Source organism: Varanus komodoensis, unplaced genomic scaffold, assembly GCF_004798865.1.
Source record: "Varanus komodoensis strain SLA01 unplaced genomic scaffold, ASM479886v1 scaffold79, whole genome shotgun sequence".
NCBI classification, from domain to species: Eukaryota; Metazoa; Chordata; class Lepidosauria; order Squamata; family Varanidae; genus Varanus; species Varanus komodoensis.
In genome coordinates, this window is record NW_025336467.1 from 501447 (window position 1) to 565586 (window position 64140).

General features: G+C 49.5%; 1 protein-coding gene across 5 annotated transcripts; it reads left to right on the top strand.

Moving 5' to 3' along the window:
• Positions 1-1075: 1075 nt before the first annotated feature.
• On the top strand, positions 1076-51955 carry PALM (paralemmin). 5 transcript variants are annotated; one of them, XR_006416924.1, is made up of 11 exons: positions 1076-1141; positions 3795-3947; positions 28624-28672; positions 34549-34629; positions 34854-34981; positions 38475-38589; positions 39372-39393; positions 42136-42192; positions 45573-45704; positions 46669-50224; positions 51045-51955. XR_006416924.1 is itself a non-coding variant. In XM_044453530.1 (10 exons), exons 2-10 carry the CDS (start codon positions 3943-3945, stop codon positions 47253-47255), a joined length of 1176 nt encoding a protein of 391 aa, XP_044309465.1. In that variant the 5' UTR covers positions 1076-1141; positions 3795-3942; the 3' UTR covers positions 47256-51955. The 5 variants fall into 5 exon arrangements, 4 of the variants coding, with proteins under 4 accessions (XP_044309465.1, XP_044309468.1, XP_044309469.1 ...); XM_044453530.1 differs by having other exon boundaries at positions 46669-51955; XM_044453533.1 differs by having other exon boundaries at positions 34557-34629; positions 46669-51955.
• Positions 51956-64140: the final 12185 nt, after the last annotated feature.

Consider the following 64140-nt stretch of genomic DNA (forward strand, 5'->3'; position numbering starts at 1 on the left):
AGTGGCAGTCCAGTCCCAGACTGCCTGGATTGCCTCCGGAAAGGTGCCACTTTAACCCATGCCAGGCATGACCCAGTAAAGTATTCCGTAGTCAGCGATGGGGATACCTTTCCTGACAGATTAGACAATGCTCAGCTAGATGCCCAAATTCTCAGGCATATCCTGAAGCAGCATGCTGATCCAATGGTGCTGCATACGTATAGTCAGTCTAGAATCCTTGCTCCGTACCAAAAAGATATTATTTCTCTCCTCAGTTTTAATTAGTTTGGAGCTGGCTTGTTGCTTCACAGTTGCCCAGGCAATGCTTTTCTTTTTTGCTTTTTGCTTTTCGGTTGTTGCTTTTCAGTTGTTGCTTTTTGCCTTTCCCCTTTTCCTTCTTTTTCATTTTTTTCCTTTTTCCTTTTTTAATTTTTAATTTTTCATTTTTTCCCTTTCCCCTTTTCCCTCTTTTTCCTTTTTCCTTTTTTTTCCTTTTCCCTTTTTTAATTTTTAATTTTTCATTTTTTCCCTTTCCCCTTTTCCCTCTTTTTCATTTTTTCCTTTTCCCTTTTTTAATTTTTAATTTTTCCCTTTCCCCTCTTTTTCATTTTTCATTTTTTCCTTTTCCCTTTTTTAATTTTTAATTTTTTCCCTTTCCCCTCTTTTTCATTTTTCATTTTTCCCTTTCCCTTTTTTAATTTTTAATTTTTTCCCTTTCCCCTTTCCCCTCTTTTTCATTTTTCATTTTTTTCCTTTTCCCTTTTTTAATTTTTAATTTTTTCCCTTTCCCCTTTTCCCTCTTTTTCATTTTTCATTTTTTCCCTTTTCCCCTTTCCCTCTCCCTTTTTTATTCTAGTTGGTTGGGCTAGCAGTACACCCCCCCCCCACCTTGTTTTTAAAAATCTCACTGGTCAGGCAAGAGTGCCCAAGTGTTGCTTTTAAAAAAGCTGTTTATTTGAAGGAGTGGGGCTTGTACTGATGAGGTTTGACACTTTTGCTTGTTTGTTTCTAAGGCTTGATTTGTCAATCACGGCTCCTGTTTTCAGAGGTGGTTCCACGGCAGCCAGAGTCAGAAATCCTTGCCCAGAGATCTACCAGAGATGGAGATCTTCCTGCTATGAGAGGATGCCGATCCATGAGGAAGGCAATCCATTGCTCACAGGTACCATTTCTGCCATCCATGCAAACATCTCCCAGTTGCATTTTCCCTTGATCGCATTTTCAAGCAAAGGTGGAAAGGGTCTGCTCAAAACGGGCAGCAGCTTCCCCTCGATGTCGACCTCAGGCCAGGAGGTGCTGCTTGGCTGGAGGAAGCCCCAGAGGCCCCAACCCCATCCCCTGTTCCTGCTCAGTTCTCCCGACCACCAAACCCTTTCTCTTCTCGGTGGCTTCTCAACTTTCGCATTTCTCCCCCTGTTCTAGAACACCAAAACCCCTTTCCGAAGGCTTAGGAGCCAGTGTTTCAATATGCTGCTCTTTGGTCCCCCCCTGCCGCTTTGCAGCCCGCGCCCCTGAAGAACAGACCTGACCGAAGTCCTGCGGTAGACAGCCCTGATCTAGGTTGCCCAGTGGTCCGATTTGGGATACGGCAGTCACTACTTATGTTCTCACAATCCGACCTTTCTCACTTCTCTTCCTTCCAGGTTCTGTTTCCTTCATTCCCCCCTCCAAAATCAGAGGGTCCCCCTTCCTGCCCCAGGTTCCAACCTGTTCTGATTCTCCCCATGGCTCAATAGAACAGAACTGTGCTAGCGGCAATTGCCGGCTGATTGTGACCACTTCTGTTGCCAGGGGAACACTTGTCTATCCGGCGATGCTCTGAGAATGGACCAGGGACATCGGAGAGAGTGTTGCCTAGTGGTTAAGAGTGCAGTCCTGGGACTTACGCGGTCCCAGCTCTGTTCTCCACTCGGCCACAGAGCCCCCATGGGGGGACTTTATGCCAGTGACAGACTCTCAGTCCATCTTCCTTTTAGGGCTTTCATTGTGGGGATAAGACTGAGAGAAGGAGAACCACAAAAGCTACCTGAGTTCCTTTAAAAAAAGAAACAGGCAGGGCGTCATTCTAATTAATCAGTTAAATGCAATAAGGAGGTTTTCAAAAGAGTCCCATTTTATCTGGCCGAAGGACCACCTGGCACAGGCCAGGAACCGTTTTCCGGATGAGCTCCTGAAAACATCAGCTGAAACCAACGGCCACAATCCATGTCTCAGTCCTTCACACACCCCAGCACCCAGGAGGCAAAGCTGCTCTGCCTGGAGACATTTCCGAGGCACTTCATATTAAAAATGCATTAATGAGTATTTGAAAATTTTGCCTGTCTGCTACAGGGCACCCAACTCAAAGATATCCTCAGAGCAGCAAAAACAGCAGCTGGATTTCAGCGGGATGTTGGAGCCACAGCAAGTGGCAAGTTTTGGTAACGCTGAACTGGGTTTCCCGATCCTGGTTCACACAAAAATTCAAATCAAAGCTCAGCCTTAAAGTGCTCTAAGCTCAGGACCAGATACTGAATTTCTGTGATTAGGAATGTTCCTTAAAGAGCAGTTCTCTCGAAATCAGCTCTGGCTAAGTGAGCAGTATATAAAAGCATTTATAAAATAAATATAAACATAAAATAAGCCATGCACATTTAGACATAATAATGTGAGATGACAGCTGCAAATTAGGGAAGGTGGTATGAACCACACAATAAATTTCAGGCCACTTCAGTCCTGACCATAAACAAGCAGAGAGAGCTCTCTATCGGAAAAGCCTGCTTCTTGGCAAACAAGACACACCCCAATTATAGCAAAAACATATACACATATAGCAAAAACATTTTAAAGAATAAGGCACTGGAGCTGCATTTCCTACAGATAGATTGTGCTTCCCTAAATCATATATCCACACATCTGGGAAACGTGCACCCGACGGGCAGAACTCACACTGACCCTTTCACTTGTTTCTACCTATTTCAGTATTTCCCTGCTTAACAACAAGGCAGAAGCACGTATGAATCTGTTTATTTATTAGATGTATATTCCTCCTGGATTACAAGTCCCATCAGCCTCATCTAGACGGAGGACTGATCACTTATTAGTGCTATAACATGTAAACCCCACGTTTTTCCTCTTACAAAGAGCTTCAAAGCACCTAACATGACGGCTCCCCTTTACTTTCTCTGCACAACAGCCCTGTGAGTTAAGTGGGGGGGACACTCGGACACTGGCCCAAAGGCACCCCGAGATCTTCAACCACTTGCACCACTGGCTCCCCCAACATGTCCAGATGTTGCAATCCTGCAACATCTGGAAGCCACGGTTGCCCTGTCCCCTGGCCTCTGTGCTTTGCTTCTGGGCCTCTGAGAAACTGGACTTTTCATTTCCCTTCCAGGTTCCCAAAAAAGTCTCCACTGGCGCGAATTCTGCAGAACCCCCCTCCCCCCCGTTGCAACCGGCCTGGGTGCGCGGGGAGCGAGCATCCCGACGCGGGCGCATCCGCACGGCTTCCCGAGCGCGGCTGCCTGGTCTCAGCCGCGGCTTACGCTCCGCACATCTTCCCCGTCTGTTTTGCAGTCTTAGCTTAGGCAAGGAGATGGGTGATGCCAGGAGGTGGCCAGCAGGAGGTGATATTGTGATGCTGAAAAAGGGGAGCATGGGGGGGCGCGCGCCAAACACACACACGTACACCCTCGCGCACACCCGCGCGCACACACACACACACGCACGCACACGCACATCACCCAAGCCTTCATATACGGAGTTCGTACACCCGCCAGGACAATAACGCACGGGTGGGATGCAGAAGTGTGAGCTGTCTCCTTCTCTCCCAGCCTCTGGCAATCACCGATCTTGAGGAAGAGGAGAAGGCGAAAGCAGAGATTCAGCTCATTCAGCCAGCAGTCTCCTTCCCTTCTCTTGCACCTTGCAAGGTTGTCCGGCCACCGGGAGAACCGAAGAAGCATCATCAGCTTTGGAAAAATGGAGTAAGCCTCTCTCTCAGTATTTATCCCTTCCGTACTCACTGCCGTTTCATCGCTAGCTCGCACATTTCTAGGTCTGATTTGTTCCGGGTGTTATTCCATCCTCATCTCCGCTGTGGCTGAGTTCCAGAAATTTTGCTCTGTCTTGGCGGGTGTTGCTGGGTACGGGAGATCCAGGGCTCGCCACGGCAGATTTCTCGCACCCCACCCGGGCGGTCTGAAAGTCTCAGCATCCCCACGGAGAGCGGAAAGAGAGAAGGGATGGGCAGCCCATCTCTCTCTTTTCCTCTCTCTCGGCTTTTTTTTACCTGTTGTTGTAAGCTCTGGTATCTTTTCCGTGATGCTTCCGTGCCTCCGTTTGCAGTGACTCAGGCAATTCTGTGAGAGCTGCACTCAGGGTTTCACGCCCCTACCCTACTTTCCTCCAATCCCACACAGATTTAATTTTTCACAAACCTCCTTAGTGCACAAGAGAAATTGGCTTCTAAGGCACAGCATGGTAGGCCTGCTGTAGCCAAAACCCTTCGCTGGGACGGGGTTCCCCAGCCCCAAAAATCTTTCCTTACCTTAAGGCTAAACAAAAGTCATCCATTTGGTTTAGGACAAATAAAGCTTCCTGCAGAAGGCACGGGCAAAGGAACTTCTAGAAGGAAAGGCTCCTGCAGGCGTCCAACCGGCATAAAACAAGGGGTTGAATTCATGGCTCAGCTTCAAATTCGGGTCCCCCAGCACATCTGTGCCAAGGGAAAGGGGATGCTTCTGCCATGCCTTCCTATTTCGCTTGCTGTTCACAAAAAGCAGCTTTCTGTTTGCCCCCATGACTTTTGCCAGGGTATCATCCAGCTGGGGGCCCTTCCAGCTCCAACACAGGACCACAAAGTTGGCAGACTAGCTTAGAATGCCCTTTCGGCGGGTTTGAAATCTTGCCCGGTGGTGTTTCCAATAAAAAGGATTCAAAAGAAAAGGATGTGCAGATTACAACAGTCTTAATAGTAGTTGACCACTCCCTGCCGTTGACCTGGGATTGAAAATGGTGCATGCTCCAAGAAGCTTCCATTAGGAATATCTGGCGCTGGGTACGATCTCTTGGGAAGGCTACCCGGCTGAGCTGTCTTAGCATCGCACGTGCCAGATAGAAAGATTACCTTTCAGTCACAGTTCACTTCCAGTTCGCTGAGTAGCTGCAATCAGTTGGAGTTTGTAAACATTCTGTGGCATGAATAGAAAACATCTTTGGCTCAAATTGGAAGCTTGCTTTAAATTTAAATGCCCCTGCTCTTTGAAATTACAAAATGGGGAAAATAATGTGTTTGCGTTAATTTACTGCAGTTGGAGTCAGGGGTTGAACAAGTTGATTATTAAGTCTATTCAGTTTGATTCACTAAAGGCAGAGTTCCTGCAACTAAACACCAGTATAGGTTTCAAAAGCTTCAGACTGATTTTGAGTCAGTGTTTTTATCCTTTGCGGAGTTGATCGGAGTTGTTTGCAGGTGGGCAAAATTGTTTTCATTCAAATCTTTGCTCTTGTCACCTACATTTCCAGCTTAAAGGTACTGAAAAGTGATTTCAAACCTGCTTTGCCCTGATGCTGGGTCTGTGTATGTGTGGGGGTTATATTTTGGAAAGCAAATTCCCCGGCTTCAGGGGAGTTCTGAATGTATTTCTTCTCAGAGCCGTGCTGAAATTTGCACTGTTGCATCTTATGATTGCAAAATAGTAAAGTTGGAAGGTGCTCAGAAAGGCACCTTCCACAACCCACCGCTCAGTGCAACCTCCAAGTTACAGCATCTCTAACTGTTGGCTGTCCGGTTGCGTCTTGAAGCTCTCCGGTGTTGGAGACTGCACAGCTTCCCTAGATGTTCAGGGCTGCTTCTTAACTTCAATCTGATTTCAAGTGTGTGTGTTTAACCCCTGTCTCCTATCCATTTATCATTTTCTGGTGTTTTGTTTCTTGAACATGCTGTCTGGAAGCCAGAGGTATCCCCCACAAGCAGAATTAAGACTTAAATGATGTATGTTCGTGTGCCAGGATGTGTCCACAGGCTTAGTCAGTCTGTGCATGACCTGGAACTCAAGCCTGGCATGTGAGAAGTTGCGAGAAAATAGCTTTGCTCTGTCCGGGAATGCAATGATCGTGCTAAGCTGCAGTCCCTTTGTGAGGTTCTGCAAGTCTTTCTACACGAAGGACTTGAAGAATCGGGCTACCAGTTAGCTCTACATATTGCCAGATTGTAGCTCTTTTTCAGAATGAATGCAGAATGGCAAAATAAAAATATCTGGAGCTGCTAGTGTAAAGCAGAATTCTTTCCAAATGGTGCTTTTGTGCTTTTGTGGTTGTTGTTTCTTTTAGTGGGGGAACAGCTCTGAAAAAAATGTAATGCATTGTGTTTATTTAAAGTGTATTTAAAGCTGCTTTTCTGTTAAAACGATGTTCGGTTGAAGATTATATGTATTTGTGGCTGATAAGCACACCGAGGCAGGTTTGTTTTACAAAAAGTTCTTCTACCCCTGCAACTCCCACACATCCAGCTGCCCAGTGGTTTGCTTTCATATCGCAAACGCTCAGCGCAAGAGCTACAGGGCGGTGTGTCTTTTCCCATGCAGGCAACATGCCCAGATGTTTTCCATAAAATGTCACAATAGACTCCACATTATGTGCCTTGAAAAGTCGGTTAAGCACATTTACAGAAGGGAAGCAGGTCTTAGACAAATGAATGGAGCCTCCAGGTTCGGAAGCAGTCCACCTCTGAGGGTGAAATGTACTGTAAAGCAAAGCGCTGTAGTTTTCTTGTCTGGCTGGTGGATTATTAATTGAGGTAACAAGGTGATATCAGGAAGCTGGCCCACCAGGAAAAATGTTGCACCTGGTTCTTTTTCCCGTAGCCGTAAGCATCCACTCCTGCTAATGGGTTGTTTTTTCTAAGCCTCTTTGCCATGCTTGGTGTAAGGGGGGTGTTTCTTGTGTGGAAGTCTGCTCTCTCCAAGAAATAGATTCGTGATCTGGGCTTGGAGGTTTCAATTAATAAAAGCATTATTTTGGTTGTGATTTAGGAGAGCTGGTTTTGTCTTTTGTGAAATGAAAATGCAAGTGTGTGCATGTGTTTGGGGGGAAATGATTTCTAACTGTGTGCAGGAAAATATGATTTTGCCTGTACGGGTTTGTGCTGTCTATGCTCCGGATTATTGAGAAATCTCAGCTTCGTTATGCAGAATTTTGATCTGATCCAGACCTTGCGCTCGGTTTAATGGCTAAATGAAACCTCCAAATTGAGAAGCAGTCTCTCTGCATGCTGGGGGTATGTGGGGGGTACGAACCCCAGAGGATGGGCTATTGCTCCCATGTCCTCGTCTAGGATTCCAGTTGGAACAGTGCGTTGGCTGTTGGCATTGCAAGAAACTGGCACAATGGGCCTCATTGAGCCCTACTGCTCATGGGTCTCCCATTTTTTGAGCTAGAGATGGGCAGGTGAAGGCCCAACTCCCTGGGAACTATCCACATGCCTTACTGGCTTTGCCTCTCTACCCAGGACCCCAAGTTTTCCCAATATGAACCTCCTGTCAAATAGAGATCTTGTTTAGTATTTGTTTCTAAATTGGGGAGTTGGCAGGACTCAGGAGGTGAGTGGCAAAATGCTTAATTTTGGCCAGAGAGAAGACCTGATGGAGGAGGAAAGTGTAGTCCACACACCTGCGCAGCTGCAGATAAATCCTCTTCAGTTTTGGGAGCATTTACCGCCTCTGTGGGCAGCGAGATGGGACTCAATGACCTTGCTGTGCTCCTTTTGCCACAGGCTCTAAGAGGCCGAAGGAGAGGCCTGCCGGCTGGCCAGCCTGCTCCAGTGGCAGTACTCACTCGGTTGCTGATCTGGCCAGATTCAAACGCTTCTCTCCATTGCTGAGAGTGCTGAAAAGGCAGGTTTGTGAATGCAAGGTCAGCTTGGGTTACTCTGATCTAGCCTTAGCCAAATTAGATGAGGGTGCTCACAGCCTTCGCCAACCTGGTGTCCTCCAGATGGTGGGGCAACAACTCCCATCATCCACAGCCATTCAGCTGGGGTGATAGCTGTTGTGGTCCAGAATGTCCGGCGGGCACCCGTCTGGGGCAGCGAAAGGCTGGTGTGTGTCCTCTTTACCCAGGTTTGGTTCTGATTTAAAAAGCAACATGATACCTGTCAATTCCTTCTATTTTGTAAATGCTCCTCAGTTACATTCAGTGGTAGAGAACTGCACATGGATTTCTATCTCTCTGAGTCCTCACAAGAACTCTGTGAGGTAGGCCAGGCAGAGTTAAATTGTCAGGCCAGAAGGATTCTCAACATTTTCAGAAGCTTTTGAACCTGCATTTTAACCCATTGCTCTGAATCCTTGCAGTCCTTACAGAAATACAGAAGGTATGCGTTGAGCAAAATTGTGAAAGAAATAAAATAACCTGCATTTTTAACCCCTTGTGCTTCTTTCACAATTTTGCGCAATGCACACCTTCTGCAAGCCGTTTTCCTAATGCGATGCGTTTTTCTGCAAATACGCACATCGTTGTGCCCCAATAGATGCATCCCTTTACAAGTCCATAACGTTCTCCTACATACTCAGAATTAAGGAGGAGGGTTTCTGTCCTAGGAAAATGTAGAGGCCCGTTTCTGTTTAAAAATTATGTACATCCTACGTGTCCAATTCTACTTTGGAAGCATTGTTGAAAATACCTTTTAAAAAAAGCTTTCAAAAAAATATAGTAATAACCTCAGGTAAGTTCTCTGTACCCAGTCGTGTCCACAAATTTTCACAACTGCATGATTCTGTGGCTGAACATGTACCTGTGTCTGTAACATGCCTTTTTTACACACCTAAAGCACAGCTGTAGATCTTAGCCATTTCCAACCTGGTGCCCTCCAGAATCTCGCAGCGTTCTTTGCCAGACTGGCTGGGATAGATGGGTGTTGATGGTTTATTATTTATTAATTCGTTTGTTTATTCAAAGCATCTAGTGCTTGCTCAGACAGGAAAAGCTGGCTTATCTATTACAAAGTATGCCATAAATCCAGATGTGGCACTCAGGTTTTGGTTTTGGTTTCTCATGCGTGCCTTTTTTCTTGTCTCTTGGTCTTAAGTGAAAAAAAAAAAGCAAGTACGTTCTTTTTTCAGTATTCTTCCAGCTTTTGAACAGATTCTTCCTCAGGTTTGCATTCTGTTCTGTTGGAGCATCTTCCAAAGGTGGACACAGCTTTGAAATGCATGGGAAAAATAGTCGATACTTCCTGTTTTTAAACGGACGAGAGAGGAAAAAGTGCAGGTTAGGACTGAATGGATTAGCGGCCCCATTGTGGAGTTTCTAGTTCCATGCAGCCAAACACATTTTAGTACCAAGCTCTTCCGTTACACCACTAACTCAACTTCAGGATAATTGTTCTGGAATCGGGGTTTGTGCCCATTCATCCCTATGGCAAGGTAGGTCTAGTTTTGTATTGCAGAATCCACAATCCTGAAATGTTTTTTGCTCAGCCTACATGCGAGTCCAGCCCACCAAGCGAGTGCTGTATTTTTCGCTCTGTAAGACGCGCCTGACCATAAGACGCATCTAGTTTTTAGAGGAGGAAAACAAGAAAAAAAATATTCTGAATCAAATGGGCGCATAATCACAGGCACATTCCCCATCACTTCCCGTGGGCTGCACATCTGACAGACTTGCTGCACACACATATTCGCTCTACAAGACGCACAGACATTTCCCCTTACTTTTGAGGGGGAAAAGTGCATCTTATAGAGCGAAAAATACAGTAACCCCAGGATGCCTCTTGAATTTGTTTTAGCCTCTTGACTTCAAATTCCTCAAATGAGAGCATGCCTCAAACTGGGCTGGGGCTGGTGGGGGAGAGTGCTGGATGATTTATATTCCACCTGCCTTCTTCTTGCTAGGAACCCAAAGCTGCCTACCCATTTCCTCACTCCATTTTTATCCTCGACACAACAACCCTGTGAGGTGGGTTAGGCTGAGAGTTTGTGTCTGGCCCAGATTCACCCAGCAAGCTTCATGCTTGTGTTTATTGATCTTGTTGTGAGCCACCCAGAGACGCAGAGTGATGGAGAGCCTAGAAATATCCCAAATAAATAAATAAAATGCTGAGTGAGAACTAGAAGCAGGTCCTTGCAAGTCCTCGGTCCAACACTCACATTATCACACCGACCTTCATGAACTCTCCGGACACTAAAGAGCTTTGGGATGGCCACGTGTCCTACAGAAAAGCAAAGGAGAGGCAAAAGGCCTTGAAATTTGTCTGCTAGAAGCGCCAGTTACACAAACACAGATATTCAGTTACAGCCTCCTACCTATCAATAAGACAGACAGCGTTTTTATTTAACTTAGTAGCTCATATTCCAACCTGGCATCTATGCCTATAAATTAGCAGGTGCAAAAGGTTCCTAAAATCTTTTTTTTGGGGGGGGGGGCTTCTTTTTTGACAAAGCACAAGGCACCCCCTTGAGATGAACTGATCCACCAATGCACTTATTAGCCGCTGGACACAGGATTTTAATCTGACAGGAACTTTGGATGTAACCTAGCAGGGCTTATTTGGGGTTAGTTCTGTCTGAGGCTGCTGGCTAAGACTAAGCATCCTCATCATTCTAGTTATTTGATTTATCTCCTGCTTTTTTTCCTTGCAACATTTTCCTCCCGCTGCTCTCAGTGTTATCCCTACAGCAACAACCCTGCAGGGTAGGCTCAGTTGAGAGTCTACAACTGGCCCAGAGTTCCCCCTGTGGGCTCCATGGCTGAGCAGGGACTAGAACCCGGATCACCTGAGGTCCCGTCCCACGCTCTTAACCACTACGCCACACTGGCTCTTTTGCAGAGAAGCAGCCTGCCTCCATTGTGATGGATTACAGCTCCCGACATCTGGTTGTGGGATTTGGGAGCTTTTGTCCAGCATATATGGAGGGCACCAGCTTGGGGAAGGGTAGCATTGCTTTTACGCCTCCATACAGTGCTGGGAACCGGGTAAGCAGCATTGTGCTGGCAGAGTCACAGAAGAGCAAGGCTGCCCTGGAGAACATGAGACCAAAAAACCCATCCAGGTCAGCATCCTGTTTCCTGTTTCCGTTGCGGGGGACAGCCAAACACTTTGCAGAACAGGCCTTGATCCTCAGCAGCCAGTGGGATTCTGCAAAAGGGACGCTTTTGTGCAGACTTTTGTCTCTTAGCCCCACTGAAATAGATCATGGGAGGAGCTTCAGGGGTCAAACCAAAGGTCCAGATGGCCAGCCAGCAAGTCAGGGCCCATTCTTGCTTCTTTGCACCCAAGATCTGGCATTCCGGAGTCCACTGCCCCTGAACAGGAAAGTTCCATTTAGTTTTCATGGTGAAGAGCCCCAAATATGGCTCATCTTCCTCTAGAAATTTGTCCAATATTATATTTGACAGCCGCTGGGCTTTGCCCCATCTTTTGACAAGGGCATCCAGAATTTACCAGCCCATTATTGAAAGGATAGAATTCCCCCCCCACCCCACCCCACCCCCCGAGACACTGGCATCCTGCCTCCTACACTAGCTAACCTTGGGGGAAGCCCATGTCTCACCAGTGGTAAATTTAAAGTGCAAGGGCTTGTAATATTCTCCCCCAAAGTCATGCCCAATATCTATAGAGAATCTGTAGATAATATATCTTGATCATTTTCTTCACTATATCACAAGCTTTGGTGTCCACTGTGTTAAGAGACCAGCTGCATTGGACTCCTTGTTGCCCTGCAGTGTTCCCATTCCAGTTTGTCATTTTTGACCAACTTTATGACTTTAAGGATTGGGTTTGCTTTTTTACTCCTCCTCCCTCCCTGTCCTTTTTCCTTCAATGCTGTGCCTTGTGCCTTGTAAGCTTCCAAATAGGGATTTTCCTATTAGTCACAGTAAGAAGCTTTGGGAACCTTTTTTGACTGATTGCAGGGCAAAGGGCTGCAAAGAATAACTAAATGCACATGGTGGGCATGTCATGAGTGCAGCTGGCTGGAGCTGGGGGTCAGACTAGATGGCCCAGGAGACCCCTTCTGACTCACTCTATGTTTCTATGTAAATGTAGAGATAAGCCAACCTCACCATGCCTCCCAATACATTGAATACAACTCGATAAACTTCCAGACAGTAAGCAATGGTAGAATTGTATTGGGGATGGATGGATGGATAGATAGATAGATAGATAGATATCCACTGCTTTCTCATCATTTATCTTATAGTTTAGTTGTTAGAGTGTTGAACTGGGACTCAGGAGATTTGGGTTCTAGCCACCACCTGACCATAAAACTCATTGGGTGACTTTGGGTCCGTCAAGGACTCTCAGCACTACCTTGCAGGGTTGTTGTCAGGATAAAGTGGAAAGCTAAGCTTGTAAGTCAATTTGGATTTGTTGCAAGAGGAAAAAAGGTGGGTTATAAATGTAATTAATCACTATAATGCCTGTTTGATGCTATTTGAGTGTTACTGCTAAAAACCTCCTCTGTCAAGAAAAGTCTGAACACACCATTATTAACAATGCACAATTAAATTTACATGCTACAAAGCGACAATCCCATAAAAAGTTACTCAGGAGTAAGCTCCATTGAACTCAGTGGCAAGTACTTCTGGCTTCTAAGTTTGATCCTTCAAGCATATTGTTTTTCAATATAAGGTCAGTCTAGTAAAGCATTACTGTCACCCTGCCCTGCATACTGTCACCCTGCCTATTTAACTCACATGCAGAGCACATCATGAGAAAGGCGGGGCTGGATGAATCACCAGTTGGAATTAAGATTGCTGGGAGAAATATCAACAGCCTCAGATATGCAGATGATACCACTCTCATGGCAGAAAGTGAAGAGGAACTGAAGAGCCTCTTGACGTGGGTGAAGGAGGAGAGCATAAAAGCTGACTTGAAATTCAACATTAAGAAAACTAAGATCATGGCATCTGGTCTGCTCACTTCCTGGCAAATAGATGGGGAAGAAATGGAGGTAGTGAGAGATTTTATTTTCCTGGGCTCCAAGATCACCGCAGATGGGGACTGCAGCCAAGAAATTAAAAGGCGCTTGCTCCTGGGGAGAAAAGCTATGGCAAATCTAGACAGCATACTAAAAAGCAGAGACATATAGTGCATATAGTCAAGGCTATGGTTTTCCCAGTTGCAATGTATGGCTGTGAAAGCGGGACCATAAGGAAGGCTGAGTGCCAAAGGAATTGAGGCCTTTGGATTGTGGTGCTGGAGGAGACTCCTGTGAGTCCCTTGGACTGCAAGGCGATCAAACCATCAGTCCTAGAGGAGATCAACCCTGACTGCTCTTTAGAAGGCCAGATCCTGAAAATGAAGCTCAAATACTTTGGCCGCCTAATGAGAAGGAAGAACTCCCTGGAGAAGACCCTGATGCTGGGAAGGACTGACAGCAAAAGAAGATGGGAACGGCAGAGGATGAGGTGGCTGGATGGGGTCACTGAAGCAGTCGGCGTGAGCTTGAGTGGACTCCTGGGGATGGTGGAAGACAGGAAGGCCTGGAGGAGTGTTGTCCATGGGTCGGACACTGCTTCGCGACTAACAACAACAACAACAAGCAAAGCATTGTCCCCTTTTAAAGTGCTAGTGTGAAGCCTGAAAGACAAGGAAAAACATATTGGTCTTCCCAAATAGTTTGTTGCAAACAACTTGTTATAAACAAGTTGCTTTCGACTTGAAAGCCTCGTCATCACCTCACTTGTCAGAGTGAGCTAAAATCTGGGCCTCCTCACAGATTCTGCTACCTCACCTGCTCCAGATTTGTTCAAGAGCTGTACTCCATGGTGGTTCCTCTCCCACAACACCACTCTGGACCGGGTGAAATTTGAGCCCTGGGCTGTCATTTGCCCTACCCGAGTCTTCCTTCCCGGCTGGGAAGGAAGAGAAGGGGAAGATAGAAAGTGTAAACACAAACAGATTGCAAAGGATGCATTAGAAGGGAGGTGAGGATGAGCTAGGAGGTTGGTGAGGCGATGAGAAAATGGATGCTATCAATATTTGATGAAAGAAGGCTTGGAGGAGGAAAAAAGACAGATTTCCCAGCCTGCATCCTCCAGACATTTTGATGTCATCACTTCCTCACGTGGCTGAGGAATTTCCAGGCAGACACTTCCCCACCGGGTGGATGAAACTCCTCTGCTTACTCATGAATGAAGTTTGCTTTCACTTGCTATGGCAGCTGGGCTGTGGTGTCCCACTACTACCAGCCACAGATGGGCACTCCACAGGAGAAGAGATCGATCTCGGGTCCAGACACAGGGCCAAAACTCTTGACCAAAATGGGCTTAAGGTGGGGCGTTTGTTTGCTATGCTTTACTTGCCAGATCAATGCCAGGTGCCACATTTATTTATTTATGTATTATATATGCGAGCCACGTTTTTTCAGGCAAGGAACAAAGAATCATCTTCCTCTTCCCATGGCATCCACTCAACAACAGCCCTGTGAGGTAGGTTAAGTTGAGAGGCCTGTACTGTCCCAAAGTCCCAAAGCTGGTGCCATGGCTAAGTGGGACCCAGATCGCCCAGGGGTCCAGCTTCTGACCATCACCCACAAACATCTGGCCAGCCAAAAGCTGCCCACCCCTGCCAGAAAAAATAAAAGAACAGAGTAAAACCAAGCCAAAGCACCCGACATAGTAAAATAGCGGCAGAAAAGGACACACAATGTGCAAAACTGCCTGGGAGACACAAAAGTCTCTTTGCCAAGGGGCAAGGCTTTCTGGGATGACACTCCACAACCAGGTGCCACTGCTACAAAGGCCACCTGCTTAGTAGCCTCCCCTCTGCCTGTTTGGCCAGGGCGCCCAGAAGAGTTTCTTAGCGCTTCGGCATCTCTGTGCGGGAGCGGGCAAGACCAAGATGCATATTCATGTGCAAGCGGGGCCTGTGCCGGTCTGGGGGGAACCGCGATGAAAAGCAACATGCCGGCTTTGATCTTCAGCGCTTGCTTTCTAGACGCCTGCTTTCTCAGTTGCCCTGGAACGCCATCTCAGCTCGTCTTCTGGGAACGAGCTGGCTTAGATGCACTCGGTGCTGGCATCCTGGCCGGGTGGGGAGCGAGGCAGAAAGGGGCCAGCACGAGCTTTAGCCCGGCTTTCGGGTTGATCTAATGAGAAAAGGCCCAGCAAGTGAAACAAACACGATTGTTCTGTCAGGGGTGTGGAGACAAAGGGTCACTCGGTCTTTCCCTTCAACATCAGCACTCAGGAAAATATTGCGCTTGTCAGCTGAGCGGAATTGTCTGTTTGGGAGGGACAGAGCAAAAATGTTCAGGCTGCATCCAGATATTCTGGGATCATTTCTTTCGGAGGGAAACTCCCAATGCCAAAAGTGGACATCTGCTAACCTTTGAGCGCTGCTACTTAAGGCATGCGGTTTCCAAGTAGAAACCATGAGAAATTGGGTGGCCGTTCCCCAGCTTTTTGGACTCTGCAATGGCCCTCCATGGTTGGCCATGCTGGCTCAGGATGATGGGACCTGTAGTCCCACACATCTGTAAGTTGGAGAAGACTGCCTTCCAAAGATGGAGCTGGCATTCCGTTTTGCAGGTTTCCTAGATTTTAGTCTCTTTTCTGTTTAAAGCTTCTAGGAAGATGAAACGCCCCTCCATGAAAAAGCAGCGGCGTGTGGATGCTGCTGCACAGATTTGCCTCAAACTCCCCCCGCCGCCAGCCAAGTGATGCTAGAAGCAAAGCAGAGTGCGGAAGCTGTCCACGCTCGCACACGCAGATTGCAACTGGCTGCCAGATTTTGGCACGGCGCGGGAGAGTTGCTTGCTGGGTTTGTTGGCGTGGCCTCCCAGGTTCTGGGGGCTGGTTCCAGACTTGTGTGGTGCTGAACTGGGCTTCCAGGGTGCATTGCATGCATTCTCTTCCTGTCTTGCAAAACGTGCGAAGGTGCACTTTTGGCTGGAGACAATGCAGGTACCAACCTATTGTCCAAGAGTGTTAGAGTATGATTCCCACCATCCCCAGGCCATTCTGGCTTGGGGATGCTGGAATTTACAGCGCAGCACATCTGGGGACCCAGGTCTCCGTGGAAATATAGCAATGTTCTCTGTCCTACCAAAGGCCCTGCCTGCCACTGGCTAATAATGATCCTTCAACCCCCAAATAAGCATGTCACCTTAAGTGGGTCCTTCCAGCTTTTTCCCCGTTTCCCTGCAAGAAGCCACTTAATGTAATTTATAATGTTGGGAGCTGAGAGGTGGGTGCTTGGGATGACATTGCCATGGCAACCAAGATGAGCTGGGCAACAAGGATGCTCTGGGAAAAAGGCAAGAGCAAAGATGGGGCCTAGGAGGAGTCTTATGTCGCAGATAAATACAACCAGAGGTACAAATTGAGGAGGCGATTGCGAGTGCTGTACCTGCTATTTAGTTCAGGCAAGTCTCTCAAGCTCCCTGTGGTCTTGGAGGGGCCATGAGTGTCTTGTTTGCATCTTTGTTCCAGGAGTGGTGTCCTGAGGCAGAACCTCGGTCCCAAAGCCCAGGAGGTCTCCCAGTGAGTAAGAGGTCTCACCCTGACCTCCTTTCCTCTGACACTTTATGAAGTGTGATGGTTTTAAAAATTAAAAGTGTCAGGGTGAACACTTCTTGTGTTCTTCTTAAAGAGCATATCAACCTCTATATTGGTTCAGCATAACAGCATCAGAATCTGGTTCCTTTTTGTCCTGGTAGTTGCAATGATGTTGTGAAGTGTGTTTAAGATCCAAAGCTGCCCCTACTCCAAGCACTGTTTGGTTGATTGGATTGCATCAGGTTTGGCAAACGGTATTTTGTTTGTCTGCCTGTCTGTTTGTTTTTCTTGAATATTTTTCTTTCTCTATCATATCAGGACTGGAGAAACACAGGATGGGAGTTTGGCAGGGAGCTTTTTGCAAGATGCAATGAAAAAAGTTGGAGATGAAAAGCATGCAACTGTTAGCCCATTGGAAGCTAAGGAGAGCTGGAAAGCAAGGAATTGCATATTTTAGTCCCTCCACTGGACCCATTTATCTCTTTCAATATTTTTCAGCATTTTTACCTCACTTTTCATCCCAAAATGGTTTCCAGACAGGCTCAAAAAAGTTAATAATGAGACAGACTTACAGTCAAAAAGCCATGTCACAAAAGGAAAGAGAATTGGGAGGGAAGAGGAAAAATCAACTTCAGTTCTCAATCGTTAGTTGCAAAGTGCTTGTGAGGTTTTTTTTTTTTCCCCCCTGATAGCAAAGGCAGAAACAAGCTCCCTGCAGCTTTATTTGGCTAATTGGTCTCTTCCTTGCCAGGAAACTCTTCCTGGGAGACAAGGAGTGCAGGTTCCCAGTGGCTGCATCTTTGTTCGCTTGTCTGGCTGATGGATGAAGTCAAAATCTGCAGTTCCAGGGAACTGTCAGTTGGAGCCATTGGTGCATCTCGCACGAGTCTGCTCTTTGGGTATTCGGCAATCATTAATTTTATCTATTCCATTTCCTCTGCTGGGCAGTAAACTCTTCTGCGCAGCTTCTTGATGCAGGGGCAAAAGTGGGCAGGGGGGCGGGGGTGTCTCTGCCCCACCCCCTTTTCTGAACGTTAAAACATAAATGCCCACAGGAAATCTCCCGAGCTGAATCTCCCAGGGTGATCTTTTACGGGTCCTCTGAACTTTGGCGGGGACACGGCAGCAATGAACTCAGCGAGCCAGAGTTCAGCGGAAAAGCTGAGCGGAAGGAGAAGGCAGCGGGTGTGTGCGCGCTGAGCATTCAGCCGTGTTGTGTTGTTGTTCGTGTTGCTCATGCCAAGCAGGGAGGCACTACGAGGGACTCACAAGCAGGTCCAGCGAACAGCTGCTCCTCTCCGGCGAGACGCATGCTCAAAGGAGAAGGTGCAGCTTCACCTACTTTCTAAAGGCAATGGCCGGACTTCAAAGAAGGGTGCAGCGGGAGCAGGCCAGGACGCCAGCAGGTGGCTCTGAGAGGATTCCCCATTCCCGCATCTGTCTTCTCGATGTCTGGTCCTCCGAGACAGGCATTTAGTTAGCTGTGCTGGGATTTTTGAAAAAATGGATGGCTCTGTTCCCGTAAGTCTTTCTTCTCCAAGCTGGGGTCTTTCTAGAGGGGCTGGAATGCAGTGCCTATCAAGGGGGCTGTGGGCTGTGCTGGCTGGGGATGATGGGGTCTGTAGGTCCCACATCTGAAGGGGGGAGGCAGGTCAGAGAAGGCTTTGATAAGGACATAAGGAGAGACGACCCCCCCCCCCCCAACAGACTGATTGATTGAATCTTGAGCTGACTTATTTCACAGGCTGACTGAAAATGTTTACTAACCAGCCTGCCTTACCAAATCAGAGCTGTATACAAATGTCACTAAAACGACTAAAAGTCAAAGCAACAATAAAAATAAAAATCTGTTAAGCTAATGGAGTCAACAGCAAAGAAAGGAGTTTTGAATTCTGTGCCCTGTTGGCTTCCGGGAAGCCCTACAAAGAGAGGACACCCTGTCCCTTAGCAGGGCCTTTTCCATGTTGGCTCCTGATTTTTGGAACTTGCTCCCCATTGAGTGACAGGGGTCCTCTGCTAGCCAATCGTTTTTATTAAAGATTTTATTAAAATTTTAAACTAAAAACTAAAAAACATCAATCATCAAATACATCAGACGTCCTGGGTCAGCCCCCTGTAAAATATCTTTTTAACATTCTGTAATCATATTCAAATCAATTTATAAAAATTTAAGTACATCTTTAAATCTAAGCCAACTCCCATTTCTCCAGCCAATCAGCTAGCCAATTGTTTAAAGAAGCTTTTAAACCCAAAGCAAGCGGTTGGACTACATGTCCCATCATCCCCAGTCAGACATGGTGGAATAGTCCAGTACTTCTGGAGGACAGCTGTCTGGGGAAACTGTAGCTATGCTAGCTGGGGTTGGGGTTGGGGGTGGGGGGATGTAATAGGACTACCCCTCCAGAGATCCCAAGCATTGGGCATAGCAGCTGGGGTTGATAGGAATCAGAGTCCAAAGCATCTAGAGAGCAACACATTAGAGGAGGCCAGTGTAATGTAAGAAGACTGGAAGTCAGGTCTCATAAGCAGAGGCATTTCTGAAACTGGTCATGTCCGAATTTCTTCCTGGTTTGGGAGATCAGAACCATATCTTCCTGTTTCCAAAGTGGATTCGATGCATGCGGAATCCCCTAGATTTCTGGGCTTTTGCTGCATACGCACAGGTAACCCTTTCCTCATTAGCAAAGCAGTCTTGATGCAACTCCTGAGAGAGTCTTTTGCCATGCCATGCCCAGGTTCTTAAAAAAACAGGAAAATCAGTAAATTCCGCTGCCCTGCCCAGCCATCCCCTTCCCAGCCCCCACTGACTCTTCCCATCTCTGTCTATATTGGGAATCTCTATTCCCTGCAGGCATCCATTAGAGCCAGGATTGTGTGATCTACCCATCCTGGGGTGGAGCAAGCACAGACCACGTGGCCAGGTCTGTGCCTCTCATTACAGATCTCTGCTCTCTAGTAAACAGAGGTCGTGGGACACTTGGGAATCCATCAGGATGCAGCATAGATTCAGCATGTGTAGGTTTTGTGCCTACACACAGCCACAACATGGCCCTCTGTTTCTCCAAGTTCCTTGGTGGTCCGCAACGTGGACACAGCAAAAGCATTCTGTAAATGTCACCTGAAAATGTCATCTTAGATGAAGAGACTGATCCTGTCAGAACGACAGAACCTTTGCAAAACCATTGAGGAAACTACTTCAAATTTCCCCCCCTGTGGTTGTGTTACTAAACATTTTCAGTTTTGGCTAATTTTCAGGTAATTCGGCAATACACAGCATCAGTTGGGTCTGTGATATTGCTTGCACATTTTAAAATCCCTTCTTCCAAGAACTCTGAGACCTGAAGTTTTGCAAAGGTGCCCAGATCTACTCGTTCTTTTTAATAAAAGACAGGCCTCATATCAGTCAAGCAGGGGTGGGGGTATAAAATTTAGAAAGCTCTGAAACGAGTTTTGGCCAGGTTTTGGTAGACACACTTTTAATAATCTTCCCAAATGTTGTCAGAATGATTTGAGGAAACAGGATGAAATGCTGGAGAGTAAAAACACTGGCCAATGCACAACTGAATATCCAAAATGCTTGGAATTCTGCACGGTATGTAGAGTGGTACTGAGGAAGGGTGAGGCAGAGCATGAGCAGAGTGTTCTTCATTCATCAGTGAGTAATCCCAGTCCAGCCCCCCACCTTTTCCACTAGAGGTCAGCCCTGAGCCCCAGAACCTCTTGTTCCCAAAATTTTAAAATTAAAAATTTTAATTTAAAATTTAGTTTAAAAGCTGGCACACTTCTGCCCTCCAGTTGCTTTGGACTCCAACTCCCATGCTGGGAAGAATGCCATGAGTTATAGTACAAACTATTAGTTGGGAAAAGCAGCCTTTAAAAGCCTTCACCCAAAGAACTAACTATTCTACTCCCTAACTACTTTTGGTTTCTTTGGGGGATCAACACCGGTTTTCTTTTCCATACATTCTTGCATAACCACTAGGCCGCACTGTGGTAGAGCAGGAAGACACAATGACACTAGCTGGGACTAGCACTTTGTTTCGCTTTCATGACTACTGGATTTTCTCTGGCCCCTGCAAAATTGCTTCGAAAAACCAAACTTGCAACGGACAGTGATATTTTCTACGGTACCTGGAAAAGCAGCTGTGAGTGAGGAACAATTAATTCCCAAAGGAGGTCTCATTTTAAAAAGCTCAGTAAATGAAATCCATGTCCCATCTTCTTCAACCCCCTACAATTATGCAGAGAGCAGTAAAAGAATTAATTCTTTGTTGTTTGTGCAACTCTCAGAGTCCCTGATCTGTGCGTACTGCCCAGATCTAACATCCTCCACCACGACGCACTCTGCCCAATCCGGCAATCTGTGCTCGCTTGCCCACTTTCTTCCCAGTTCATCCATCCTAGGGCGTCCTTCCACAGTCCTGCACATGGTACATTCTGACCTGCAGGAGCCCTCCAGCAGTGAAAAGCCTTTCCCAGGACCTAGCGTCTGAATTTTCATTCCTTTTTTAAATCCCAACAGTGTCAGGGGCTTTCAGGGCTTGCATTCCCCCAGTTCAGCTATGCATTCCCACCTCCTGTTTTTTTTTCTCTGTGTCTTCTCTTGCCCCAAGTCACAGTTCCGTTGGTCCTTCTCCTTCCTCTCGGATCAAGCCCTTTGGACCTTAGCATTCTTTCAGGCTTGTCTTATCAGCAGCTGGAATGTTTGCAAACACCAAATGTTGCAGAATCATAGAACAGTAGAACTGAAGGTGGATGTTCCTATCAGTTGTTCTGCATCCTGGCATGGCCGGCTTTTGAAAGGGTCTCTCCAATGGCATTTCCACTTGCAGGGACCCGTGTCAGGTCCAAAGCTGACGCCTAGTCCTGATTTTATTTATTTATTATTTAAAGCATGCCACAGCACCTCTGGGCAGCGCTCTCCTTGCTTGGCATCAGAGTTCACAGAAGCAGGCCTGGTCCTTGTCGGCCAGCTGGCACAAAAACAATGCAGCGTAGGAAGAGACCAGAAATATGGAGGAAGCCGTGTCTGTTTTTAGCAACAAAACGTGCAGTGATGGGGCAGGGAAGGGTTAGGGTTCAAGAAGCAGGGAAGGAAAACATGGTAAATTTCCCACCCGTTCTATCCGGTTCATTGTGAAATGCAGGGAGACCCCCAGAATTGCCCTCCGGTTCTTCCATGGTACATGGATGGCTTCTGAAAACACCCCTTTCTTGGGATGTAATGCATTTGTTACCCTCCTGTGCAAATATCCGGTTGTTTTAGAAAAAAATGAGAGCGGGGAGAAGCAGGGGTACTTTCGGGATCCTCCATGCATCGACGGTTGTGTTTGCACCATGTGCCTCTGGCTTCCGGTGACTTGATGGATGGGCATCCGGCACACTTGCCTGCTGTCCGTGGCGGCCCCGCTCAGCTTTCGTCAACGCCACGCAGCGGCTTCCTTCTCGGAATCGATCCATCTCTCAGTGGGTCCCCCCTCCCCTCTCGTCTTCTTCTATGACGTCCTCCTCTTCCTCCTGCTCCTCTTCTTCTTCCTCTTCCTCCTCCTCCCTCCCTCTCTTCCTCTTCTTCCTCCTGCTCCTCTGCTTCCCCCTCCTCCTCCACTTCCTCCTCTTCTTCTACTTCCTCCTCATCTTCCTCCTCCTCCTCTTCCTCCTCCTCTTCTTCTTCTTTCTCCTTCTCCTCCTCCTCTTCCTCCTCCTCCTCTTCTTCTTTCTCCTCCTCCTCTTCCTCCTCCTCCTCCTTTTCTTCCACTTCCTCCTCATCTTCCTCCTCCTCCTCTTCTTCTCCTTCTACTTCCTCCTCCTCCTCTTCTACTTCCTCCTCCTTCTCCTCTTCCTCCTTCCTCCTCCTCTTCTTCTTCCTCCTCCTCTTCTACTTCCTCCTCTTCTTCTTCCTCCTCCTCCTCCTCTTCTTCTTCCTCCTCCTCTTCTTCCTCTTCCATTTCCTCCTCCTCTTCCCTCCTCCTCTTCTTCCTCTTCCTTTTCCTTTGTTTCAATTTTCCCTAGCAGGATTCTCTTCTCCAGGCTTTCTCAGAAAGTCCCCAAAGTACAGCAGCTTCCATTTTGTTATTTGGTTTCCTGGGCAAATTTTGGCTTGATTGGCCAAATCAAGGACCGACTTATTGGTCTTTCTGTGAGTCCAACAGATTTGCAAAGCCCTCCTATGGCACCGTGTTCCTACATGGGACCATTTTGGCAACGGATTTATTGATTTTTTAAAAATTGTAAACAATAACAGAGCCAGCCAGGAAGTTTTAAGAAGCAAAGGAGGGGAAAGATAACAATACATTGCCAGTAAACCAACACAAAACCATTTTCTCTTATCCTGTTGCATGTGTCTGCATGGGACTTAAGACAGAAGCACTCTTCCAAAACGGAAGAAACAACTTCCGCTTTAAGAAAAAATTATCTCTTTGCAGAGTGAGGGCGTGATGCTCCAATTCTGTCAGATTATGTGTGTTCACTTGCTCCGGTTTGTTCAGCAGGCTTTCCCTGGGAAAGGCTCTTTTGGCAGAACTAGGCTCTCGAGAGCAGAGATGGGCGAGAGTTTTGCTTGGAAGTTTTTTCAATAAGGATGCAGAGAATGCTACTGATTCCAGAACAGAATGCAAAGAATTTGAACCTGAACATGTCAGACAAACATGCTTGTTCCCCGAGCTAAATAATTGCCAGATAGCTGATGGTCAAGGCCGGAAGAGTTATGGTCACTCTCCAATGTCGGCATTATTCAGGAATGTTGTCTCTGGAGAAGCAGCCAGGGCAAGATGGGGAGGCAGCTGAGATTTCAGGGGAAAGTTCTTGGCATAGAAACGGGATGATAACCAGAGCAAAGCCCCACGTGCTTTTTCAACAAATGTCAGAGCTCAGCTGAGCATAATGCTTTGCCAGCCTTCCTGATTCCCTACTCATGAGGAGGTGCCTTATTCATTATTCAGCTGCACCATGGGGTGCGCCCCGTACAAGCAGCGTCAGGTACAGGGGTCCATGAGCCTGGGGGGTGAGCTCAGATTCAGCAGATTTGCTGGGAACTCCATGCATGGCTCCACAGGTGGGACCTGGCCTACCTTCTCCAAAGCGCCTGGAGAGCTCCTTGCCTGGACTTGCATATGGGGAAATGTGCTCAGGACCACGGATAGCTCCTCGAAAGCTCAGAATCAGAGCAGGATCAAATTAGGAGGTCCGTCACTTCGGCATCTCAGCCTCCGCTGGGCTGGGGTCAAATGGGAGCTAGTCAAGGCAAAGCTCCACTCAGCAGCAGCCACTGCAAAAAAAGCAGCGTCCACGTCTGCACATTCAGCCACGTTGTTAGTGCTGGATCAGGTCTCCTTTTTTTCAGACACACTTGGTAGAGTGGGCATCAGGCAACTGCCCAAAAAGAGGCATTGCATCACTGAAATAAGTGGGGGGGGGGAGCAGCAATTTGTAAAAGCTTGTATCAGCACAAAATCAGGAATAAAGAATTTACTCCCATCATCCAGTACAGAATAATGGAAATCCAATACTTCCCCGCCTAATGAGCGCCAGTGCGCTGGCGATTATGTTGGACGGGGGAATCGGGGGAACAGGGAGGTCTTGGTTCCCACTTGGCTATGAAGCTCACCCGGTGAATTTAGGCCAGCCGCTCCCGCTCAGCCCAGCCTACCTCACAGGGTTGTTGTGTGAGGATAAAACGGGGTGCGTGAGCCTCTTTGGGCTCATCACCTGGGGGGAAAAGTAACAACGAGGAGCACGTGGAAGGCTTGTGGCCTGGGGCCCATGTGTTCTCCTCAGTCTCCCGTTCTCTTTATGCTGGGCCCCTTCAAGGTGGAACACAGTCCCTGCAGCCCTTCAAAGAGGACTGTCTTTGCTAAAGGAGGACACCCGGACACTCCACCTTTAACAGCTCCATGGGAGGCACCCTGACTTTGGCCAGTGCAGAGGGGAAGGATTGTATAGCGTTTGTTGTTGTTTTGTTTTTTTGAGAACTGCTGACAAACATTCGCACCGTAAGAATAACAGGAGATTTTAAAAAACTGAAAGTAGGAAAAAGCAAACCTGACCTTTTCAAATAAAGGGCAGCTGGAGGTATGAACTTGTTTTGAACCGCTTTACATGGCCAGCTTTTCTGGAATCCACTCCATAAAAGCTTTCTCAGACCAGGTATTGTGCAGGTATTTGAAGTAATGCTGTTGACTCTTCATATAAGTGCTTCTTGGTTTCATATTTTAAGAGCAGTATCTGGTGTGTGTTTCCACAGAAAAAAGGTCTACATCTCCCAGCATGCATGTTGTGTTGAAAACAGTGGTGTTGAGCTACAAAGCCTAGCATCCCCAGCCATTGTGGCTATGTTGGCTGTGAACCATGGGAGTGGTAACCCTACTGCTCTGGAGGGCTGGTTTAAGATGTCGCTCTGAGAAGCTGCTTTGATACAATGGTGCATTATGCATTGTTTTCTCACTGTTTTAAATGGTTTTAACTCCTGTTTTCAGCCTTGGCATGAGAGCCCTTAGCTCCTTTTTGGAAAGAGATGCCTAATCTAGGTTGCTGCTGCTGGTAGATTGATTTTGTTGTTGTTGTTAGTTGTGAACCCATTGTGACCCCATGGACAACATTCCTCCAGGCCTTCCTGTCTTCCACCATCCCCCGGAGTCCAGCTAAGCTCACACCAACTGCTTCAGTGACCCCACCCAGCCACCTCAAGCCCTGCCATGCCCTTCCCCTTTGGCCTTCCATCGTCCCCAGCATCAGTGACTTCTCCAGGGAGTCCTTCCTTCTCATCAGGTGGCCAAAGTATCTGAGTTTCATCTTCAGGATCTGGCCTTTTAAAGAATAGTCAGGGTTGATCGCCTTGCAGTCCAAGGGACTCGCAGGAATCTCCTCCAGCACCACAATCCAAAGACCTCAATTCTTGGGCGCTCAGCCTTCCTTATGGTCCACCTTTCACAGACATACATTGCAACTGGGAAAACCATCGCTCTGACCATATGAACTTTTGTCAGCAAGGTGATATCTCTGCTTTTTAGTATGCTGTCTAGATTTGCCATAGCTTTCCTCCCAAGGAGCAAGTGTCTTTTAATTTCTTGGCTGCAGTCCCCATCTGTGGTGATCTTGGAGCCCAGGAAAATAAAATCTGTCACTACCTCCATTTCTTCCCCATCTATTTGCCAGGAAGTGAGAGCACTGGATGCCATGATCTCAGTTTTCTTAATGTTGAGTTTCAAGCCAACTTTTGTGCTTTCCTCCTTCACCCGCATCAAGAAGCTCTTTAGTTCCTCTTCACTTTCTGCCATGAGAGTGGTACCATCTGCATATCTGAGGTTGTTGATATTTCTCCCAGCAATCTTGATTCCAACTGGTGATTCATCTAGACCTGCCTTTCGCATGATGTGCTCTGCATATAAGTTAAATAGGCAGGGCGACAGTATGCAGCCTTGCCAAACTCCTTTCTCAATTTTGAACCAATCAGTGGTTCTGTGTCCAGTTCTCACTGTTGCTTCTTGACCCGCATATAGGTTCCTCAAGAGACAAATAAGATAGTCTGGGACTCCCATTTCTTTAAGAACTTGCCACAATTTGTTGTGATCCACACAATCAAAGTCTTTAGCATAGTCAATGAAGCAGATGTTTTTCTGGAACTCCCTAGCTTCCTCCATGATCCAGCGTATGTTGGCAATTTGATCTCTAGTTCCTCTGCCTCTTCGGAACCCTGCCTGTACTTCTGCTAGTTCTCGGTCCACATACTGCTGGAGCCCAGCTTGTAGGGTTTTGAGCATCACTTTGCTAGCATGTGAAATGAGTGCAACGGTGCGGTAGTTCAAACATTCTTTGGCATTGCCCTTCTTTGGAATTGGAATGTAAACTGACCTTTTCCAATCCTGTGGCCCCTGTGGAGTTTTCCAAATTTGCAGGCATATTGAGTGTAGCACTTTAACTGCATCGTCTTTTAAGATTTTGCATAGCTCAGCTGGAATACTGTCACCTCCACTAGCTTTGTTGTTGCTCAGACTTCCTAAGGCCCATTTGACTTCACATTCCAGGATGTCTGGCTCGAGGTCAGTGACCACCCCATTGTGGTTTTCAGGGACATTAAGAACTTTCTTGAATAGTTCTTCTGCGTAATCTTGCCTCCTCTTCTTAATCTCTTCTGCCTCTGTTAGGTCCCTGCCATTTTCGTCCTTTATCATTCCCATCTTTGCATGAAACCTTCCCTTCATATCTCCAATTTTCTTGAAGAGATCTCTAGTCTTCCCTATTCTATTGTTTTCTTCCATTTCTTTACACCATGGGTCCTCAAACTACGGCCCAGGGGCCGGATCCGGCCCTCCATGCCCATCTGGAACCGCCACATGTGCGCCTGCGCCAATGCGTGAGCCCACCACTGCCCACCTCGCCCCACACGTGGGGAGGCAGTGGTTTGCTCACTCGGAGAAAACGATTTCCAAGCGAGCAAGCCGCTGCCTCGTGCGCCTGCCTGCCCACACCTCACCTCACCGCACGAGCCTGCCTGCTCCTTGCCACGCACCGTGCCCCCGGCCCTCACTCACCACCGGCACCACCTTTCTGGGCCACGGCCCAGCACCAGCACCTTTCAACTGGCCCCCAGGTAAAAAAGTTTGAGGGCCCCTGCTTTGCACTGTTCATTGAAGAAGGCATTCTTACCTCTTCTAGCTATTCTCTGGAATTCTGCATTCAGTTGGGTGTATCTTTCTCTTTCTCCCTTGCCTTTCACTTCCCTTCTTTCCTCAGCGATTTGTAAAGCTTCCTCAGACAGCCATTTTGCTTTCTTGCATTTCTTTTTCTATGGGATGATTTTAGTTGCTACCTCTTGTACAATGTTGCGAACCTCCGTCCGTAGTTCTTCAGGCACTCTGTCTATCAGATCTAATTCCTTAAATCTATTTGTCACCTCTACTGTATATTCATCAGGGATATGATTTAGGTCATACCTGAGTGGCCTAGTGCTTTTCCCTACTTCCTTCAATTTAAGCCTGAATTTTGCAAGATGAAGCTCATGATCTGAGCCACACTCGGCTCCTGGTCTTGTTTTCACTGACTGTATAGAGCTTCTCCATCTTTGGCTGCAGAGCACATAGTCAATCTGATTTCTGTGTTGACCATCTGGTAAGGTCCTTGTGTAGAATCGTCTTTTGGGTTGTTGGAAAAGAGTGTTTGCTATGACCAGCGTGTTCACTTGACAAAATTCTGCCAGCCTGTGCCCTGCTTCATTTTGTACTCCAAGGCCAACCTTGCCTGTTATTCCAGTTATCTTTTGGCTTCCTCCTTTAGCATTCCAATCCCCCATGATGATGAGGACATCATTTTTGGGTGTTAATTCTAGAAGGTGTTGTAGGCCTTCATAGAACCGGTCAACTTCAGCCTCTCCAGCACCAGTGGTTGGGGCATCAACTTGGACTCCTGTGATGCTGAATGTTTTGCCTTGGATTCGAACTGAGATCACTCTGTCATTTTGGAGATTGTATCCCAGGACTGCTTTTCCTACTCTTTATTGACTATGAAGGCTACTCCATTTCTTGGGAGGGATTCATGCCTGCAGTAGTATACCTGATAGTCACCTGAATTAAATCCACCCATTCCTGTCCATTTTAGTTCGCTGATTCCCAAGATGTTGATGTTCAGTCTTGTCATCTTGTTTGACCACGTCCAGCTTGCCTTGATTCATGGATCTTACATTCCAGGTTCCTATGGAGTATAGATCTTTGCAGCATCGGGCTCTCCTTTCACCACAAGACACATCGGCAACTGAGTGTCCTTTCAGCTTTGACCCAGTCGCTTCACTCTTTCTGGTGCTACTAGTACTAGCCCTCTGCTCTTCCCCAATAGCACATTGGACACCTTCCGACTGAGGGGCTCATCTTCTGGCATCATATCTCTCTGTCTTTGTCTCTCCTGTATATTCATCAGGGATAGGATTTAGGTCATACCTGAGTGGCCTAGTGCTTTTCCCTACTTTCTTCAATTTAAGCCTGAATTTTGCGGCAAGACTGATTTTAATCGGAAGTAAGCCCCATTTAGTTCGATGGGACTCCCTTCCCAAAGTGCGCTGGACTGTGGCAGCCTCAATGCCCCCCTCCGGGGATGGAACAGAGCATGGCAGGGGGTGGTGGGAGGCAGCCAGGGACTCCTGCACCTACTACTCTCCCACCATCTTTCTTGCAGGACCATCAAGACCTGCAAAATTCAACAGGAGAGGATCCAAGTGATCGCGGTAAGTCACTTGTTCCACTGGATCGCTGCAGTGTGGCATCCCTCGCTTAACCTTCCGCAGCATGCTGGAAAATGTTCCAAGTACTTCCCGTGCATAATGGAGCTGTAGCCCTCACCACAAACCCAAAAGTTGAGTCAGTTACTCTCCGCTGTATGGGATGATCGCACTGACGAGGCTGAGTGGGAGCACTCTCCTCTCCCTAAGGCCACGAGGCCGCAGCAGAAAGGAAAATCTGAACTGGCGATTTCCTGATCTGTGGCTCGGCCCCCCAATGGTTTGAGCACACCTGTCCACTCCCGTCCCTTCCTCCAAAGTGTGCAATCCAAGCATTATTAACCTCACCTGCTATTATTGCCAGAATTAGTTGCTCCTTGCATGAGATGATGGAGTTGAAAGCAGGAGCAAAAATGTGATGTTTTGACTGCCACAGGTGACCTTCAGGTGGTGCAGGTCTTCACAGCCTTTGACACCCTAGCTCTGGATTGCCTGCAGCTAGCCAAGGGTCAGACTAGATGTCCTTTGAGTTCCCCTCCAGCCCTAGGATCTTCTTTGGTGGTAGTAAGTGTGCTTCAGGTGGCACAGTCCTGAGCCCCCCTCCAAACCCACCACACAGGTGCAGCAGGATCGCTTCATCCCCAAACTGGATGCCAGATGGGCTCCCCGGAAAGCAGTTTTGAGCCCCCAGGACTCCGTGGCCTCACCTTTTTGAAGCCAATTCCCAAAGAGAAGGTTTATACGTTCCCTGACATGTTTGCTGCGGGCCGCTTTTGCTGCTACTTGGAAAAGCGATCCTTCCCTTGGACCTGCAGAAGTAGAATTCCTCCTGTCGGGAGATGGGACAGGTTCATGCCATCCATTTCTTTCCTCCCACAAGCCCACCTGATCTGGTTCACTTTCTAGGAGGGTTTCTAAAATTAATTCCAGTATTAAGCCAGTCTTGTTCTCTCCCTTGTTTCTCTTCCCTGCTGGAACCTCCTTGTTCATGGTCTTTCCTTTCTGGCCCGGGCTGTGGGAATCACTGACTCTTGGCTGGGCCTACCCTGTAGGGTTGTTGTGACAATAAAATGCATAGAGGCATCCTGCAAAGCACCTTGGTGGAAAAAAGGTGAGGTGCAAATACACAATGCTGAGAAAGTGCAGGAGATAGCACAGCCTCATCCCCTCTCTACCTGTCGAAGGAGGAGGCCATGATGAAGATGAAGAGGAGGAAGAGATGGCTGGTGATGGCAGTGATGGGAAAGGACACTTATGGGGCTGGTTCCCAGCCAACCCCAAGGCACTAGAAGCAAAATTTGAAGCAGGGACTACGGATGGAAGCCTATGTTTGGACAAAGGAAAGCCCTAAACTCCCAGCATGCCCTACCCAGCCATTGCTAACTGAGGAATCCTGGGAATTTAGTCCTTTTTTCTATCTAAACAAGAACAGAATTGCATGCTACTCAGTCCCGGGCCATCTAGTCTGACCCCGGCACCAGCCGGCTCCGCTCACGACATGCCCACCATGTGGATGTCCAGCCTGTCCTTGAACACCCGCACCGATGGGGCTTCAACCTCCTCCCGGGGGCTTCCACACCCTCGGGGTCCTAAATGTCAGGAAGGACTTCCTAGCATTTAAATTGAACCTTGGCTGCTTAGAAGAAATACAGGGAATGAAACAGAGAAACAGAGCAAGTCAGAAGGGGTCTCCCGGGCCATTTAGTCTGACCCCAGTTCCAACAGGCTCCACTCATGACATGCCCACCATGTGCATGTCCGACCTATCCTTGAACACCCACACCGATGGGGCCTCAACCACCTCCTGTGGAAGCCCACTCCATATCTCAGGGGTTCTAACTCTCAGGAATACTCACAGCTTTCCCCCACCCAAGCACTGCTTACACCCCTGCAGTATGGCACCCGGAAGCCTTCTCCTGACTTGCCAGCAAGCTGCTCCCCTTCGGGGGATACGGGCCCTGCCCAACGGAATGGACTGTTTGGGGGCAAAGTGAAATTTGGTCTGGGCATCCTGGCTGGAATTGTTTGCACCAAGAAATCCACACAGGTGGGCTCCCCATCCCAGGAGACATCGAAGGAGGCACATGAAATGTGAAGGTCTGCAAATGTTGCCTGAGGTCCGGAAGAGTTCGGGGGAGGGAAGCGATTTTTACCAGCTGAAAGCATTTTCCAAACAAGAGAGAAAGAAAAAGAGCACTGCTTGGCAGCACTGCGATTGTCCGAAGAGCAGTCCAGAACTCCTCCATTCCACTTCCAAGGAAACCTTGACTCGTTCCCACAGAAAGCTGGAAATGAATCATGTTTCTTGGGTTGGAGCTCTTACTGCCTCAAAGAATGCAATTCAAGGTTTGTTTTTGTCTAGTGGGCATGCCAGTTGGTCAGTGTGACAATCAGAACACATTTTCCTGGGGCGATAGGTTGTACTATCAGAAAATTAATTTTTTTCTAGGAGAGGAGATGATCTGAAATACCACCCACTTTCAAAGCGAGTGAAAGGAGTATTAGACTTTTTGGACAGAAACAGCATTTTTTAAAAAGGAAACAAGATAGGTCCTCTTAATTAAAAAACTGGACATGAAAGCCCAGGCTATAGTCCAGCCTTCTGCAATCTGTTGCCCTCCAGATGTGTTGGACTACAGTTCCCATCATCCCCAGCCAGTGTGCAGCCGGGCACATCCAGAGAGCAGCAGCTAAACTCTGAAAGGGCACAGCCAGGCCTGCCCCTAGAAGACTGCATGTTTCCCTGTGCGAGGCTGTCAGCCAAGACCAGCAGGCCTTTGTTCCACAAGTTTTGGGGTGAATTGGGTACCCCTCAAGAGCATTCTGGCGACTCGCACATGGCTCGCATGACATCTGTTTGCAGGCCGCTGCAGCTTTGCTGAACACAGTGGGGAGGTTAATACACTGTTTAATATGCTACAAAATAGGACAGATACACTTCTGACAACCATAAGCATCGAACGAAGGGAGCTGGAAACAAGGCTCCACTGCCCGCAGTTTTCACCATACCCCAAGCCAGTAAAGGAGATTCGGCTGAGGCTGGACAGCCTGCCCTGGAGCGGTCAGGCGTACAAATACAAGCACGATTCTCCGGGAGGGTGAACAACTCTGGCAACCCTTCAGCCGGGCCAGCCGTGAATAAGAATCCTTTATTGTTTACATTTGGGAGTGAATTTCAGCTGCCGTTCTGCCCAAGGATGCTTCCTGCGTTGCTTCATGTCCGATTTCCCTTTCGAAATGAGGGCAGGAATGAAATGCAAACAAAAGAAGGCATTGTCCATCTTCCCTTGGAGTGAAAGGGGCCATGTTTCCATCCACTCTAATGAAATTAAAATTCCACTGAGGAAACCGGGAGGGGGTTGAAAATTAAGCCCTGGCCACCCGGACGTGCAACCTGGGCCGAGAGTGGCTGACTGGTTCAAAGTCAGTCCTGACCAGCCCCGATCGTCCGGGCGCCCATGCCAATGCCGCCAGCACCACGCCAGCTCTGGGATGGCTGACGGATGGGGCAGTGGTCTGCCCCATGCAGCAGATGAGCCCTTGCGGACAGGTGTGTTTACGCTGGTGCAACTTTCCACTTGTGCTAAGATGTGTTAGCATCGATGCCCATAAGTGCATGCAGATGTACTGGGAGCACTCATCAAGGAGGGAGAGCCAGTGCCTCAGATCCAGCTCAGGGAACAGGCACAGATGCTGAATGACGATTCTGCCTCTGTTCTCCCCAAAGCAGGACGGGGGAGATCCGCATAGGAGATTAGATGGGGCTGGGGACTTGGGGGCACAGACTATAGTCACCCCCCTTGAAGTCGAGGGGCTCCTCAGGGCACTGGACATTACAAAGGCACCAGGCCACGATGGGTTACACCTGAGAGTACCTAGAGAGTTGGCAGGGATTCTCTCATGCCCGCTGGCCTCCATTTTTGAGGCCTCGTGGAGAACGGGTGAAGTTCCAGAGGACTGGAGGGTGGCATCAGTGGTCCCAATTTTCAGAAAGGGTAGTAGAAGGGACATGGGGAATTATAGACCTGTTAGCCTTACGTCCATTATAAGAAAGACAATGGAAAGGCTCATAACAGAGAGAGATCTGGTGATGCTAGATAGGGAAGGGAGGCTGGCGGCCAACCAGCACGGCTTCCGCAAAAACAGGTCCTGCCAGACAAACCTTGTGGAATTGTATGACAAGGTTTCGAGGTGGCTGGATGGAGGGGATGCAGTGGATGTGGTATACCTGGATTTCAGAAGGCCTTTGACAAAGTGCCCCATGATATCCTGGTGGAGGAACTGAGGAGTTTTGGGATACACCAAAGCACTGTCCGGTGGATTAGGGCTTGGCTGACAGACCAAAAGCAGAGGGATATAGCCAGGTTGGAGTCAGTGCAGCGCAGGGCCACAAGGTTGGCGGCTGGTTTGCAGGGGAAGCCGTATGAGACGAGACGGAGGGAACTGGGCCTCTTCAGCCTGGAGGAGAGGAGACTCAGAGGGGACCTGTTGGCGACATGCAGGTGTGTGAGGGGGTGTCACATGGAGGTGGGCAGAGACCTGTTCTCCCCTGCAGAGCAAAGCTCAGGGAGCCAAGGTTCCACTTGGATGCCAAGAAGTCCTTCCTGACTGTTAGAACCCCGAAGGTATGGAATGGGCTTTCACAGGAGGTGGCTGAGGCCCCATCAGTGAGGGTGTTCATGGAATGGCTGAACATGCACATGGAGGGCATGTCATGAGTGAAGCCGGCTGGAGCCGGGGTCAGACTAGATGGCCCGGGAGACCCCTTCTGACTTGCTCTGTTTCTATGTTTCTATGTACTGTATTGTGTGCTCATGCATGTTTGCACAAGTGGAATAAAGGGATTGGGCATCCAAAATAAAATGGAATAAAATAAAACCCAGCCCTGAAATGACAGAAGAAAAGATTGTCCGCAAAACAAAATCCATACACCCCTAGCTAGAGGTTTGAGGGGCAGAAGACGTGTGTTTCATTGCTGGTCCTGGATCCTTCCTAGTTGAAGGGAGGCCTCTGCAATTCAGTGGCTAACTTGGATTGCAAAGGAGGTGTGTTCAAAGGCTGTGACCCCCCCACATCCCCCATAGGGTTCTAGACAGATAACAGATTCCAATCAGCCTTGATCTAAAACTTGGAACTCAGAAGCCTGAGGAATCCCCAGGAAATCTGTATTCTATTATTCAATTATCTTGAAGGGTCTGCAAAGTACCTTTTTCATCTCTAAGGAGCAATTGCAACAATTCTACTGCTAAATCAAGAACCACAAGTTGGTTTCTGGAGTCACTTCTGGTTCATCTCACCTTGAGAAACTAGGAACTGGCTCTCATGCTCCACTGGAGTTGTAGGGAGAAATAGCTCCATGAAATTATTATTATTATTATTATTATTATTATTATTATTATTATTATTATTATTTCCTCCAAGGCTGTTATCCCATCTTCTCTCTGCTTGGGTTCAGGTGTACATTGAACAGCACTGAAGGGTAATGAAGTGCCTGGTGGGGTTAGTTCTCTAGCTGGCACTAGGTGGCACTGTTGTCCCACTTTCACCTTTGTTGAGAGGTACCTGTTGATTAAAGGACCAGTCATCCTTGGCCAGAGAGGCCTGATATTAACTAAGCAAAGCTCCTTCTGCATTAATTCTTGACAAAATATTAAATTTGCTTTTAAAAGACAGATCTTCCAGTTTAAAATACACTTGCAGCTGCTCTTTATCTTTGGAAGGAAAGACTGCCAAAAAAATGCGACATTCCCTCTGGAATTCTGAATCTTCAAGCTTCCTAACGTTATGTTCATTTTCATAGAATCCATTGCAACTCACGCAATTCCACTCAGTTTGGGACATGGCTCATTTTTCTGCTTTCTGTCCCCTTTCTGTGCTTTCAGGAAAAAAGGAGGCGTGAGGATGAGATTGAAAATAAGCGCCATGAGCTTGATCATGATAGGCGCCAGCTGCAGCATCTGAAGGTATAAAAAGTAGCATTTATACCCGAAACAGGTCTTTTCAAAGGTGCAAAGGTGTGTTTGTCTCGGTGAGCCTGAGGGAAATCACAGAAAAGTCAGGGGGATTTTTATTAAAGTGCAAACTTCCACACTGAGAGAGGACCCCTCATCTGGGCCAGTTAAAAAATAAAATGCCCTGTTTGGAGAGAAATAAGTTGCTTTTTTCTTTCCTCTACCTCACCTTCAAGTCTAAGACTCTGAGGGAAAGATGGCTGATGGAAGGGGCTCCTTCCACCGATGAAGAAGGAGAAGCCATGAAGAAGCAGATGGAGGAGGAGAATCTGAAAGTCAAGGAGCTGGAAGAAGTCATCGAAAGGTAAGAGGGAGGGGTCCTCGGTTTTAGGAGCTGGAGCACCTGTTTGGAATTTGCGCAGCTTGCCAGGGGCACTCTCACAAAAAGCCCGCCGTCACTTCAGTCAGCTGAGCTACAAAGCACTTCTTTTCCAGGAACCCAAGTTGGGGAAGTCAAAAGAAAACCGGCTTGTCCGTGGGCACCGGGATCCCGTATTGAAGACCCCCATGTGTTTTAAGTTGGGGTCTGCCTGGGACATTTGATGAGGAAGCAGCAGATTGTTAAACTATGGAACTCCCTACCACAAGGCGGATGGGTGGGTGGCTGCTAAGTGGGAGGGGCTTTAAAAGGGAATCGGGCCAATTCATGTTTTCGGTGGCTCCTACTATTGATGGCCAAAGGCTGTGCTCTGTATCATAGGACTCTGCATACCTTCCATGGGGAACATGGACCTGAGAGTCCTGCAGCAGTCTGCCCTGCTCCTGGGCATCCAAGAGCCCCCTGGTTGGCCACTATAGGAAAGACCGATTTAAAAAAATATTAGATATTTATCCCTCCTTTTTAAGTGCTCAATGAACCTTACATCCTTCTCCTCTTCCTGCTCCCACTCTTATCCTCTCAACAACAACCTTGTGAGGCAGGCTGGGCTGAGAGTCTGGGTGGTCTAAAGTCACCACGTTTCCATGGCTGAGCGGAGAATAGAATCGAGATCACCTGAGACTCAGTCCTATGTTTTTACTCACTATGCCACACTGGCCCTCATTGCTCCTGTGTTCTGTCAGCATCCTTACATTTCTACCAATTGTGCGTTGTCTTTAAGCAAGGGGGTGGCATTGGCAAGATTTTTTGGTAATAAAGATAGCCAACTTGAAACTCTCCCTCCTAAGTTTCCAGCATTAGCAGTACTCCATGGGGTTTTATTCATTGTGATCTGGAGTATATTGAGCATTACTCAAGGGAACTGCAGTACATTGCCCTGATTGGTCAGCAGTGCTCAGTTTACTCCAAATATGAGATATAAGGCACACTCTTATCATTAATGTTTGCTTTTTAAATAAAATGCTTCCAGCAGAAGTAATCATTTTATAGAAACTTTTGAAAGTCAGCCATAAACTCAGGCTAGCTTGAGTTTATGCATACCTCCATTTTATTCTGATAACCTAGTGAGGTTGGTTAAGCTGAAAGATAACTGGCAGCACCATGGGGACTGAAGGGCTCAATAAAGGACCTGTGCCCAACTCCCAGGCCAACCCCACTGGCCCCAAATGATTTCGACAAGCACCGAGGTTGAGGCCCAGCTGGAGCGTAGGGTCTGGAGAAGCCAGCTAAGAAGAGAACAATAAGCGAAAGGCTATTCCATTCGACAGAATCCATCCCTTCAACTCCCAGGCGTAAAATTGCCCTCCAAGTAGTAATCTCTGAACAAGCATATGGATTCCCCTTGACTCTTTTGATTGCAGTGCAAGCTGAAGATGAGGGCTGAATAGACTGGGGGGGTGAGGGTCTGATCCGGGGTGCTTCACAACGAGCTGGCTAGCCATCCCTACGAAGCACTAGGGATCCAAGAAGGCCAAAAGAGAATTACAAAGGAAGTTAGTTTATTTATTTATGAAAAGCTGTTGTATGCCGTCCTTTATATAAATATCTCAGGACGGCTGACAGCAATTTAAAACAATTTAAAACATCTAATAAATCATCCACAGATTAAAGTTCTTTATCTATCAGTCTTTCTTTGGAATATAGTTTTATCCCTGCCAAGCCCTCAAGATCTGCAGAGAGGGAGAAATCATTATGACAGATTGAAAAGCTAATTTTCGGGTATCTTGTCATGGAAAGGAGTGTGCTAGCTAGTCTGAATCTTGCACTGAATAGTATTCTTTCTATCTATATTTGGAACGGCAAGTTACTCTCCTTGCAAAAACGAAAAGGAATGGGGACCAGCAGAGCTGCAGAGTTGCTCATCATCTCCGCTAAAAGTCACGGGACCCGCCCAGCCACCCACACACAGTGCTCAGCACGTCCTCTGCAGCTGGGCAGGAGTCTCGTTCGCGAGAGCGGTTTGTGGGCTGCCCTGGATGTCCCCACTAGCCTGCAGAACAGCCAGCTCCAGCAGCGAGTGGGTCCCTAGTTCAATTCCAAGCAGTTCGACAAGGCAGCCTCCTCATTTGAAACCCCAGAATAAAATTCCAAGAGCCGGTGCTGATGGACTTACGCCCATGACCCTTGGGGTTCCCAGCTCTCTGGTGTCTTGGGCCACACATCCTAAAAGTCCTCGCAGGGTTGCTGCCAAAAACAACAGAGTGAACCCTATTCTACACTCCCATCTCTTTGGAGAGAGGCAGGGACCGAAGAAGTAAAAGCGAGATAAATAAAGCCTGCATGGCAAATCTGGTTTGGTTCTGTCCTGCCAGCATGGATGCCTCGCAGCTCTGAGCCGCGCCATCAGATGTAAAACCGAAAGAGGCTGAGCGTTGGGCAACAGTGAAAAGCGTTTCTATAACAGAACTAATCAACGTGAGATAATATTGCTCCAGATCTGCAATTAAAGAGGTTCAATGTGTATTTTTATTAACTGAAAGATGTCTCGGGTAAAATCGCTCATTCCAAACTCATGAATGCATGTTTAAAAGTTGAGTTGCAATGTTATGCATGCTTGATGGGGGGTAAACCCCAGTGAACTCCATGGGACTTACTTCTGAGTTGATTCTTATTCATGATGTAATTTTTTTCAGCCATAAAAAACAGCCTTCTCAACGGCCCGAACCCTTAACCCTTATAAAATAGCCTTCCTTAAACTGTTGCTCGCCTGCAGAATACAACTCCCATCATGCCCAGGACTCAGGAGATCCACGTTCTAGTCCACACTTGGCCATAAGATCAGTGGTGACTTAGGGCCTGCCGTGAATTCTCAACCTAACCTACCTTGCAGGGCTGTTGTGAGGATAAAATGGAGAGAGTCCCCCATGGAGGGAATCACATGTCCCACCTTGAGTTCCTTGGAAGGAAGGCAGGATTTAAATGTGACAAATACACGTTGAAAACTGAGTTTGTACCGAGTTTGAGTATACTCCGGGGTCTGGGTAGACCCTTGCTATCCTGTTCCTATGACGTCGGGGCCCTAGTATTCAGTCTTCAAGCTGTGTGCGGTTAACAGAAAGCAACAGAAATATTTAGAAAATCAAGTCACAGGGCTTGTTTGTTTGTTTTTAAACCCCACACAGCATGAAAGAGAATAGTACAGGCTCCAAGCTACACTGGATTTTTTTTCTCGTTTGTTCTGCTCTCTTCTTGGCCTGGGTGAATGAGAATGCTAGAAAGCATTGAATGGCAGAGGAAAAATATGGTATCAAGTGTAGGCATGGTTGGGACCCCCCCAGGCTGCCCCTGTCTGTACTATACCACCTGGGGGTGGGTGGAGGACAATTTGGGTTCGAATTCTGGCTTTTGGGGCTTGAATTCTCGCTTTAAAAGGCAGGCCCCTTCCGGTTCTAGCCAGCTAATTCTCCTCTCGTGCCAGGCTGGAGAAAGAGATTGGGGAACTGGAGAATGGGACTTCGGAATCCTCCAACAAAGAGAACTCGGAGACCTCAGAGGAGGAATTTGACGAAGAAAAGTTCATTTACCTGCCGACGGTCAGCAGATTTCTCTCTCTTTCTCAGCTTCACTTAGCTCAGGGGGAGATGTCCAGATAGACCACCCGGCATTCCCTGGAAGTGGGGACAGGGTGCCCACTGTCTAGCCAACATGCCTAAGCTGGAGTGTTTAACCCCCTGGAGTCTGAGGGCCCCCTTCCATTTCAGAGATGGGGGGCACATTCCTGGGTGGGTGGGGCCAAAGGCAGAGGGGCGGGGCCAGAATGCCAGCCTATTTCAGCTAAAGTGCCTCCTGCCAGTATGAAAACACAGGGGAGGATTGAGCAATTCTTTCAAGCGTCCCAGAAAGCTTCTGCTCTTGGGCAGTAGAGGAATTGCATTAGTAGTAACTCCTTCAACTTCTTAGAACAGCAGGGGAAACAAGAACAAAAGCCAGGAAACAAAGGGTCTGTGATTTGGCCCCCTTGAAATATGCCACGGCAGGGCCCCAAGCTTTTGCAAACTGTTTCTGTGCATGGGCTTTTACCAGTTTTTCCCCCAGTTTAGCCCCCCAGAAAGTTCTTCCCCACACGCACTGATATTTATTTATTTAAAATATTTCTAACCCGTCCTTTGCCCAAGCCTCAGGACAGCTTATAAAAAATCAATCAATGATATAAAACATTGCTATGCGTCGCTTCAGGTGGAGAAAGAGACTGTATCCTGAAATGAGGAGGGGAAATGATGGAAAATGTTTTGTGTGGCATCAGGAATCTCCATGAGATTATCAGTAATTCCTCCTGCTTTGTATTCTTAATATGTGTTTGCTTGTCTTTCCACAGCTGCCAATGGGTGCAGCCAAAGGTAGGTGCCAACATTCATCTTTTTAAAGAAATCCTAACTCTTACTAAAACACCTAGAATGGCAGAAACAGCTCTCTTTCTTTGGCAATATTCAAAATGGGAGAGTGGTTGTTGTTTTTAATGTAGGCCCCTTTCCAGAATCTTCTCAGCCATTCTGAAATGTGGGGTTCCTGCAGCTCCATTCTCCTGCTTTATTTTCCTGTGGGTTTCCATTCCCTAAATGTGGATCCTTTTAAATCCTGGTTTAAGGAAAACGATTCTCCAAACTCCGTTCTGAAACTGAAGAAGTGCAGATCAACCAGCTTCTGTCGACCGAAGGATTTTCCCCACCGAGTTACTGGTGTCCATTTGCACGTCCATAAACTAGTCCTCTGCTCTCCCCGTAAATGAAAACAGCCCTGTGCAATTTGCACGTATGCGTGTCCCAAGGCTCTCTGAAGGTGGGGTTTTTCTGAGGGCACGCCCAGAGCTATGCGCCGGTGCAAAAGCAAAACCCTGCACCCATGACACCGTAAGGCAGTTTCGTGGGCGATCCCATCCGTTCTGCTCTGTGCTTCCCTCGCGGATGCATGACGGCGGTCTTGGAAGAGCCGCAAAATGCTGGAAAGAAAGAAAAATCATAGCACTGTAGAGGTGGAGGCGATCTCACAGATCTTGTAATTCAGTCCAGGCCGGCTCCATTTTCGCTGCTGTGCCCCGGCTTCTCTCCATCACTCGCCGACAACCGCCTTCCTGCTGAGTCTGTTCCTTTTAAACAAGAACCCCAGGAAGCCATGTGTCACATCCCTCCTTTCGGATGAGCCTTGCAGCCTTATATTATGATGCCGAGTTCATCCTATTTGTTTCCCGCACTTTTGCATCAGTGCGGTGACCTTCAAGTTCATGAGTGCTGAATCTTCCCTGCCACATTTCCCTGTAGTGGACTCAGATCCATGCCTGAGATCTTGCCCCCCGTGTTCTTCACTGGAATGCTTGGCTTGGTAGTAAGCGCTGAACTTTGACCCCCTGCCTCAGGAGTTGTTTTAAAGCCCTGAGGATAAGCTTTGCAGAGCTCCTGCCAAAAAACATTATCCTGGTCTCTCTGTGGGACACCCTGTTGTCCTCAAGAAGTCCTTCTATCTTAGGTCATGGCCCACAAAACCAAATTTTTCCTAGCAATATCTGCAGAGCCGGCAGGGGAAAAAAGCCCTAGGGCTGCCTCTGGCACTGCAGCTATCGAGCAGTATAGAAATTTAATAATTATAATGAATAATAGGGCTGTAGCTTCCATGAGGGAGTCCATCCATCTCTTCTTCTGCCTTTGACTTTCCTTAGCAGAATTGCCTTCTCCAGTGTGGAGACTCCCCGTGGAGGGCTTTTGAAGGCAGTCCTAAGGTCCAGACAGATGTTTGTAGAAGGAGGTGGCAAGGAGGTGTTGCCGAGAGGTAGTCCCTGCCCCTTCTCCAGTCTCCCACAGAGCGTTTCCTTAGACTCTCAGCCCCATCCTTCCTTCTGCTGTAACATAGGAACATAGAAACAGAGCAAGTCAGAAGGGACCTCTCAGGCCATCTAGTCTGACCCCCAGCTCTGCTCACGACATGCCCACCATGTGCATGTCCAGCCTATCCTTGAACACCCTCACCGATGGTGCCTCAGTCACCTCCCCTGGAAGACCATTCCACACCCTCGGGGTCCCAACTGTCAGGAAGGACATCCTGGCATCCAAATTGACCCTTGGCTCCCTGAGCTTGGCTTCGTTGGAGCACATCCTGCCCTCCTCTGCAGGGGAGAACAGGTCGCTACCCACCTCCGTGTGACACCCCCTCACATGCCTGTATGTCGCCAACAGATCCCTCTGAGTCTCCTCTCCTCCAGGCTGAAGAGACCCAGTTCCCTCAGTCTCTCCTCATATGGCTTCCCCTGCAAACCGGCCACCAGCCTTGTGGCCCTGCGCTGCTCTGACTCAATAGACTGGCAAGACACCAAAGGCCAAAACATGTGGGATCCACCACCATCTTCTATCTGTGCTTTCATTTGAGACAGAGGGAATGGCACGGGGTGTCCACGGACCAACTCTACAGAGGACAGTCCTCTCTGAAGGCTTGTCAGAGCACTGTCCTCTGTTTCAAGGGTGGTCCAAGTCCAGGTTTAACAGCAAAGGACCAAGGGGGACCAGGAATGACCCACGAACGGTGAGCATCTTGGTGGTAGCAGGCTGAGGGGGTACCCAGGGCAACCAGCGATGGTGAGCTGCATTTGCATTGTCATCAAATTACCATGTTTCCCTCCTAAATTTGCATGTAGAAATATAACTAAGAAGGTGCAAGTCTTGTGCAAGCTCTCGCCCTCATTTGTCCTCCCTCCTGCGGATCGGTGAGGCAGTGCCTCGAGGGACAGGCTGTGTGTGGAGCTCTTCCCGAAGAGCAGGTCCCATGGCCAGGGCCCCCGGAACTGTGCCCCTGTCCGCGATTGCCCCTGCTCTCCCTCTGGCCCAGATAATGGCAGAATGGAGAAGCGGCATCCGGGAGCTGTCCGGGCGGCTTGCTGCTGGCTCTCTGCTGCCAGGGTGGGGAAGGGGATCACGGGGACCATGGGGGTGGGGAGGGCGGTCCACCAGGGAGGGGCCTTGCCCTGGCCCACCCGGAGCCCGTCTTGGCATGGGAGAAAGCAGCAGAGCTTCGTGGAGGAGCAGGCCGGGGCCGAGGCTGGGAACAAGCCTTGGTGTTCCACCAAGAACTCCCCTCTTTTTTTTCCTCCTCTGAAGTGGACAGCAAAGTCTCCCAACACCCCGTGAAAGGGCTTGAAGGCATGAGGAAGGCAGGTAGGTTGGGCACCTCTCTGGGGACTTCTCCGACGCGGCTGCTCCCCAGGGCTGCCCCCGCTGGCCGCTTTGCCTGCTCGGGCCACAGACTCACGTTCGGGGAAAGGCTTCCTCCGAGGCCTCTTTAACCCACTGCAATCGGACGGTGGGGGGCTTCCTGTGAGACCCAAAGCCCCCTTTGGCTGCCAGAAGTCTTCGGTCACTGCTGCGCTGAGCTGCTTATTGCCTGCTTCCACGCCACGCACATTGAAAATAGATTTGCGCACTGGATTCCACTTGGCCAGGACATGCTTTGGGGCTGGGGCTTCTCCACCCTCTTTTCTCCATCCCATGGCTTGAAAGGGAAATGTGGTTGACAGCTTCTCTGAGAAAGTGCAGAGTGCTTTCCTTTCCCTGCTGAGCAGCGCGACTGTTTGCACACATGAGATTTCCAGGCGAAAGGACTTAGCTGGTGTAATTTCTAGATCATCTCCGTTCTTGGAGCATCCTCTCCTTTTAAAGAAATTAAGCATTCCTAAGTGCAGAATTTAATGGGAAATTTGAAGTGCACAGAGGTTCGTTTATTTAGTCTAATTGCAGAAACTAATTGGAAAATTTGGTTGCTCTTTTTCTGGCCTAACTACAGAATCTAATAGGAAATTTGAGATAAATAGATTTGCATGTTGCTAATTTAATTGCAGGATCTAATGGGAACACCTTAGATAACTAGACTGGCATAATTTTATTCTGATTTCAGATCCTAATTACTTGATGTGTTGTGCGTAAAGCATTGCTCAATGCATTTTAACAGGAAGTAACGAATGCAAGAGATCATGATGTGGAATCAAGTGACACGTGAACTCTTGCACTTTTGTGCTGTGATGAGTGGCCAGACGTGCAAACTCACCACAACTCCATGGCCCATAAGTTCCATGCTCCTTCTCCACTGCTGTCTGGGGCTGATGGGAGTTGTACGCAGTGGACTTGGGGAGCCGCATGTTGTGTTCCTTTGACCAACACATGGTTCGTTTCACATGGCTATGGGGTGGCATACAAATGCAATCAATCAATCAATCAATCAATCACATAGTGGGGAACTGAACCCTTATTTTTCCTGACAGCTGATGGTTTTCCAGCAGAAGTCCCATCTTCCCCGCCAAAAAGGCTGATGACTTCTTCATCAGCAGGGTGTCTTACGGCACTGCAGTGTCCATTTTGAGCTTTCGGGCGCTGCCCAAAGTGCCGAACCGATCGGGGGGGGGGGCGTTCAGCACCGGGGACAGCTCCTACCACGGGCCAGTCCCCCATATCTAAAATCTTTCTGTGTGCGGAGATTCCAGCTCACAAGGTGTAAAGCTGCAGAAGCCAGACCATGCCCAGTGGCCGTGGAGACCAGGTGCCCCCCTCTGCATCCCGGCCCTCCACCGAGAGTGGTGGCGCTTCCCTTGGCATGGAGCTCAGGGACAGATCCTCAGCCCTGCCGCTAATGCAAAACACCACCACGTTGTTTTGAGCGATTCCCCTGAACCTCGCCAGAGCAGTTCTCACACTCGATTCGTTTCCATGCTCCAGGCTCACATTTTATCTATGCCGTCTGAATTTGCTTTCCTGCGGCACGTGAGTGTGTGTGTGGGGGTGGCATCCCAAGTGCATCGGGGCTGCTAATCGATGGCATGGGGTACAAGGGACTGGAGCCCCATTTTCTCACCAGGGACGAGGGAGAAAGCAAAAACCAGGTGCCACGTCTTCCTTGCACTGTTCTTCTAGGAGGTTTTCCCGGCAGGGGACGGCAAAAGAAGTTTCTGCAGCTTTTCTTTCTCTGGTCGACCTGTGGAGGCAGGATTCCCTCCGTGTTCTTCCTGGGAACCAGGAGGTTCTGCCTGCCAGTGACCCTTGATTTTCTACCTGATGCATTTTGCTGGCACTATATTTAAAAAGCGATTAACTTATAGAACACTCCATGTCTTAGACAAGTTTAAAAGGAAACATTAGATAACTGCAGGAGCAGCCGTTTGTCAGAGCCATGCTAGTTCAGTGGAGCCTCCATGTTCAGAAGCAGTGTATCTTGAATACAGGTTGATGGGTAGGGATGGCAGGAATGGGTATTTAACCACATGTCCTGCTTGGGGGCTTCATAGCAAGGGAGGGATTCTGGCACTCAGGGCACCCAAATCATCCTTGCAATTATTAATTAATTGTTTAATTATTGATAGTTAATTATTAACTATTAATTAGCGACATTGGAGGTATGAGATGTTGGTAAATTGTGCTGCAAACATCCCTGCTCTGTGCCACTGATGTGCTGATTGGAACATAACTATCCGGCTTTCCTGCAGTGCTGAATGTTGCTAGGCTGCTCGCAGCTCCAGGGAAGTGCACAAATGCATTTTCCAGCCCTAAAATCCATCTAGAAATGCCTGCCTTGAGATAACATATTTTTCTAAATGCCCATGTTGTTCAAAAATGCCCGTACAGATTAAAATGCCAGTGTCTGTGCAGATTTTTAAAAGCAACTTGCTTGTAGGAGCACAAGGGAAGGGGCCAAAATTTTCTCAATAAACATTGGCATGGACTGGAAACAGAGACGCCCATCCTTAACTGCAAAGATATCAGTGCATGGAGAGAACTGTTTGGGGTTTCTGCTTCTCTCCTTGTTCCTGTAAGGGATGCATTGCCAGGCTCTGTCCCATGAACTGTTCAGTGAGGCTGCTGTGGAATCCCCCATATGCCTTTGCCATATTCTCTTTGCTTTTCAGGCGTTGGGGGAAAATTCCTCCAGTGTTTGTCTTCACAATGTAATCAAGGTTAAGGTTCCATGTTTCTCTTGAAGTCCTCTTTGCTCTGCACCCCTAATGTCACAGGCCTGGTGGCCAACGGAGCACTCCTAGGATCCGGGGTTTCCCAGGCATGGAGACCTTCTGGCCTCTGATGCTTCAGTTGTTTTCCAGCTTTCAGCAGTCCCCCCTCAAGCAGCAAACTTTGAAACATCCTCCTAAAGCTTACGCTCCAACCAGACCTGTGATATTCTGGCATTGTTGTGCTTCTGACCCCCTCTGCCCCAGAAGGGAGGTTCTGAGACCTTCTGCAATGCTGATTTCGACCCCCGAGTTGGAGGACGTTTGGCAACCCCCTGGAAATGTGAGGTTTTGCACAGATGTAGGGACAAGCAGCTTGCAGGTCAGAGCAGATCCTCCCCGCTTGGCCAGATGGAGCTGCATCCCTTGCTTCTCTCCTTCGGGACTTTGCCTGTGGGCATGGCCAGACTCGCTCCACAGCCGCTTCCCTTCCCACACCCTGCCCTGCTTGTGCCAAACATCTTCCCCTCTGCGCTTGGGGTGGGAGCGGACGGCGGGAGGGGCGCATGGGGATTCTGGGCGCTCACTCTCCTGTTTGTGTCCCAGCTGTGTACTCTGTGGAGATCACTGTGGAGAAGGACAAACTCACGGGAGAAACCAAGGTCCTTTCCAGTACCACTAGACTTCCCCAAGACCACTCAGTCCAGGGGGTCAAAGTGTACGAGGACGATATGAAAGGTACGCACCCCAGCAAGGGTCCAGACATCAGGTGTGTGCCAGGACCAGATTGGCCCCAGCAAGCATGGCTGCATCACTCGCAGGGCCTTCCCTGGTTGGCCCCTCGCCTTTCTCCCCAGGCTTCCCTAGAGGTGGGAAGGTCTGCCTGAAGCCAAGCTCAAATCCAAGGTGCAAGAGGCCAGGGAGACTCAACCCACTCATGCCCAGCCCTGTCGTGACTTGCAGTGCTCCATAAAGGGTTTTATTTGAGTGGGATAAATAGCACTTTTGGGAAAACGGACCAGCTCTAGAAACGGAGCATGGCAGCGCCAGGGGTGGCCTGGCAGCGCATCGTGCATCAGCGTCACCCTCCTGCTACCTTTCCTGCTTGGGTTCTAAATGTGTGAAAATCAGTAGGATGTTGTGTGTTTGATGCATCGTTGAACAGAGTCTTCAAACTGAAAACCAACTTGTGCTTTTCTTCTGATGGTGTCATCTCAAAAGCACCAGGTATACTTCCTCCTCTGCATATTTTCTTACCGTTTCCATCCCACATCCCCATGGAAGCTTCAAAGGCCACGAAAGGCTCAGGAAACCCAACTGTTCCCCACCAGCTTCCAAACCGGAGAACCATCCGCTCCTTCTCTGCTCCAACATGGCCTGCTTTCCTTTCCTTTATTTTCGGGTGCCCCAATCTGTGCACACAAACAGTCATGAATCCAGGACAGCTGGTCTTGCATACCAGGTACCTGTGGCAGGTGGTGGCCCTCAGAATTTCTGCTGAGTTCCATGTGAACTTTTCAGGCTGTACAAAGGGAACAACTGCATGAGTTGGGAAGCCGAGAGGCCCACTAGGAACACACAGGTACCCTAGAATCATTCTGGCAGAGCTTCAAGGTGCCTGCTGTGGTCCTACATTTAAAGCCAGCAGTGGAGGCATATGTTCCTAGCCCTCATTGTGCACCCTCTCTGTCTCCCCTTACAGTTGTCCATGCTCTCCAGGCTGAGGATGGGGCTACGGAGAGTGATATCCAGCAGCTCAGCTCCTCTGAGGTGGACGAGCTCATCCAAAGAGCAGACGAGGTGACCATGAGTGAGGGCTCGGAGAAGGCCAAGCTGCTGGATGAGGCGACGGCCATCTCCTCCTCTGGGAAAGCACCACCTCCGAAGGAGATCACCGGTGTCAAGGCCAAACCGATTGAGAAGCCAAAGATCCTGATTTCGGAGGATGGCCAGGAGCCCAGCCAAGACCAGCCGGTCACCATGATCTTCATGGGCTACCAGGATGTGGAAGATGAGAACGAGACGAAGAGGGCTCTGGGGGTCGAGGGGACAGTCAAGGCGGAGCGTGTGGTGATCAATGAGGAGGAGGAGGACCCTCCGCTGCCTGATTACATGGGGATGGACCTCTTCATCCCCCCCAATGGCAACGTGTTGCAGCTGATGGATGTCATGAAGCCCGGGGACCAGCTGAGCCAGCACCTGACCTCTCCCCGCTATGTCAGCCCCAAACGTTCCAAGCGCCGCGTTAAGCGCAAGAAGCAACGCTGCAAGTGCTGCTCCGTGATGTGAGCGCCCAGCGAGCGCCCAGCCACCCACCACTCCAGATAGCCTCTGCAGACTTACTCTGATTTCCGCTCGACTCCATCTTGTTGCTTACCTGTCTAAGTTCTACAAAAAGTTTCCAGCATTTTGATTTTTTTTGCCTTTCATTTTTGCTTGTCAAGACATGCTGTTCCCACCTCCATAGGTTTGTTTGTTCATTTTTATCTTCAAGTGAAAGGGGGAATAGGAGTGCAGTGCTGGTGAGAAGGTATCCAGTTTCTAACTCACAGAGCTGCTGGTTCATTTCTGTCTTTGCTTCCATCCATCCATCGATCCATCAGTCTGTCCATCCATCCATCCATCCATCCCATGTATTTCTTCACTCTGCATAAGTGGAATAAACACCAAATATTCTATATTGGATGACGTGATCCTTTGCCCCTTGACGGGAAACCTGAAACCAGCCTTTCTCAACCCAATATGCTCTCCACACGCGGAACGATGGTTCCCTCAACCTCCCAGCCAGCTCAGTCCTATTCCTCCGAAGGACACCAGCTTGACGAAAGCTGCCTTAAACTGCCATGATCAAAAATCCCTTGAGCCCACTTCATGAAAGACTTAAGAAGCACTTAGTAAAAACAAGGGGCCAATTTCTCCCATCTTAATGGACCTGTCCCATTTCTGTGGCCTGAAACGGGCTTTTCTCATGGACTGAGGGGAAAAAATGATCAAGCAATTTTTTGATTAGTTTGTAGGTTCTTCATAAAGTTCTGGGACTTTATAGGTTCTTAGTTTGTAGGTTCTTCATAAAGTTCTGGGACTTTATAGGTTCTTAGTTTGTAGGTTCTTCATAAAGTTCTGGGACTTTCAGAATCAAGTGGCCTTGAAGATATCCTAAGTCTTGCTTAGGAGACAACTTTTTTTCCAGAATAACAATGATGACACTCTTTTACAAAAGAAGATTGGAAAAGAAGCCTTGCACAAAATTAGCCTATTTTTCCTCGTGCTTTAAAGAAGGTCCCTCCGTTTGTGCTCAACAGAAAACCAGAACTTGCTCCAAAACCAGCTCCAAAACCACGAAGAACTGACTGTAGCTCCTGGAATACTTGGTTCTCAGCACCAACCCAATTGTCAAAACTGACCCTGAAGGCTACAAGAACATAGTTCTTGGGCCACTGATCTTCACACCATTTTTTTCAGGAACCTGATAGTTTCTTCTCTACTCCATAAAAAGGGGAGGGGGTCATCCAATCTACATCCTGGTAGTGCAAATCAAAAACAATACATATTGATATGAAATTATGTTGGAAGGTAGATTCCAAAATGGAGCTCAGAGAGCTGTGCCCACTAACTTGCTTGGAAAACGGATTCTGCAAAGATGAACAATGCATAGAAAAAAGGACAAATGCCAATTCTTTATGTAAGAGAAGCTAGCTGAAGCAGAATGTGTTTACAGAATGCACAGGATTACAGGTACAATCCAAAGCCATGAGTTCTACAACTCTTAGACCCAAATACTCAACAGGTAAAGATGGAGAAGAGATCCCTGGAGTTGACCTTTTAATGCAGACTTGCTGAATTTTACCATTTCCATTGAAAATGCCAACAGGGTTTTTTTTACCCTTCAAAATCCACATGTTTCCAAATTTTGAGGTGGACTTCCCCAATCCAAAACTCCCCATACCAGCGTGCATATGTCACGGGGAAGCGCGCTGAGATAAACATATCTTATTGAAAGCAGCACTTTAAAATGCTTTCTTTAGAATATTGGGCAAAAATCCCTACCAGCTTTCATGCAAAATTTCCCCTTGAATTTGGGAACGATGAGAATTTAAAATGGGTTAAATTTGGATTAAATGGATTTGCAGAGTTTTGTGGTGAAGAAAATTTAAGAGTGGGAGGATGAGGACCCCCTGGAAAATCAAAGGGACATCTGTCCATCCTCACAGGGGGTCCAGCCCATGGGGTCCCATACCTTCGATGGAAGGAGCATTTGCCACTCCGTCCTTTCCTGGCTCTGGAATTTGGAAATTGACGTCCCTGGGGGTGGTATTTGAGCCATCATTTCATACCAGCTTCTGTGGTAGCTGGCAGTAAAACACTTTTCTTATTCCTGCCCCACCATCTTTTTTAAGAAAGAGACCTTGACAACATGGGATGTGTAAATGCAATTAAAGATTGACCTTTGCCCAAGTCCTTCCCAAATCAAAGTGGAACCAAGTCAAGTCATATTATCTTGGCAACTCATTGTACCTGGCTTGAAAAGTAGAATAATCATCACAATAGTAATCAACAATATTCAACAATATTCAACAATAATCAAGAATGTTCATAATAGTAGTCATAATAATCATATTCATAGTAATAGTAATGAACTATATTCAACAATATTCAACAATAATCACATAATCGTAGTCATACTAATCATATTCATAATAAACACAATGATCATAGCTTAGTTCACTATTTGCTTTCTTCTGAAAACGCTCAAAGTCAGGCACCAGAGAAACCTGCCCCAGGTCCCCACAAGCCGTTCTCCACCTTTCCCTGTCTGAGTCTTTCTTGTGTTGTTCGCTTGTGAATGATGTTCAGTGCAGCCCTGTGCTTGGTAACGGGCTGGGATCTCTCTTGGACAAAAGGTGTGTGAGGTCCATAGAGTGCAGCTTGCAGAAAGGCCTGCCTTCGCACGCGGAAGTGCCAAAGTGGACAGCTCCTCCTCCATCCCTGGGTCTTGCAGCAGAGAGCGCGGGAATGACTTGGATTTCACGGGTCCCTGGGAGGGCCAGACCCCCCGAGTGCCCACCGTCGGGAGGAGTTGCACCGCAGCTCCCGGCTGCTCTGAGCCATGCTGGCGGAGCCGTACGACCCACCTGGAGCCGGCCTGCAGGGTAAGACTTCTCCAAACACGTGATTCCCAAGGCCTTTGGACACCCAGAAGGACTGCCCACCTGCTCCCCTGGAGGACCACCTTCCCGGCAATCGGGATGGCAAAGCCGGTAATAACACCTCTTGCCTTCTTTTTGGGGTGAGAAGCTGGGCAGAGCACTTGGGGGAGTCCACTGCCTCCCCTCGAGCCCCCAAGTGCTGGGCCGGAGATTGGGTCCTCCTTTTCTGAGCTCAGAGGTCTGGCAGCAAAGGAGCTGTCTGGGGTCCTGCCACAGCCATCAGCTCCCCCAGAGGATCTGACACATCTTTCTCCCTGCCCCTAAGCACAAAAACATTCAGGAACATACCAGCTCTGCCTGCGGGGACGGGCACAGAAGGCCTGGGCAGCTCTTTCATGCTGGGACAGCCTGCCATTGGTTTGGGAGCATCTGCTTTCGAGGGGCTCCCTTGGTCAAGAAAGGGGAGACTAAGACCTCCCTTCCCTCAGAAGGACCCACATCAAACTGGGAATCTCTCCTCGTGAGGATTTCTTCTGCACACCCCTGCACGGTAGGACAGTCGTTTCCCTGCAAAGGAGCACCCCACAGGCGCCCTGCTGTGTTTCCCTGGAACCAGCAGAGTGACCTTTGGTGGGGCAGAAAATGTGATCATTAGAAGGGGCCAGTCTATTTAGGCCGGGGCTCCTTTGAGGTTTCGGATGCCTGCACCGTGCCCATTTCCATCCAGGGGTGCCAGATTAGGGTCAGAAAACATCACTAATGATGCAATGCGTTGCATTTGCTGCCTTGTTAAGGAAATATCTGGGCAAGTTTAGAGTCAGCAGTCAACAATTCTGCAGTGGAAGGCAGAGAGAGGAGGGGGAAAGCAACCCTACAGGAGAGGTCCAGTTATCCCTTGAATGAGTTGGTGTCATGTGAATCCTTTCCACAGGGAGACCGGAATAGGTCAGGACATCCTTGCAAAACATCTCTACCTATTTCGGGGGAAAGGAGAGGGAAATGTTGCACCCCACAAGCTCCAAACCAACGGAGGCAGGGGATTTCCCAAGACTTGGTTCTGCTTGTCATCTGGCATCCATGGTGCTGAAGGATGGCCTGCCAGTTGATCCCAAGTGGGACCTTGTTTTCCCAGTATCTCCCAAGCTGGCGATCTGTTGACTGACCCGGGGCAGCGCTGACCACACCATCCAGAAAGTGTTCCTCCTCTTGTGCTTATGGCCAGGTGTGCAGATGTAGCCATCCGAGGATGAGCTGAACCGCCAAGGGGGCCGTGCCAGGATTCCAGGCAGGGCGGGGGTCTTTGCCACAGGCCCCGAAGAGGGTCAAGTCCACCACGAGCTCCACCTCCCTGACAACGGACTGCGATCTCTGTAACTGCCCCAGTTTTCTTTCAGCAAGACAGGACCCCATGGCCTTCAAGAAAGCAGCACCAGCGGTGAACTTATGTCCACCATGCCTTGATATGTCCGATGGAGCCTCCCAGAGCCGGCTGTGAAGGAGAGACCGGAGGACACCCAGCGAGAAAGCGACATGCATGCACACCCCTTTCCTACGAGGCCTCGGACGGGGGGATCCCCGGGGGCCGAGTGGGGCAGCCTGCCCTGCCCCACAGATCCTGTAGTTAGCGTGTGCCACATTTCTCCTCCCAGCATCACCTCTGGTCGCCGTCGCAATGAGTAACATCTGTGTCTATCGCAAATTTCGGGGCAAATTTCTCGAGCCCCCCAGCAGCTAGAAGTACACTTTTCTCTTTCTCTTGAGCTTTACAATTGCTACAATCAATTTCCGCTTCTCCAATATTGGCTGTATTATGCTAAGCTGAGCAAATAAACGGAGTGAATCCTTAGAAAAAACCATAAGAACAAAGTTCTTCATTCACCCGCGCTTTTTTTTATTTTTCCAATCATAATTCAGCCACGGATTTTTTTTTTTCTGATTTCTATCCTGCCTTTTTTCCTACAAAGGGCTCAAGGCAGCTTACATAATTCTCCTCCATCTTATCCCCACAACAACAACAACCCTGTGAGGTAGGCTGGGCTGAGAGTGTGTGACTGGCCCAAAGTCACCCAGTTGGCTCCATGGCCAAGTGAGGACTAGAACCCTGATCGTCTGAGACCCAGTCCCATGCTCTAACCACTACACCACACTGGCTCTCAGATTTGCCAAGACTGGGAATGGCAGCTAGTGTGGGGCTGACTCTGCCCACTTGGTGCCCTCTGGGGGAACAACCCCAGCCCCCAGCATCCCCAGGCAGCCACCAGGAGATCAGCAGCCCAAGGGCTGGGCCTGGGGGCATTAGCTCCGGCGTCAGATCGCAGAGCCCTGCGGTGCCCAAGGGCTCCAGCGTGAGGGTTGAGTGGGGCAGGTCTCGCCAGCGCCACACAGCGAGTGGGTGGTGGGGCTGAAGACCCCCGGAGCCTTATTGATGGCCGTCTTTCCTGCCCCACAACCCGGAGGCATCAAAGCCGCCCCCTCCCCAGGAGGGCTGTCCTGAGGTGGGTTGCCATGACGGAAACGTGGAGCTAAGTCCGGTCAGTTATTGAGGGTGGGTCCCCCACAGGAGGGCTGGGGATGATGGGCAGTGTTCAAGCCTCTTTTGGTGCCAGCAGGCAGCTCCCCAGGAACTCTGGTGCTCAACTGTTCAGGGTTTCACAGGTAATGCCCACAAGCCTGAGGGCAGCGAGAAGCACATTGGAAAAGCTTCCAACTGGGACCTCTATGGACAGTTCCAGTTCAAGCCCCCTGGGACATGGGGAGGTGCTTTCTCATACCCTCCCCTTCATTCCTGCAGCCACGGGTATCGAGAGAGAGGAGCAAGGAGTTGGGGAAGTTAGTTGGCCGAAAACAAGGTCCAAGCCGGATCGGGGCTCACGGAGAGGCACATGACACGTGGTGACCTTCTGTCCGTGGGGGAGAACTGGGGGCACCTTCCCTCTGCAGCCCCCATTGGCACACGTGGTCCCCAAAGGCTTGGCCCTCGCCATCACTGGCTCCTCCCCTGGAGCTGGAACGGAAGTGCCCCAGGAAAGCAACTCAAGCTGGGACTCGTGGAGGACCACGAGGCACCTGGAGGGCCTTCGCTCCCTCGCAAGCACCCACTGGGGCCCCGTGGTTCCCCCGCTGAGTCCGGCGCAGGCGCCCCCTCCTCCTTCTGGCTCACCACTGGGATCGGGGAAGAGTGGCCACGGGACGCAACTGGGGGGCTGGCTGGGGACCCACGCTTCGCCCATTCGAGCTGTAGGATGCCCGTCAGGTATGCCCGGCTCAAAACTCCCAACAGGTGACCTACACAGTCCTGCAAGGAGGCGGAACGAGCCATGGACGCGCCTTCCTTCTTGGAGACACCTCGACTCCGCCGGCCTTATTGTCCATCTATCCACACAGATATTCAATTTGCATCCCACCCAATGGCCAAACAGCTCTCTCAGTGCTTCATAGCAGCATATTTAGCCACAATGTAAAATATTAAAACATATTAAAAGACAGCAATGCAAACTTGAAAACCAAATAGAAGACAGAAAAGCAAAGATTTCCTTGAAAAGACCAAGCCAGACCCTGTCTAACAACTTCCAGCACTCAGCAACTGCTCAGATGCTTTGCCGTAGGGGGCAGTCGTTACCTGGAGGTTAAAAGATGGTAAACTAGGCACGGGGGAGGGTGGCTCAGGGGGGAGCACGTTCTGGATTGGGGGCCACCACCAGAAGCGCCCGTCCCCTCGTTGCCCCCATGACAGCCTCCCTCGGAGGAGGCAGGCGGGGGAGGCCCCAGGCTCGGTTTGGTGTCCAGGTAGGTCCTGGTCAGGTGAGGCGCTCCACTGGGTGAGGTGGCTTCCCGCCACGTGGGCAGAAATCGGGGGGGATGGCCCCATTCAGGCATTTTCCAGGCCGCTTTGGCACAACTAGCAAGGCAGCCGCCAGCGCTTCACCTGCCCCTCGCCCTTCCCCTGGCCACGCATCCAGTCCGTCAAAGCGCCTCCAAACCCACCTGGAGCCACCCCAAAGACACGCCTGCCAGCAGGAGGAGGACATGGGGCCGGATCGCGCGCAATGTGGGAGAGCCTAGTGGGATCGCCCGACCTCAGGGGCTCCTTTGCTTCTCCTTTGCAGCACCGGCAGCGGGAGAAATGCCCTGTTTCGTTCTGAGCCACGAAGGCAACATAGAAGCAGAGCGAGTCAGAAGGGGTCTCCCGGGCCATCAAGCCTGACCCCCGGCTCCAGCCCGCTCCGCTCACGACATGCCCAACATGTGGACGTCCAGCCTGTCCTCGAACACCCGCACCGAAGGGGCCTCAACGACCTCCCGAGGAAGCCCATTCCACACCCTCGGGGTCCTGACTGCCAGGAAGTGCTTCCTGGCATCCAAATTGAACACTGGTTCCCTGAGCTTGGCTCCGTTGGAGTGCGTCCTGCCTTCCTCTGCAGGGGAGAACAGGTCTCTGCCCACCTCCATGTGACACCCCCTCACACACCTGCATGTCACCAACAGATCCCCTCTGAGTCTCCTCTTCTCCAGGCTGAAGAGACCCAGTTCCCTCAGTCTCGCCTCATACGGCTTCCCCTGCAAACCGGCCACCAGCCTTGTGGCCCTGTGCTACTCTGACTTCAACCTGGCTATATCCTTCCTGTAATGAGGGGCCCAGAACTGAGCACAATACTCCAGTTGCAGGTGCACCAGAGTTGAATAGAGTGGTCGTAACACCTCTCTCGATCTAGAAGCCACACTTCTGGCTATGCAACCAAGGGTGGCGCTCGCCCTCTTGACCACCGCAAGGAGGGTGTTCCCCCAAGGGATCGCAGCCCCCAAAGCGGACGTGTTATCCCTCGCTTTTTCCCCTTTGGGGGGGGACTGGGGATTTGGGCTGCCTGAAGCCCGAAGCCGGCAGAGGAGGAAAGCGTTTCCTACCCCCACCCTGGATCCGCAGCAACATTGGGGGCCCTCACTAGCTGCCTTTCCCGTGGGGGCCTCATTGGGAGAATGTTCCAGTATGGGGGACCATAGCCAGAAACACACTCCCCCTGATTGCCACGACCCCAGCCTCCCTCGGAGGGGGCACTTGAAGGAGGGCCCCAGAACTTTGCTTAGTGTCCCGGACAGGGCTCCCCAGTCCTATCCAAAGGGGGCCAGTTCACTATCCCCGATACTGCTTGGGGTTCGGACTATAGTGTGAACCAAAAAAAGAATGAATTCCCATGCACACTGCACACATCTCATTTTTGGTACAAAAAACCTCCTTCCACGCCGCCTGGACCATTGCGTCGCTGCCTTGCAGCGACGCCCCCACAGCCACCGGCTGCTGCGCTGCCCTCCAGAGGCCAGGACCACCGGCCCAGGACCACCGGCCCAGGACCCAGCTGACGGAGACCGTCTCGGACCTGGTGTTTAGGACCCCCAGGATGTTGGTCCTGGGGGACTTCAATCTCCATGCCAAGTCTGGTCTGACCGGGGCGGCTCAGGACTTCATGGCCTCCATGGTGGCCATGGGGCTGTCTCAACACGTCATCGGCCCGACCCGTGAACGTGGACACACTCTGGACCTGGTTTTCTTGACGGGGCAGGACGAGGGTGACCTGAGGGTGAGGAATTTATGTTTGACTCCCCTGTCATGGTCAGATCACTTCCTGGTGAGGTTTGTGCTTGAGAGCAAGCTCTCCCTCCCGATTGTGTGGGTCCGCCCCTGGAGCCGGATGGATCCGGGTGGATTCCTGAAGGCCCTGGGGGAGTTTCCGGTGGGTGCTCCTGTCGAGGCTCTGGTCGAACTGTGGAACGGGGAGATGACCAGGGCTGTGGACACGATCACTCCTAAGCATCCTCTCCCACCGGGCAGAGCCCGCTCTTCCCCTTGGTATACACCTGAATTGCGGGCGATGAAGCAGGTTGGGAGACGGCTGGAGCATAGGTGGAGGAAATCACGGGATGAATCTGACCGAACACACTTGAGAGCCCACTATCGGGCCTATGCTGTGGCGGTGAAGGCGGCGAAAAAGAGGTTTTTTCCCGCTTCCATTGCCTCCTCAAAATGCCATCCAGCGGAGCTTTTTCGAGTGGTGCAAGGCCTGGTTCGTCCAGGTCCTAAGAAAGATCTGGTTCCACCCTCAAAGGCCCGCTGTGACGACTTTGCCAAGCACTTCAGGGAGAAAATCGCTCAGATTCGTCACGAGCTGGATTCCACTATTGATACAGAGGTTTTAAGGGAGACGCCAATGCTGCCGTCTGGTCCAAAATTAATGGATGAATTTCAGTTATTGCGGCCTAATGATGTGGACAAGGTGCTTGGACGAGTATGTCCCACCACTTGCCTATTGGACCCTTGCCCGTCTTGGTTAATAAATAATTCCAAGCACGGGATTGGGACCTGGATCTTGGAAGTGGTTAACGCTTCTCTGAGGGAGGGTCGAGTGCCTGCCCCTTTAAAGGAGGCGGTAATACGACCGGTCCTGAAGAAAGCGTCACTGGATCCAGAGATGGCCACTAACTATAGACCTGTGGCCAACATCCCGTTTCTGGGCAAGGTGTTAGAGCAGGTGGTGGTGGGACAACTCCAAGCACTCTTGGATGAAACTGATTATCTGGACCCATTTCAGTCTGGCTTCAGACCCGGGTACGGTACTGAATCTGCCTTGGTCGCCCTGTACGATGACCTGTGCAGGGAGACGGACAGGAGGAGTGCGTCCCTGTTGGTTCTCCTACACCTCTCAGCGGCTTTTGATACCATCGACCATGGCATCCTTCTGGATAGGCCAGCGGGACTGGGGGTCGGAGGCACTGCTTTGCAGTGGTTCCACTCCTGTCTCAATGGCCGATTCCAGAAGGTGGTGCTGGGGGACTGTGGCTCTGCGCCATGGCAGCTATGCCATGGAGTACCGCAGGGGTCCATTTTGTCCCCTTTGCGGTTTAACATCTACATGAGACCGCTGGGAGAGGTCATCAGGAGGTGTGGGCTGCAGAGTCATCAGTACGCTGATGATACCCAGCTCTACCTCTCGTTTTCCACCAATCCAGGTGAGGCAGTGGCTGTGCTGAACTGGTGCCTGGCCGAGGTAATGGGCTGGATGAGAGCCAATAAACTGAAGCTCAATCCAAACAAGATGGAGGTCCTGTTGGTTCGGAGAGGGTGGATTTGACCTGGTCCTGAATGGGGTTGCACTCCCTCTTAGGGACAAGGTTCGCAGCCTGGGAGTGCTCCTCGACCCAGAGCTTTCCTTGGAAGCTCAGGTGACAGCGGTGGCGAGGAGCACTTTCCTTCAGCTTCAGCTGATTCATCAGCTGCGGCCCTACCTTCATCAGCTGCGGCCTGGCGACGGTGACACACGCGCTGGTGACTTCCCGCCTTGACTTCTGTAACGCGTTTTACGTGGGGCTTCCCTTGAAGATGGTCCAGATACTTCAATTGGTTCAAAATAGAGCTGCCAGGTTGCTGATGGGGACGGGGCATTGTGTTCACATGACTCCAGTCCTCCGTCAGCTTCACTGGCTTCCCATTGAAGTCCGGGCCCAATTCAAGGTGTTGGTGATGACCTATAAAGCCCTAATCAGCTTGGGTCCTGGTTACCTGAAGGAGCGCTTACATCCATATAAGCCCGGCTGCCCCTTGAGATCTGCGGGAGAGGCCCTCCTCCGGGAACCCTCCGTGAAAGAAATTAGGAGGGTGGGTACTCGGAGGAGGGCTTTCTCTGCGGTGGCGCCCAATCTATGGAATGCGCTCCCCAGAGAGGTCCGCCTGGCGCCGTCGTTACTTGTTTTTCGGTGCCAGGCGAAGACCTTTTTATTTAAACGTCATTTTAATTGTTAATATTATTTGCTTATTTTATCTGGCCAGGGCGACTTATTTTATATTGTTAATTTATTGTATGTATTATATTTTAATGTTATGTTGTGAGCCACCCCGAGGCTTCGGTGAATGGGGCGGAATAGAAATGTTTTAATAAATAATAAATAAACAGCAGAAGAAGAAGAACGATTTTAATCAACATAAACTTATTAGTATTTCAGGGGAAGCATGGCCCTGCTCTTGGCTACTGAGATGGCCAGTGTCTGGTCCATATTCGCTCCTCTCTCTGGGATTCAGAGCCAGCGTGTGCGTGGCTGGCGCACGCGCAATTCACGCTGGCAAGGCCAGCGCAGCAGCAGGAGCGAGCCAGAGCTGGCAGAGAGAGCTGGCACATGCGCAGTTGAAGGGGGCAGTCACCCTTTGGTGCGTGTGCCGGCTCTCCGCCAGTCTCCGAAAGTGAAAGAGTTTCAGAGAACGCCTGTGCCGGCTCACAGCTTCCGGACTCGTTTGGAGAGCGTTTTGTCTGAGAGCCCTAACGTTCTGAGGCGGGCTGCGTGAATATCCCCGGGGGTCATATCTGGCCAGCAGACCGTAGTTTGAGGACCCCGGTTCTCAATCCTGGTCAGGTGAGGATCTCCATTGGGCGACGTGTCTCCCAGCCGCATGGGCAGAAAGAGGTGGTAAAAATGTTCAGGCGTTTTCCTGGCCGCTTTGGCATAACTATCAAGGCGGCCGCCAGCAATTCACCTGCCCCCTCCCCCTTCTCCAGGCCATGCAAAAAAGTAGGCCAAAGCATCCCTGACCTCCAAACCCACCTGGGGCCACCCCAAAGACAGGCCAGTTGGCAGAAGGAGGACATGGGGCCGGATTGCGCGCAATGCGGGAGAGCTTAGTGGGATCGCCCGGCCTCAGGGGCTCCTTCGCTTCTCCTTTGCAGCACAGGTAGCGGGAGGGATGCCCCGTTTCATCCTGAGCCGCGAAGGAAACATAGAAAACAGAGCGAGTCAGAAGGGGCCTCCCGGGCCATCTAGTCTGACCTCCGGCACCAGCCAGCTCCGCTCACAACATGCCCACCATGTGCATGTCCAGCCTATCCTTGAACACCCTCATCTGGGGGCTTCAACCACCTCCCGGGGAAGCCCATTTCATACCCTGGGGGTCCTAACCATCAGGAAGTGCCTCCTGGCATCCAAACTGAACCTGGGTTCCCTGAGCTTTGCTCCGTTGGAGCGCGTCCTGCCTTCCTCTGTGGGGAGAACAGGTCTCTGCCCACCTCCGTGGGACACCCCCTCACATACCTGTATGTCGCCAACAGATCCCCTCTGAGTCTCTTCTCCTCCAGGCTGAAGAGACCCAGTTCCCTCAGTCTCTCCTCATACCCCATCCCCTGCAAACCGGCCACCAACCTTGTGGCCCTACGCTGCACTGACTCTAACCTGGCTATATCCTTCCTGTAATGAGGGGCCCAGAACTGAGCACAGTACTCCAGTTGCAGGCGCACCAGAGTCGTATAGAGTGGTAGTAACACCTCTCTCGATCTAGAAGCAACACCTCTGGCGATGCAACCAAGGGTGGCGTCCACCCTCTTGACCACCTCAAGGAGGGTGTTCCCCCAAGGGATCGCAGCCCCCTAAGCGGACAAGTTATCCCTGGCTTTTTCCCCATTGGGGGGGGACTGGGGATTCGGGCTGTCTGAAGCACAAAGCCAGCAGAGGAGGAAAGCGTTCCATACCCCCACACCGGCTCCACAGCAACATTGGGGTCCCTCCCTTCCCGTGGCACTAAGAGGGCCATCCTGGGGCACAAGCCCACATGAGACGGGGGGCAGTGCATCCGGCCTGCCTGGCTGGAGTTCGGAGCACGGGAAGGTCACACGTCTCCATCAGAGGCGCTCCCCTGCCCCAGCCGGCTTCCCAGCAAAGAGAATTACTGTGGGAACTTCAGGCTGCTCAGCTGCTCCCAGCACCATGGTGGCTCCATGTGCTGTGCGTTGCCTCTGTCAGGAACATGTGGCCGAGGTCACCCTACCGCCAGATGCAGCTTAGAGTGCAACCTGCACCTTCTCTGAGTAAGTGCTTGGGTTAAGCCACCTAGGATGGCTTGCATGGAACTTCTTTGTACAGGAGCAGTCTACCTGTGACTATTCAATGTGGTGTGCAGGGAACAGGGGAAGGGTGACGCCAAAGGGCCTTGTTGTGGTTTCCGGGGCAGCCCGGGCTGAGTGCCGGATGCTTGGGCTTGCGAGATGCCTTGGTCCAATCCGGGGAGTGACCTTCTCTTTGGTGAGGTGAGAGTTGGACTCTTGGCATCTCTGAGTGCTTGGCTGCTGCAGTCGCCTCCTCGGCTTCCGCCCCAGAGGGAGGCCACTTTCTCAAGAGGACTGCACACAGTCCTGGTGGGGAGGAGAAATTCCATTCCTGCGCCTTGGCCACCCGAGAGCTGAAGGTTGCTGGGCAGTTTGCAGCCATGTCTAAAAACGGATGGACTGCGAAGAGGACTGAGGAACGTGAAGCAGCTGGGACTGATAGGATTCCGATAACAACCAGCCTGGCAGACATATCCCAGCATGCACCACTGCATGCCTGGGGAACGGGACCACCTTAACTGTAAGTATTGGCCCCAGGCAGGCCTCCACAAACAGATTGTTCCACAGTTGAGGGGCCACTCCACCCCCATGCCCATGACAGAGGAAGGGAGGATCCAGGGCCACCTGGACCACTGGGGGAGGTGGCCCAGTGGCCTCCCAGCCCTGGGGAGTGCAGCCACTGGAAAGTCAAGTCTCACCCTGCTGCCAGATGTAGAAATGGCCTTCTGAGGAACACGGACTCCTCTTTAGAGTTCCTTAGAAGCTGGTAAGGTCAGGCGTAAGGCTTTCCATCCCAGACCCCCAGGCTGGAGGATGTGCCGGCACCAGCTCCTGCTTTGGACTTGTTTTTGAAACTGCACCCAGTGCTGCCCTGTGTTGGTGTCAGCAGTGGCTAATAGCTACCATGGACCCTGATAGCTAGCTGTGGAACCTCCAGGCTCAGGCACAGTCTACCTTTGAATGCTGTTTCGGTTGCCCATCGCCTCCACAGCCTGCTAGCGACCGAGGAAGTCCAATGCTGGTCTAAGCAGACTTGTGTATGGATCTAGCCCTTCTTGTGTTCTTCAGAGCTAGCAGAGCCTCCATGGATAAAGGTAGTCTAGCTCAGCTTCCTCGTTGCTGCAGGGAGAACAGTTGTTTCCGGGCAGTGCTCAGACGCTTCCTGGAGGCAACTCCCTGGGCTGATTTGGCTAAGTGAGCAGAACTGCTCCTCCCTTGCCGTTAGAAAGACAGGACTTCCCTCATGCAACTCAGGAGGGCTTTCCACATGTCCCCACCCTCCCGGCATTTCAAACCCCCGTCAGCAACATCCGACGGTTGCAATCTGCCCGGTCAGCGACACCCCCTTTGTTTGCCCTTCCCGGCTGGCCTGGCATGCCATTCCCCGTCAGCTCCTGCATTGCCCACTGAGCCTTCGTCTTTGTTGAATGCAAATCCTCGAAAAGTCCAGAGCAACCCAGCTGACTTCCCAAAAAAGCCACATACTGGACTCACAAAATCCCACGGGGAAGATACCCACCTGTGCTGCTTTTCTTAAACCTGGATTCCTCAACCACAGAGATCACTCCCAAAAGGGAGTGTGCCTGTTGCATCTCTGCATGCTTTGCTGCTCCCGGCTCTCTGCTTGGATGGATGACCTGATTACTCCTCCCCCTCCCAGGGTGCAGCAGCTTTTCCTTCTCACACTGCAAGATATTTGTTTTCTGGGGTCAGTCTCTATTTTCTAGAGTGAGACTTTGGAAAGCACCTTTGAAAAATGTTTCATGCAAGTCACCAGTGTTGATGTCCATTGGAACTCGAATTTGTCTCCAGAGCGGACCTCCCTAAAAGCCAGGGATCTTGCTGGCCTGGGGTAATAGGGGTGGTAGTCCAAACCATTTAAATGGCAAATTTTGACGTTTGACCCCTCAAGTTTGGGTTGGTGGGGGGCCACATCTTGATTCTCACGTACATTTCCTCTCAATTTTATCTGGCCAGGCGGCTTATTTTATATTGTATAGTTGTATTTTATTTTAATGTACATATTTTAATTTTTACTTATGAGGACCTAACTTATTGTTGTAAGCCGCCCCAAGGCTTCGGCGAATGGGGTGGCATAAAAATGTTTTAATAAATAAATAAATAAATAAACTCATGCATGCATCGTGGAACGCTTTGCCGGCACACTGCCTCTTCTGTGGTTCACTTATTTACGCTTTATTTACTTAAAAGATCAGAAGATCAAGGCTTGCTGTGCTGTTTACAGGTAATGCACAAACATTCAAACTGAAAACCTGACAAATCAAGGCAAGTTAAGATGAAAGGCCAGGCTTCATGACCAAACAGGTCTTCTGGCATATACTGCAGAAGTGAAGGAAAAAGATATTTATAAGCCAGTCAATCAAGTCCAAGCTGTATCCAAAATGGAGTTTTCTGGTTCTGGATTGATTGTGCACTGGAGCCTCTGCCATTCCTTGTCATTCCGCTCCCTGTGGCTGCCCTTAAAGGAAGCCCCTCTGCTCTTGGGCTACGTCCGCATCTGGGAATTCACCGGCCCAAGCTGCAATTCCTTTGCTAGCGGCCGGTGGGTCCCACAAAGCCAGGAAGGTGTTCAGAACAAGCCACATTGCGGTTACTTTGCTTTGTTGCGTCTCTGTGGGGGCCTTTCTTCATGACCCTTTATGTTCCCAGCAGTTAGAGCTATATGGGAACTATAACAGGGGGTCTTTTACCATGTGGAATTATTTCTGCATCAGGCATGGGCTGAGAGGGTCCTCTCCATACCTACTTTCCTGACTCTTTTCCCTGAGAATGCAGGGAACCGAGTTGGAAACTAAATAAGTTTCTAATTCTCAGAGTCTGTTCTAAACAGGAAGCTATGTCACACCAAGTTGGGCCATTACTAGTTTGCCTAGCCTGGCATTCTATTTATTAATAAATATATTTACATCATTCATTCATTTATTTTATTTAAAACTTTTGTAGACTGTCCCGTTGCTGAAGTCTCAGGATGGTTTAACAATACAAAATGCAAGAAAAGAAAAAGAAAGAAACAATTGGGTGATTGGCTGGTTGGTTGATTATTTTGCCTGTAAATATATTTCCCATTGCTAGCTATAGTGGCACATTTTGAAATTCAGCTGCCCATCACCCAGGGAAAGTTCAAAAAAGCAGGCATCTGTGCTAATCCATACTATTGAACTGATTCTAGCTGTTTTCAACTCTGCCAGCATCAAGCCTTTTGTAACGTTAATGAGCCTTAACTGGTCATTCAGGACCAAGCATGTTGCATTGCAAAAGAGGGAAATGGGACGGGACAGGACGGGATGGCTGGATGGGTCCTGTGATCCGGGTTCTAGTCCCCTCCCAGCCAAGAAGCACACAGGTGATGTTGGGCCAGACGTGGACTTTCATTCTCACCTACCTCGCAGGGCTGTTGTGCCAAGAATAAAGATGGAGTAAAGAAATCTAAGTAAGTCAACTGGCATTCTTGCCAGAGGGGGGAAATGGGGTATGAATGCGGCATAATCACCACCACCATCATAAATGAATAATGGCAAGTCTTTTTCCCCCTAAAGGGCACACATGAGCCTGATTTGGCTCAAACGGGGAGCATCTGGGTCAGAGAATACATGTGTTCTTCTCACATTTTTACAATCTACTCACATCTGAAAGCTTTATGGTTCCATCATCATCAGATGGGCTTTCTAAAGCCTCTGAAGTCTGATTGCAGTGTTTTTAGTTGTTACTTCTCATTTGAAGAGGTCTGTGTGTGCTGAGGACTTGGGGTCATTAAGTTTTTTCCTGGAACCATATACTGCCTTGTCAGGGCCACTTCACCTGGAAATATGGCTTAAATTCTTTTTAAATAAATAATTAGATGCAGAAATTGCATAGAGCCTTTGCAATTGGGGGCCACTGAAAACCTTATCCTCCCTGATTTGTCTAACCTGCTTGTCAAGCCACCGAAGTTGGCACCCTTCTTTCCCCCTTGGGCCAGCAAGTTTTTATGTGGAGCGAAGAAAAAATTCCTTCTGCCTGCCTGGAATCTCCTACTGTTCAGAACTAAATAAGGTTGCCCCTGAGCATGGGAAGAGTGCATTTCTTTCACTCTAGAGTGCCCTGAGGGCTTTCAGAGAAGAGTGATGAATGGATGGTACTACAGAGATCCATTCTCCTTTCCCTAGAAATTCA

What these genes read in the sequence shown, in the direction of transcription:
- PALM (XM_044453530.1), top strand. An exon ending in AGAGGATCCAAGTGATCGCG is followed by an intron (nt 28,673 to 34,548) that starts GTAAGTCACTTG and finishes CTGTGCTTTCAG; the next exon opens with GAAAAAAGGAGGCGTGAGGA. An exon ending in CTGGAAGAAGTCATCGAAAG is followed by an intron (nt 34,982 to 38,474) that starts GTAAGAGGGAGG and finishes CTCTCGTGCCAG; the next exon opens with GCTGGAGAAAGAGATTGGGG.